This window comes from Micromys minutus, assembly GCF_963924665.1.
Source record: "Micromys minutus genome assembly, chromosome: 8".
Classification (NCBI taxonomy): Eukaryota; Metazoa; Chordata; class Mammalia; order Rodentia; family Muridae; genus Micromys; species Micromys minutus.
This window is the reverse complement of record NC_137977.1, coordinates 42571118-42643206: the sequence shown is the minus strand read 5'-3', so window position 1 is coordinate 42643206 and position 72089 is coordinate 42571118. Positions and strand designations below refer to the sequence as shown.

The window sequence follows — 72089 nt, the reverse complement described above, 5'->3', positions numbered from 1 at the left end:
ATTTCCCAATGGAGCAAGAGTGAACAAGAACCAGCTATAACATCAAATAACCTGAATTCAGATCGTGATCCTAAAGTGCCACAGCTGACCATTATGGGGAAAGGATCTTCTGCTCTTCAGTTTCTGTCAGCTTGACAGGACTAGAGTCACTTGGTTAGAGGGAGCCTCAAATGAGGAATTGCCTTCATCAGACTGATGTATAGGCACATCTGTGGTGTGTTCTCTTAATTAATGGTTGATGAGGGAGGTCCCAGACCACTATAGGGGATACTACCTTATTTTGGGTTTTATTGCTGTGAAGAGACACCATGACCAAGGCAACTCTCATAAAGGCAAACATTTCATTGGGGCTGGCTTACAGGTTCAGAGGTTTCGTCCATTATCACCACAATGGGAAGCATGGCAGCATCAGGCAGACGTGGAGCTACATCTTGATCCAGCCAGCAAGGGTGTCTGATTCCACACTGGGTGTAGCTTGAGCTTATATATGAGACTTCAAAAACCTGCGTCCACAGTGATGCACTTCCTTCAACAAGGCCACACCTCCTAATAGTGTCACCCACTATGGGCCAAGTACTCAAACACATGAATCTATGGGGGCCAAATTTATTCAAACCACTATACCATCCCTGGGCACAAGATCCTAGTTTTATTTAAAAACAAAACCAAAAATCTGAGCAAGCCATAGAGAACAAACCAGTAAGCAGAAAGAAACTCCATGGTCTCTGCCTGGAGTTTCTGCTCTAACTTCCCACAGGGAAGTTGCCTCTAAGCCATAGAATGAAATCAACCCTTTTCTCCTCAAGTTGTTTGTGGTCAGTGTTTTATCACAGACACAGAAAGCAAATCAGAACAGACCTCCTACCTAAGTCCCAGCCTTCCTTTCTATAACATGGAAACAATTGTGCAGCTCTTGTGAGCTCTGAGGTTCAGCTTTCAGGAACATAAGAGATGCTTCATCTTTCCCATCGTCTCCTATACTCAAAGCGCTAGCTACCAGAGCCAGTTTTCCCAACTGGATTTTTTTTTAAAATAGGAAGTGACAGGTCTCACTCTGTAACCTTAGCTGACATGGAACTCAATATGTAGACCAGGCCAGCTTTGAACTTCCTAGCACTGAGATTAAAGATGTATGTTACCACACTGCACCACGCCTGGATGTTGATGAACAATTTTGATAATCTATTCAAAAGACAATGGATAAATTTTATTTGCTATGTTTTCTTTTAACTAGGAGGGACCCATTTAAAACAATCCACACACGTGTGTTGAGTGTAGTGTGTGAGAGGGCCTCCTGGGTGCAGAAATCACTGATTTTGTGTGTAGATTCTGTTCACCATTGCAGTTCTTCATCATAGACCCTAGAACTACTTGAGAATTCATTAGAGAAAACAAACTAGATATTTCTATGTCATAGTCTGTCCATGTCTGCGTTCCCAGAAGTGAAGGACTGAGTGTCTGGAATCATTACAAGAGCTGCCCTGAAGGTTGGCCAAACTCTGTACCAAAACTATCTATTCTGTGTGTGGATGTATGTATGTGGGCACACACATGCCACATATGTGTGGCCGTCAATTCTCTTCTTCTGCCATGTGGGTCCCTGGGATCAAACTCAAGTAGCAGGCTTGGTAGCAAGAGCCTTTATCCATCTTGCCAGCCAAGACATCCTTTTTGTGGAACACACTTTCTCCATCACAGAAATGCAGAGGCATTTTTTTTTTCCTAGCAAAGGTCTTATCTTGTTTTTTTGGATATCAAGCACAAAGAATTAATCATCCATTTAGGTCCATGTCAATTTTGAAAAGTGTTTTGCATGTATAGCTTGAGTTACATTAAAAGCATAACTATTCCCTTCATTTGCAATGTGTATGTTCCTGCATGTACACCTAGCTCCTAGTAACTGGCTTGGATTTGCCAGTTTTGCTCTGGGGTCTATGTGTATAAGGGCAGTTCCTGCAGAGGCCAGAAAAGGGCATCAGATCCTCTGGAACTGGAATTGCAACCACTTGTGAGCCACCATGTAGGTACCAGGAATTGAACTAGGGTCCTCTGGAAGAGTAACCAGTTCTCTGAACTATTGATCCATCTCTCCAACAGCAATGCTATTACTCATGTCTTCTAAACCTGTCTTCTTGTTTGGGGTCAAATTTACATTTCTCCATTGCTTTCTGCACTCTCTCCTCTACAGCGCCCCCCACACACTCGGTCAGTTAGCTGTGCTGTCTCCCTCTTAACATTGACATGTGGAACAGAAATCCTTAATTAATCTTCATAGTCAAATCTGGTTGTGTCACCTTATTTAAAAGTGTCCCCTCATCCCAAATGCTTCCTTCTCCAGATTTATGGATTTGTCCTCCGCCCTTCAGTCTTTAAAAGCCCCAGGGTCTACCTGTCTGTGGTTTAAGGGTTCCATGTGATTTCCTTATGGGAAGTTAATGTTTCTATCACCTTCCACTAAATGGTTTCTCCCTTGCTCATTCCCTAACCTGTCAACCCTGTCATTCCATCTAGTTGCATGTGAATTCCATGTGCTGTGGAGGACCATTTCCTGCTGCAGTCTGATCTCAGGTAACTTCCCAGAGTCCCAATATCCACAGGTAACAGCCACTCCCTGCCACCTTTCAACTCCACCCCGACCCCAAAATCAGCCTATTTATTATCAAGTCAGTCCCTTTAGTGTAGACACTTTAAATCCTAGTGGCAGTCTTGCTGGCATTAAAGATTTTGGGATTAAAGTGAATTTATACATAAATTTCTGGAAAACCAAAAACTTGACAATCTGTAGAGATCCCACGTTCCATTTGTCCCATTTTTTGTGTTCTGTAGTAGAATTTGCATAAAACTCCAGCCATAACTTGTTAGCCTACCCCCTAGTTGTGGTGACTCCTCTTGGTGTGTCTCTGCTGGAACCTGTGTTTGTTCTGCTTGGGGGATTCTGAGCACTACGACCACTTTGCCTGTGCCTGTCCATCTTTACACTGATGGGTCCAGCTCACCTTTCTGTGGCAGCAAAATGTCTGCTGGTCTCTCAGGCACAGTGTGTGTCCAGTGTCTCCACTATTCTTGCTATAAATAGCCCTCATGAAATCTCACTGAATTTTTCTTCCTAATAGTCTAAAAGCTATTAAAATAATTAAATTTAATAACATTGAGAGATATGTATAATTTTCTATTTAACCCATTCTAATAAGATACAGTAGTGTGCACCATTCCCCACCCCCCCCCCTTTGGTAATTTTTTTTTATTAGATACTCTGTATTTACATTTGAGATGTTAGCCCTTTACCCTGCCCCCTCCCATCCCCCCTCCCCTTACATTTGTCTTCACAAAGGTGCACTCCCTCCTGACCACCCTCTCCACCCCATTGCCTTGGCACTCCCCTACATTGGGAAAACATGCCCTCCCTGGAACAAAAGCCTTTTCTCACTGATGCCAGACACATGTGCACCATTCCTAACAAAATGTTCTTTTATATCTAGTTCTGTTAAAACCCCAAAAGTTCACACTAACACTGCCACACTAATACAGCATCAGAAAACTGAACCTGTCCATCTGTCTCCATTTCCTTATTTATAGCTCCATGAATTATGAGGAAACTGGGACTATCAACCTTGCCATTCGCTTATTAAGTCACTCCCTCTGTGTGGTGTTAGCAGGCCACTTTGTCCTGAAACTTGCTCTGTAGACCAGGCTAGCCTTGAACACAAAGATCCAACTCCCTCTGGGATCAAATGTGTGTGCCACCACCACCCCATGAAAATTCTCTGGATTAACACATGGTTTGTTGTTTCAAACACGCCTACATCTATATTGCATGTGCATTTCTGCACACACACACACACAGCTGTAACATGTATGTATAAACTATGACTTGTTGTGTAGGCTCTATCTTATTTGAGCATGACCTGTTTCTGAAAAGGGAATACATTTCTAGTTACAGTTGTCTATTTCTACTTTGTCTTGTTGGTAGCGGTTTTGTGTAGTTAAGATTATATTGATGTTCATCATCACGTCTTTGTTCCTTGGGCTGGAGGGACGGCTCAGTGGTTAAGTAGCACTGCCTGTTCTCAGAGGTCCTGAGTTCCATCCCCAGGAAAAATACATTGTTCCTCCTACTAAAACACATTAATATTCTGCTTGTCCATTTTGATGATTTCCTTAGCCTCCTGTAGACAACATACTGGCTGACACTTTTTTTTTTAATTTTTTTTTTATGGCTGACACTTTTTAAAAATATAATCTAAGAGCCAGTGCATGCCTTTAATCCCAGCACTCAGGAGGCAGACAGAGGCAGATGGATCTCTATGAATTCAAGGCTAGCCTGGTGTACACAGAGAGTTCCAGGACAGTAGGAACTAGAGTGAGACCCTGTCTCGATAAAACAGAACATATAATCTATGTATAATCTAAGACTCTCAAGAGGCTCTGTGCAACCTTCATTCCACCATCTTTATGTCTCATGTTTTCCCCTGTGGTCTTCAATTCTCCTGGTGATGTGACTACCAGGCTAGCAAGGTGATTGGTGGTGAGTGGATTTGTATCTCTTGGGGAAAACGGGGAGTAGGGGACAGTTTTCAATGGCCGTGTAAGATGTGACCATGGGCTGTCCATTAAAAAGATGGGTCCCACCCCCATCGACTGTAAGCAGCTAGGCCTTATAGAGCGAAGGGCTGGGGAGGAGGAATCCCATGTGCCTCACCTATGTGCCTGCACACAGATAGAGCTACTCAGCAAGCAGGCACTGCAGCCCACAACACTGCCTGGTAGCACTGGCCTGTCACCGACTTCTGTGATGCTGTGTTTTGTCAAACACTGCACTGGAAAGGGATCTCAAGCCAGACTACCTCTAGCTCACCCCGCCCCCAACCCCTACCTATCCACCTACCCCCTCCCCCAAGTATCCCCTAGTGCTTGTTTTATTTTCCCTCGGATCCAGGGTCACACTCTCAGTGACTGCCAGGGATGGAGCTAGCATACCATCAGCAACAGCAGTGTTCATCTTAGAACCAGGGAGCTCAACTGGGGAACTTGACATGGGAAAGAGAACAGTAACCCTGGAATTAGCATCCTGGCCCAATTCAACCATTCTGGCTTCAGAGTGGACATCTGGGCTCGATTCCACAGCCAAGGGGGCCTACCCAGCTGCTGCATATCAATGTTGGAATGTTAAGTCTTTAACATTCTGGAAAGAGTCCACAGGCTCCTTGGCTCTCGGGAGTAATTCTATTCAGTACAAAGGGTAATTAAGTGTACTTGGTAGGACAGCCCAACAGTGTGCCTGTCCTATACAAAAATAACCACACAGCTCTCTCGCAGCACAGCTCAAGGAAGGAGACAGCTGTGACCAGCCCCAGCAGCATACCACTACCACTCAGTGTTTACTCTGTTGGAACGCAGAGGCTGTTGCTGTTAGGATTGTGTCTGGTGGTCTTCAGCTTATAATTTGAGGCTTCTGTGAGGGTGACTCTGAAGGACCAAGTTGCCAGTGCCACAGAGGCCACCAAGGGTAGGTCGGTTGCATGTTTTTACAGTGTAACATTTTCCCATTCCTTTTAAGCAGAAGGCAGGAACAAGCTTTACGGCACTTTGCAATTTAACTCTGCTAATACATAAAATGTCACTGGGCTCTTTCTATCACTGATCTTCCTTCTCACTGCCCCTCCCTAGCAACTGCAAGGAGCTGGGTAGCCCAGCCTGGACCACAAGATACCACAAGGTTACACACAGTTTATTCAGGGTCCAACAATAGCTAGAGGCCTGAAAAGCCCAGACAGATGTGGTCAGAGATGGACAGTCTGTGGAGGGCAGCTTGAGATTCTTGTCATCAGACACATCTGCAGTGTGAGGGCCCAGTACTCAGTTCCGAGGCAACAGCTTAACAATAAAACTAGCAAGCCAGGCGGTGGTGGCACCTTTAATCCTGGTACTCAGGAGGCAGAGGCAGGCAGATCTGTGAGTTAAAGGCCAGCCTGCTACAGAGTGAACTCTAGGACAGCCAGAAAAAAAAAAAAAAGCAAACAATGAAACTAGCAGCCAGAGCCTCTATCCTGACACCAGCAGCAGTGTTGGCCTCTCAGTGGCGTGCATGAGGGGAAGGGACTCAGGGGCAATAGGCTACTTCCAATGGGGAACTGAAGAACCAAAGATGGAGTGAACCATGGTTCAAAGCTGGTCCTTTGGACAGAGGCATTGTGTACATATGTAGATCAAAGTCAAACATTTTGGTGTCAGTGCAGTGGAAGTTCAGCATGCACAGTCAGTCGCTGTTGAGATGCATGAACGTCAGAGAAGAGGCCTGAGTTTGCTTCCAAGCATGATCTTTTTTGTTTTGTTTTGTTTTGTTTGGAGGGGGCAGGGAAGGGAGGAGTCATGGGCAGAAGGCCAATGGTTCACAGCGAGCTAAAAAGGCAAACCTGTGTCTTCTTCAATTTAGAGTAATCTGATGAGGTTGCCACTGCTAGGCAGAGGTACAGTGAAGCGGGGCATCCCTTCCTCTCCAAAAACAGACTACGCAAGGCACCAGAAGCCCTGGCACTGCCTTCTTCAAGCCGGGCACATGCCAGCACAGGCTGGAGGTTGGTGGCCTGGGGCTACATGAAAACCCCTGTCTAGCATACAGCATGGAAGTAGGGGACGGGCAGGGATCCCCAGCTACGGATCATACACAGCCTTCAGACTATTCAGCACCCCACCTTACCCTGTCCACCAGCAGACAGACCACAAATAGGGTCCTCTAGAATCCATCTCATTGTGGGCCACTGGACATTGCAGAAACCTCTACAAACCAGACGAGGGAAACATTTTGTTACTCAGAGCCCTCAGTGGCCCAAGTGAATAGATCCAGATAGCAGTGCGTGCTTTTAACCCCAGCACTCAGGAGACAGCTGCAGGAAGGTCTCAGTGAGTCTAGGCCTACTCACTATTCTAGATAGTGAGTTCCAGGAGAGCCACAGCTACATAGTGAGACCCCAACTCAAAGAAATTAATTAATCAGAAAATGAAAACCTGGGAGACTCAAGCCACACTCGTGTGTGCATATACTCTCACACACGAGTGCATAGGTACAAACTTCCAGGACAGAAGAATTCCAGGACAGGCCAATCCCAAAGAGAACCCTGCAGAAGCCCCTTATTTTCTCTGCCACACCCATCTCAGCCCCAAAGACTGCTCCTGTGAGCCACATTAGCACCAGTCCAAGAGAAAAAGTACCTGAAACACACCTGCTACAGGACAGATAACGGACCTCACAGCAAGAAGTCAGAGGCGAAGTAGCCCGTGCCCCCTCCACACCGGGGACCAGAGCTGAGGGCCACCTGCCTTGTGGCCCCTGGGTAGCAAGTGAAAACAGGGACGATATGATGAAAGTAACCAAACAGATAGCACAATGCGTTCATCCCTGCCTGCCCCATCTCCTAACAGCAATCTCCTGCAAGGTCATGGCTTCCCTAGCTTCCCCAGACAGCTCTGGCATTAGCTTGGTCCCCACTATAATCATCCAGTCCCTCAGCCAGGCCAGCCCTTTCCTGTGGGCTCTGCGGAAACACACACAAAGAAACAAACCAGTGCCAAGTGGGAGGCCGGCAGTACTGGCTTCAGAGGCGGATCCCATTCCTGCATCTTGCGATCTGGGTGCCAAGCATGACAAAAGGCTCTCCTTCCTTTATTTCATAATTCAGTGTTTCCCAACCTCCCAACACTTTTTTTTTTTTTTTTTTTTTTTGGGAAACAGTTGTCAAAGATACCTCATCACTTCTCAGCAGCCTGGGTTAGAAGAGTAGAGCCCTCCATGGGGCAGCTGTGGCTCCAGCATGCCTGAAGCTGTGTGTTAGTACATCAATCCTCTCTCCTCGCTGAAGGCCAACATTATTTGTTTAAGTGACAGTGTGATCTGAACCACAGCTTTAATCAAAGACAGCAGCACTGGTCCGCTCACTTCTGTAGATCAAGCCGAGTGATGCCCAGCTTTGTTCAAGGTGGAAACACAGAGCATCCAGCAAAAGGACGGCTCCGGCTTAGCAGTGCACAGCCGCACACCCATGAAGTGCTCAGAGGCTGGCCAACTGGCAGGTGCAAAAAGACTCAGTGCTTAGGGGTCTCAGCGGGACATTCAGAAATGACAGCCAAACACTGTCCAGAGTTCTCCGTTTCCTGCTTGAGGCTTGAGCACACAGGGTAACTCCAGGGTCACTGTCATCTTCAGTTTTTAACAATGGCAAGGGTACCAATGTCACAAAGACTGGCAGTGTTCACAAAGCACCCTTCCTACCAGAAAAGCAGAGGATTACAACAAGGCCCCTGAAGTTCCCCTGGGGAGCTTGAAACAAAGGAATAGTTTTTCTGCACCAAGGATGTTCTGAATAATTAAGACAGAGAGAAGTATACTCCATAAGGAACTGACATTTGCACTTTCCAAAGCTTCTGAAGGGGACAGTCACTGGCCCTTCTGGAATAGTCAACCATTCGAGGAAGAGGAAGGTGCTGCTTGGCTGTTACTGTAGTAGGTTCCCTCCTGGGTGTTTGGTCCAATGGGTGTCCATCAGGGTCTCTCTTTGACCTCCATGACCTGCTATGACCTTTTCATACCATCTAACTGAATTTTCCCACCAACACCAGACTGGACTTTTACTCTAAACTTATACCTAACAAAACAGAGATAATAAGAATGTACGGTTTCTCAGAACCATGCCATACTACAAACTACCAGTAACTAACCATTAACTACTCTTCTTATAAGGGGTTTTCCATTCAGGGAGCTAGGTCTAAGGTCATCAGTGTTATTGCTTGAATCCTGTCTATGGAAGCCAGTCTGGGAAAGTACAAATTTGGAACATAACCATGACTACACTAGGCATGTCCTAAACAAAGGCCAATTTGGTTGTTAAAATTCTTTTTACCTCTATTCTAATCACAGCTGAATCACCAGTTCCAATAATCCCTATTTTCCTGCTGCCCCCACCCCCACCCCACTTGGGTACCAGGAAGTACTGGCACACTCTGGGTCACGGCCAACAATTCACAAGTACTGTAGACACATTGCTTCACTTAGGCCAAGTACTTTCAACTGCTTTCTGAGTCCAACAACTCTGTGTAGCTTCTGAACACTGACCACCTCCCACAGGACACTTTAACATTTTACTACCTCTCTGAACATAGCCAGCACGGCAGAAGGCAGTCCTCCAAGGCCGTGGTCCAGACCTAGAGACCAGTGGAAGACAAGGCAGAGGGTCTCAAGAGATTGTCCAGAGGTTAAGAGCACCTAGGTTCTGTTCCTGGCACCCACATGAAGGCTCGCCTTTTATAACTCCAGTTCCAGGAGCTCTTTTAACTTCTATGGTCACACATGTTACACATTCATCCATACAGGCTAAACACTCTTACACATTGGGCAAGTGCTCAGGCTGGGAAAAGAACCCCTCTCCGGCTCCTCAGCCCACTGGCTAGGGCTCCCTTTAAATCGCCCCAATATTCACTGTATTTGCCGCTGAGCTGAGGAAGTTTGGATAAAACGGACCGAGAGGGTATCTGACAATTGGAAGCATTCCAAGTCCCACTTGCCAAGGGGTGCACGTTTCATTAGTAAGCTAATCCTAACTGGGTAAAACTGTCTGCCAGCAGCTGGGGACAGCAGGAGGGGCAGGGCTGTCAAGGACAGAACCGGCTAGTCAGAAAGACCTGGCTTTCTCCTCTGGTAGTCCCCAAGCCAAATCCTTAGTAAGTGCTGAGGGAACAGTGACATCTTTTGGGCCCATTCAGTATCCTACCTGCAAAACAGGAGTGCCACTAGCTAATGAGGTATGAATGGACAGCATGTTCACGGGTGGGTGTAATAAGACAATGACTGTTGACATTCAAATGTGCCCCTGTCCAGTCTATCCTCTTAAAAGCATCCTGGGTTGCTGTTCTGTCCCACAACCCCTTATGAGAACCATGCTTCAGGACCGTGTACTGCAAATGTGCCTCCAGCTGCAAGACAAACCCAAGCCCTGCCTCAGGGTTCTTAGGGACCTCTGGGGTGACGGTCAGTCTGATGCCCTTGGCCACCCCTCTCCACAGAAAAGCCCCTTCCAGGGCTGCCACTGGGACCTTTCCTATCGGCTCCATGGTAGCTTCTCAGGGTGGAGCCCACACCACTGTTCCTTTGTTGAAAGATGAGTGTTCTGGAGTACGGGTTTCTGACATCACTCCACCCCAGCCCCAGGGTCAAATCTCCTAATCCCCCATCCTCCCTCCTGCCCACCAGGACAAAAGTTTAGGAAGAAATGATCTGATTTGTCTTCTGGAAAAATGGCTCACAGGATATTTCTGGTCCCAGCTTCTAGAACATGGGAATAGGAAACTGGGGGAGAGTTGGGGGGGGCAGTGCGAGCCAGGAGGCTCCCTGGCTCAGATGGAGGAAAATCAGAAAAATCAGATGGGGAACGGGATAATAAACAGTTATCTGGAGACCACTGTCAGCCACTAAGCTAGAAAGCCAACACAGTAAGGTCATGTATACACCACACATGACCAGACACGAGTCACAGGACTGTATGGGAGCTGAGTGGACATCACACCACTTAAGTGGGGCGGGGGAGACAGAGTGCATGGCGTGACACAAGAGGAAAGGGAGGCAGGAAATATGGCCTGGGTTACACAGTGAAACCTGAACTCCCAAACCATGAAAACAACCAACCAAGCCAGATGTTTTGGGAACACTTGTGGAAGCTGAGTCAGACTGAGGAAACACCGCTGTTACTGCACAGACCACAGCACAATGAGGTCTCCAGGATGGCAGACTCACGCAGGACGGTAGGGACCAGGGAAACCAGAGCTGAAAAGTGAAGCCATCCAATGTAGTGAGTGCTTGGTATAATCTTTTTTTACTTTAGTTCATGCCCTCACACATCAGGGCAAGCATGTCCAGGTCACAGGACAGCTTTGGGGAGTGAGTTTTCTTTTCTGCCACGTGGTGGGAATCTCAGCAATCAAGCTCCTTAGGTAAGCACCTTTAGCCACAGAGCTACCTCCCTTAGAAAGCAAAGAAACCAACACCAACGTTTAAAATAGCATAAAATGAGAAGCCTCTTTGATGGGAGCTGAAGCTGACGTGAGGACTCACCAGAACACTCCAGGGTGGCTGGCAGGGAAACCGACAGCCAGGCTGGTGGAGGAAGCCCTCGCATACCAATCTGGGTGAATCTGTGCTTTATTGTTACCAAGTCATTAAGCTACTGGGCAGGCTGCCTCCTGAAACGGAGAGGTGCACTTTGTCTCTGGAGGAATGTCAGCCAAGGACGGGATTTACTGAGCAAGGAAAGCGAAAGAAAAAGAAAGCAGCATTGTGGAAGGAGAGCAGGGGGTAGGAAGTGACGTTTCACACCCTGGGCAGGAGCAGGTCTCCAGGGCAAACTGGCAATGCTGATTGCGTACTGTCCTCTGCCCTTACCTGACCTCCAAACCAGCCCAGCTTATACCCCGAGCCATTCCCCAGCAACCTGCAGTCCCTTCCACACTTTAAAGTGGAATTCCAGTCCTACAACGTGAAATACGGCTTTTCTAAATTTTTCTATTTTCCCTAAGAAGTTTCCCATCCCATTCAATTTGGCTGATCATCCTTTCAAGAAGGCAGCCAGACAAAAGAAACAATTCTAAATCACACCTCCGTTGATACCATTGCTTCAGGCAGCAGGACAGTGCCGGTGTGAGAATTCTAGGTTTTGCTGTGAAAATATCAAACCCTTGTTCCTGACACTGGACGGTTGACTTCACTCCATACAAAGGCCTTCTGAAGCACAAGCTACCACATTTGCAAGGTGCAGAGTAAAGATCCTGTCACATTTTAAAATGCACACTGAAACGTTCAAATAAACTTCAACATGAGAATGGTACATAAGTCAATGGGCACAACACTTAGGAAAATCACACCTAAGATACACACTGTGTATCTATATGCAGGGGTATATCTGACAATTAAATTAAACTATTATAGACAAGCCCTCCCTCCCACTCTAAGACTGATCAAACACACGCAGCTAAGGAATGTTCAGTAGTATGGTACAGGTCTAATGCCATTAAAACTCTAGGATTTCTAACAAAATGGCCATTACTGCCAAAGAGGTGTTACAATCCTAAACCCCCAAGAGGCAAACCACCTACTATTAGGAAGTCAACAAATGTACCTATAACTTAAAAATAAGTTCCCCAAAACTCAGTAACAGAATTACTAAGACTATAAAATCAATGGCTGAAAGAATAAAATGTATAATGAACAAAATACTCTTTAAAAGGAGGGTGAAGACCACAGGGGCTGATGGTTAAGCCATCATTTTAATATTTACCACAACAAGGAGACTAGAGACCCGGCTTGCACAAGGGCCTGAATTCAATCCCCAGGCTAGGTCAGATACCAAGGAGAGCTCCCACTTCAAAACAAGGTTGGCAGCTTAAGGGGAAGGATGTCCAAGGTTGTCCTCTAGCTTACACAGTCCCCCCGCCCGCCCAAAAGAATCAAAGGCAACTTCAGAAATGAAGCCAATGAAATCAGAACCTCAATGGCTTGGATAAGTGCCAAGGTGCAGAACAGAATCAGTGAGGTGAGCATGATAGCACAGGGAAATCTAAATACAAGAACGGAGAAGTTCAGTGCCATCCTGAAATCCTAGATTGGGGGAACTGTGAACAAAGGTAAGTTTCCAACAAGATCATTCAGAATTGTCTTAAACAAGATGAGATGGTTAAGTCAGAGGAACAGAAGTAAACATGGAGGTCAAACAGACAGTACAAGACGAAGCAGGGGAGAAAATGAATTCACTTGTTATAAGAAGGGTAATTTTAAAGCGTGTCCTTCCTTATGTGTCTGTGCCTGGCTTCCACCGATGGAGATGCAGAGAGGGCCTGAAGTCCTCAGGACAGGCTCAATCCTTGATCCCTGAAAATAGCCAGAAGCTCCAAACTACTTCGGTTAATTGAATCCTGCTTTTACTACAAATTTCTACATAAGTGTTGGGTTTTATAGCATAATTAATCTAGTGGTAAAGAACCTTAGGTTTACTTTGACAAGAACCCCCTCTTGTGGCAAATGTTTCACAGGCACATACAGCTGTCCTCCCTATTGCCATTTGGAAGATAAATCTGTGTTGAGAAGTTATCATTTTATCTGCTTCAGCAGACAGGATCTCTGACCGGCATTTATCTCGCGTCTGCTGTGAATCTGTGCGGCACAGTAATCTGGGGCTCTGGAGTTATTTTCAGTGAACTCTGCTGTCTTTGCACAGCTTACTGCAGGAATATTTTAGGAGAGCAAACACTGGCTTTGGGTTAGCTGCTGAAATGTCTTCTGTGTACTCTGGGGAGGCTCCCAATGCTCTGCTCCTACAAGACCTGACTCCACTAAAGCAATCGCAGGAAAGAACTCCTCAAATCCACAACCAGTGAAGCCCTAGTGATCAGATGCCCACGGTAACAGACGCTTGCCACAGCTCTTTTCTGATCTCGGCCATTCAGTTCCTCATCTAACAGGGACTCCTAATGAGTTTCTTTTCCCTTTCTATTTTAAACAAGAGTAAAGTCTATTGCAAACAGACTAAAATCTCGTCGTGGTCTCCTCCAACATAAAGGCAACCCACTCTGTGTCCTCATCTGCTGTTTCTCTGCTGTGTTCCTGAAGAATGCTTAAAAGCCACTGTTGATAAGCTGAACGCATAAGTTCTGTTACCACTGCCGACAGAGCAGCCGAGTCTGAACATTCATCTATTTACCTTCCTCAATTGTAAAACATCACTGAGAAGTCCAGTTCACACGAGCCAATCAAAACTAAAGCATTTTTCCCGTCACCGTCTGCCTAAAGCAGTGGCCCTCAGCCTTCCCAACACTGCCACCCTTTAATACAGCTCCTTATGCTGTGCTCGCTCCAACCATAAATTCATCTTTATTGCTAGTTCAAAATTATAATTCTGCCAGTTTTATGAATTATACTATAAATATCTGTATTTTCTGGTGGTCTTAGGTGACCCATGTGAAAAGACCACTCACCCCCCCACCACCACCACAAAGAGTCACAAACCACAAACTGAGACCTGCTGGTCTAAAGGACTAAAAAGGACAGCAGACTAATAGTAAAACAGCATTTTATTTGTTAATGTTGGATACGAAATTTAAGCATGTTACACTATCTTAAAAAACTCAACTAGCGCATTTGAAGAGAAAGCCCCCCCCAACCCCGCCTGCCCCATTCCCCTCATGAATCAAGAATCTAAGAGAAGTGGTTCAGCACACAGGAGCTCTGCGGAACCTCCATCCAGAGCGGACATGATGACTGGAGTAAGATCACCTTCTTACAAAAGTTTTCTTCTCTTTTCTATTTAAAAAAAAAAAAAAATGTAACCTTGATCACTTACAAAAAAATTCCATACAAAAGTTCATAGATTGAAAAACTGCTTCCCCTCCCGCACAGCACCATTATATAGAGCAGAGAAGGATCAAGAGCCCGCCCATCCAGGGAGAGCAATCTTCAATTACGCCCAGACACGCAGTGCTTTTCTTACCCTCCCTGTCCCCTCTTAGCAGAACTTAAAAAAAAAAAAAAACAAAAAACAAAAAAAGAAAGAAAAAAAGAAAAACATACACACATACAAAAAGGGGGGAAAAATGCCAAAACCTTGAGGGCCCCTTTCCGAACAGTACAGTTAGCTCAGTGTCAATAATTCACATCTTGCAACGTGTATGGATAGGATTTCTTTTACAAAACTTTCAGTGTCAAAAAGGAAATTAAGGCCATCAGATTCGCAGCTTAAAAATTCACATAAAGGAAATACAAAAATATCATGTGCTTCTGAGAAGGCTCTGCACTGTATACAGGATTCCATGCTTCTAGCCCGAGGAAGACATAGCTTGACCGGTTCACATAATGGCACAGCTTTTATTGGATGCTCTTGGGGTTCCCTGAGGGGAAACAGAAGGAAACGTCAGTACCAATATAACTGCAATGTTCTAAACACAAACCATTTCCTACAGAGACACTAAAATGCTCTATTCCTACTAATATGGGCCTGCTCATGCCTTACTCTTTCTAGCATTCTCTAAGGGCTTACATCAGCAAATCTACAACTGAGCTATGCCAGGTTTTTTTTCCCAGAAAACAAACAAACAAAAGCTGACCTAGGCCTGTAAACAGTTAAGAATTTCTCACTTAGAAGCTCAGGCTAGCGGAAATACAAACATAGCAAGATCTGATCTTAATAAGAACAACTCTATTAAAAGTTGTTTTTTAAAGAGCTGCAAAAGGGGCTGGGTACATAAATTAGATGGCTCCATGGTTAGGAGCAGGAGGACCTGGGTTTTTGACTCCCTATAATGCAGTTCCAGGGACTCCTATGCCCTCTTCTGGCCCCCACAGGTACTGCATGGTTGGTGTACTTGTGCAAGCAAAACACTCATACACATAAAAGGAGTTAAACCTTTAAAGAGCTAGGACATTGCTCAGAACTCACTCCTTGTGTGACTTGTGACTCGCTGCTAACCAGACTAAAACTGAACACAGCAAATGTGCTTGGTGGCTTTCCATTGTGAAAATGGCAGGGGACTTTCTTAGCACGCAGGAGAGTCTGATCCATAGAACCACAAAACTAACAAACATCCTGCAACTCAGTCCCTCATTCCACCAAGGAGACTGCTTCTCCTTCAGTGCCTGAGGCCTGCTTTTAGAGAATGCAGTAGAAGGAGGTCTGGTCCTGTTTTCAGGAGGCCTGGTACCTGCCATTTTAACCATCTTTTCCAGATGCTGTTTTGTAAAGCTTGGGCTAACTAGTGAATCCTAAGACCCGCACTGGAAGAAGACGTCCAGCCCTAGCCAAACCATGGAATCATCCAATTCAAACACTTTCAGTTGTTCTTTCTATAATGTCCAAATAGCCTATCTTCTACCACACTGTCCACAGCTGTTCACAATGACACCAGAGGCCTAGAAAGCCTTCCCCAGTGTCTGAGCAGCAGGACCCATGCAGATCACTTGTCTCAAGTGTTCTTACTTCTTTGTCATTGCCATGAGGGTAAAACTATAACAAACTTGTTAAACTATGCCAGCAAAATAACAAGGCAGCCAGAAGAAATAAATCCCACCTCAAGTGATTACTCAAATGGGGTTACACACATGAAGTCTGCCTGGCAAGATGTGGCTTGAATAAGAATATTCCCCATACACTCATGTATTTAAAGGTTAGAAGGACTGAGGTGTGTCCTTGTTAGAGGAAGTGTCAATGGGAGCAGGCCCAGTCTCTCTGCCTATGGTCAGGATGTGGCTCTTGGCTACTGCTCTAGCATCATGTCTGCTTTCATCAGAGCTGCCCTGGTCATGGTGTCTCTTCACAGCAACAGAACAGTGACTAAGATACAAGCCCATCCTAAATTACAAATATGGAGATGCGGAGACAAGAAGAGGCAAATTAATGATCACACTCAACAGCGTATATACTGCTATGACAGAATACAAACCCAGAGCTTATTAGTTTTACTAATATTTCTTTCAAAATTAATTAGTTAAAACAGAATTTGGGGTTTAAGTGGAGTTTAACTGGGGTTCTGCAAAGCCCAGGTATCAGCTGAACTCTTGCAATCACTTAGTGAATGCACCTTAATATAATTAATCTGGCTCTATGTTGAAGCTTAGCATCGCTCTGCTCTTTGAGTTCACATGTGAACACTGCTCATACATTTTTCAGTCCAATAAAGCTTTGGCATTCAGTCTAATCTCTGCATTTGTAAGTAAAATTTATGTTCAACACAACACACTGTCCACACCAGAAAACAAAAGACAAAGCAAAAACTGAAAGTTGACAGAAAAAAAAGTAAAGGGGCTACCATTCTCCGGTGCATCCAGATCCGCAGCCCTGTGCACAGCCAGAGAGTGGCTCCTCAAGGGGATGGCCACTGCCTGGGTTTGAATACAGGAAGGAAACCCACTTTCAGGCAGCTCTACTACTAAAAATTAAAACCATACCTGCTGGTGGAAAATTTCCTCCTCAACAGCCACTCCAATGGGCTCTTCCTCCTCCTCTTCCTCTTCAGGTATGGTAGTTTTGAAGACTGTGCTTCGCTGAGCAACCTCCTAAAAGCAATATAGTAGACTTCAAACCAGAAGGCCAAGGGAGGCTTTTTTTAAAGCCATTTCATCGGCACCATTAGCTAGTGAATTCTGCATAATTAGCAGCAGTTAGTAGACCTTCAATTTTTCTGGCAGGGGAGCTACTGGTATCCAATTTGAAATACCTGCTGAGCAGTTAGTTTCTAATGCTTTTTATCCTATTCTCTCACAAAAATTCTGTGCAAGTGATTTGGCATACTAAGTTCTTTATAAAACACAACATGAGTTCTGTTTAAACATCTTGGCTCCTGGCAAAGAAAAGGTGCTAAATAAATGCTGAATAAAACGAAGGCAGAGGCCAGCTGCTTTAACCTTAGGGGCAGCAGGACCACCCGGGTAGTTTGGAAGCCAAGACAGCACCTTTCATTCCATCAGGAAATGGAACCTGGACAGATTAGCACTAATTCCTAGTAACAGAACATTAAATGCATTGTATAAAAGCAGAGATCTGGTCATTCTTTAAAGTGGAACATAAAATAACTGTTTCCATTTTCTACTAAAACACCCAAGTACTGACAAGTTTCCTGGAGAGAATGCTGAGGGGCAAAAGCTGCCAAATTTAAGCATGAGCTAACCTGCAGCTAGTATAGAAGTACTGTCAGGTTCAAAGGTCACTCTACACAGAACTCCACAGTGGAATTGCTTCAGTAGGAGTGATCTGAAATTTAACAGAGCTCCTGGTTTAAAACAAAGATCAAGAAACCCCAAAGATAATGTCACATGGCTTGAGTCCACATCTGTCAACATGGAATGCAGTCAAGCATACATTCTATAAACAAAACTAGGACTAAGATGGCTGTGTGTGACCTGAGTTAGTACAACAGGCTGAGCAGGGAGCTGCAGCTCTCAAAGTCAGTCTTCAGACACTCAGTACACAAGCATCACTGTTCTAACCAAAACAGCAGCATTATGATCAACTGTTTTGTTTATCAAGAGAGGTTTCTTTGGGTAGAGCTGTCCTGGAGCTCACTCTGTAGGCCAGGCTGGCCTCAAACTCAGAGATCCTCCTGCCTCCTGACTGTTGGGATTAAAGTCTGCACTGCTACAGCCCAGCAACAGAATATAATTCTGCATTGAAATACAGAAGCTGACTCCTTGCACCAAACATCAAATGCAGCTACTGTTCTTTGACAAGAATCTTATGAATAACATGGTAAATAAACATGCCAAAAAGACCCATGCCACACCCTTTGTCTCCTGAGCACTGAGAACTAGGAAGGTTGACAGCACAAACATTTACTAGGTTAACAGCATAAGGATTTACCAGGTAAACATACTGCACCAGATGCTGTTTGATAAAATATGAACATTCAGAGGTGAAAATTTTCAGGGTCTCAAAGCTAATGTGCTGTGGAGACAGAACCTGACCAGGAAAATTGGACCCTGTGTGAATAAATCAATACCCTATGAGACACTATTTTTCAAATGTGTGGTGTTTCCATTTACCCAGTGTCTATTACTTGGCAGCCTTAATGTGACTAACATCTCAGTTACTTCACATTTCAATGTGATTTCTGTTAAGAAATCATACAGTGAGCCTTCCAGTGAAATGTGGTCATACCTCTCCCTGAGAATTCTTCAATATAACCTTCACATCTTCACCAGTGCCCCAAGAGTTCTGGTTCTTCCAGATGAGGTCAGTTGGAGGACTGGCTGTGACTCCAGCATTTGCAGCCCATATCTGAAATAGAAAAGGACATCAGTCTACCCAGAACCTAGTGCTTGCATATTTCAAGTTCAGCGACATAAGACTTAATTCTCAAATCTAGTGGTCCAAGAACTCTGCCCAGCTGCTTTGCTGTCAGCTAGCTGTTTGTGATCACTACTGCTCAGACTATTTAAGGATTCAACTTCTTCACGTGACAGGTATTTGGACACATGAGCCCCTGAAATAAAGCCACACTTTGGCCTAGCCATTTCACAAAGCAGCTGACCTAGAACGAATTTCCTTATTTTCTTCATCCACAAAAATAAGGCAACAATGGCACCTACAACAGGTGAAGAGCAACAACCAATGCCAAGGAGCCGGCTCGCTTTCTACAAAACAGCAGCACCAACAACCAACTGTTCATGGGCTTCATGGGCCACCCTTCCAGTGAATGAGCACCCCCCCACAGAACTCTAATTTCAACAGCAGAGGCTAACCTTCTAACAACAGACTATTTGGAAAGAGGCATCCCCAATCAGAGACAGTGTCACAGTGCCCCAGCCCGTTTAGATTATGCTCCACGAAGAATGCAGAAAATGTTCTAGGTAAAAATATGATTGCTATTGAAATAAGCCAAAAGAAAAAATGCATTCCCCTCATCAGCATGAAATTCTGCCATATTTTTATGTATTTTTTGGCAGAGGGAAACAGAGAAGAAAAATACTGGCAATCAGAAAACGCAAGTACAGAAGTCTGGAGAGAAAAAGCTCAGTGGTTAAGTGTTCAATGCCCTTGTAGAGAACTCAAGTTCAATGCTCAAAAACCTGGATCAGGTTGCTAACCGACCAAACGTGACTTCAGTTTCAGGGGATCTAGAGTTGGCCCCTCTAGGAATGTGCACGCATGTAATACACACAACTTTATAGAGGACACAAACATACATCATTCATTCTTAAAGTTATAAATCCTAGACAAATCACTATGCTTTCCTGGTCTCACTGACCTGAGAGGCAGATACAACCAACCCAATTCCTACAAACAAAGAAACAAGCGAGTGAATAAAGAAAGATGTAGGTATAAGCACAGAAACCACGTAACTGGCTGTAGAATAAACGATGTAACTGGTTGTAGAATTTTTGGTTGATCACCAAAACTGTCAAAGACAAGCCCAAGCTAATGGGAAAAGTCTATGAATCTCTGTGAACAACAAACCCTCCTGTCTTAGAAAAAAAAAAAAAAAAAAAAACAGGCTCTGAGGTTTCACTCTTGCAGCAGATGGGCTTGTTCTTAGAATAACTAAAGCCCACAAGGGGGTGACTGGACCTGTGTAACTCGGAGAAACTGAGTTACTTCTCTAGTTCTGGACAGAAAAGTCCACAGAAGCGTCCAGATCGTCCATGAGCATTACAGACAGAAAGGGGCATTTCCCAGTATAAGACTGGAAATGGAACAGGACCTGAGCAGCTTTCAGACAGAACAGCACGCTTTGGGTCCTAAGTCCCGGCAATACTTCTCACTATTTACATGGAATCACATCGCTGGGTCAGAGCGAGGCTGAGTGCCTGACAGGTGATTCAACAATTAAAGAGATGTGCTGTGCACCCCGGATTTCAAAGGCTTAGAAAAAAGTTAACATACTCAGCTAATGATTTTTGCATTAAAATATCATTCTAGATTTTTGTTTGGTTGAGACAGGGTTTCTCTGTAACTATGGCTGCCCTAGAACTCTGTAGACGAGGCTGGCCTCAAACTCAGAGACCTATGCCACTGCGCTCTGCTCTGATGTGATATTTTGAACAAAACAGACTAAATGCAATCCCAGAGTTAATTTTACACCTTGTAAGTCTCTAAACTGTAAGAATTAACTTTTAAAGGCATACATAGGGCTTTTGTCTCTGTTCTGAATCCCTTGTAATTCACCTTGTACAATGTCATAGGGAAATCTCCCTCAACACTATGTTCCAAAATCTGATCACACTTAATACAAGTTACTAAAGAAAAACTGTCGTACGTTATCTTCTAGATCGTTCTTCTGTAAAACACCAGCAGGAGCAATCGCTTTAGTCTCTGGGGTAGCACATCGGGAGGGAAAGCCGAATGGGGGTAATGCCTCCACATCAGGAGACAGACAATACTCAAATCTAAACCTTCTGAATTAAAATACTAAACTTTTAAATACATTATGCAGTTTCCCTGAGACTACAATAGAACTAAGCGATCTTCTCTCACTATAATTACTAAAGGATAAGGAGTTAGGACATTTGTTCTCATTTTCACTCATTATTACAAAATTAACACCTGCCATTTTCAGAGAGATGTCAAAGCTCTCTGTACTTCAGAGAAATTCTAACCTGCATTTTGAGCCTTTGATCTTTAGCATTAAGGTTTGTACTGATCAAAATTATAAATATGTGGATGACTAAGACAGGGTTGTGATTACTTCAAAGTCAGCCTGGGCTGTAGAGGGAGACCTGAGGAGGGGTGAAGGAAGCTCAGTGACAGCCTTTAATCCCAGCATTCAGAAGGCAGAGGCAAACATCTATGAGCTCCAGTCCAGTCTGGTCTACATATAGGGCAAATAAGTTCTACACAGCCAAGATTACAGAGACTGCATCTAAAAAACAAAACAAACCACAAGGGGGCGATATATAGGTATCTTTTGTTTTCTGGATACAGGGTCCCATGTTGTCCAGGCTGGCCTCAGACTCAATGTGTTTGTTGTGAATGACCTTAAGACTCCAGACCTCTACTTCCCAAGTGCTAGGATACAGGTATCTGTTCCCATACCCAGCAGCACTTGATTTTTATTTAAAAAACCAAATAACAGTGAGCAGGATGAAGATACCTTCTTTAAAATCCAAAGTTAACACATTAGCATGCTAAGTAAAAACAAAGGAAGCCTCTGTTTGCTCTATGATGCATACTTCTCTAAACTCAAACATAACTATTTAAAATGTGGTCTTTTAGAGCATGTCAATACATGCTTTTAGAGCTAGGTCAGAATAAGAGTTACAAATGCCATTTAGCCATCTCTCAACGTCATACACTCGACTTAAGCCAAAAGCATGTTACTCTGAACAATACAGAGTCCTATCCCAAAAGAGGACTTCTTTGTACATCTTTGTAGGTGTCTAAGTCCAGAAAAGGGTGTCAGGTCCCCTGGAGTTGAATCATAGGTGATTTTGAGCCACCCAATATTTTCCAAAAGTAGGGTTTTCTGTGTACAATCCTGGCCATCTGGAAACTTGCTCTGTAGACAAGGTTGGCCATAAACTCAGAAATCGACCTGCCTCTGCCTCCCAAGACCTAGGGTTAAAGGCATGTGCTTTCCTATTAAAATCTGGCCGTTTTGTTTTCTTCCAATTATTTGTATTAATTCTTTGAGATTTGCATATAATGTACTCTGAGAACATTCACACCCTACCCTAGCTCCTCCCCTTTCCACCTTTATCATCCTCCCAGCCCTTCCCATCTAACTTTGAGATTACTTTTTTGCTTCTTTCCCCCAAGTCTGGTTTGTGTTGCCCAGAGTATTTTGGACTGAAACCCACCCCTGCAGTGGGGTCAGACTATCAGGAGCCACATCATTAAAGGAAACCAGAGTCTCCTTTTCCCATAGATATCAAATGCCAATGGCTCCTTAGCTAGTGCCTTCCCCTTGTTGGGATTTCACCTGGCTGGAGCTGCAGCAAGTGCATCTGGTCCATCTCCTCAGCCCAAGATGACAAGTCTTGCTAATGCAACCTAGGGTAGCTAAAAACTTCCAATGTTCTGCCTCAGCTTCCCAAGTGAAGTTGCAAGGCTACAACCACCTACATCTTACTACTACTGATGGGCCTTTGTTAGAAATCCAAGCCTACAACTCCAACCCCGAAAACAGCTAACAATAAAATGGAGCAGCAAGACAGCAAAATATTAAAGCTTATCCAAGGTAATTTAGTCAGCTCTTGTTTTAGGTGGATTCGTCCTACAGACCTTTATGCCATACAGAATCCTGGGTTAAAATAGGCTGCAAGTAAGTACAAGTCAAAAGGAAACTCTTTTATACCAATGAAACAGACAAAAATAATCCAAATATCAAATCTTCTCACTGCTCTAAGGTAAGTTTTCTAAGTATTTAACAGCACATATAATACCCTACTAATATAAAGGCATATTAAAACCCATTTCTAAAATGCTTCTTTTTCAGCTGAACTGTTGTTTTGGTTTTTGTTACTACAACTACTTTATCTGTGATTAAGATAAATAAAATTAAATGATGACTGAGTTCACTTACTGTAACAGTCTGGCCGGCCTTTAGCACATATCTTGAGGTATATTTGTAACTGACTGATGTGTCTCCAATTTTTCTGATCATCTCCCAGCCTCCCATTGGTTGATCCTAGTCACAAAACAGAATATAACAAGGTTACTTCACACATACAGAAAACTATGAAATAATCAAATCCACGAACCCATACAGACTCTCTGAAGCTAGCTAAGGCCTTCCCAGAAAACACAATACACTGTCTCTCAGCAAAAAGCAATGTCATAAATACTGTGCCCACCAAGAAGGGCCTGAATTTTAAAGGGGACAGAACTGAGGAGAGATGAAAATTACAACAAAGGGTATTCACTGCTCAATTAGATGGCTCCTTAAGATTTACAACACAAGCCAGCCATTGAAGCAATACACCACACCCAGCTGACCACTATCAGCCCCAGCCTTGCCTGTTCAGTGAGGAGCCATGTAGATAGCAAAGCAGGAAGGCTTCTCGCTAGGCAGACACCAGCTGCACGCTCCTGGTGGCTGTGCCTCTAGAATCTGGAAACATCAGGATAGAGCAATAACTTCTGTTTCCAAGCTGTGGCCAACCTGCCCCAGAGCACAGACCCTCCTGGAACTGCCTGTGCTATCTGACTTATCTAACACATACACACACACACAGTAGTTCTAATCACCTGGTGAGAAAGGAGTTGTGGATTTGGCCTAATGCTGCTTATATTATGTTAATCTGGTCCCCCAAATAGCACTGAAGGCCCCGTCCCGGCCGGTTTGTGTTGGTAAATGAAGTTGCTAGCAGTCAATGGCTGGGCAGGCAGACAAAGGTGGGACTATCAGGAGCCACATCATTAAAGGAAACCAGACTCTCCTTTTCCCATAGATATCAAATGTCAATGGCTCCTTAGCTAGTTAGTGCCTTCCCCTTGTTGGGATTTCACCTGGCTAAAGTGTTCTTCAAGCGAATAAACTTCCCTAGAGAGGAGGCAGGAGTTAGCCAACTTGTGGGGGGAGGGGACAGACTGGGTCTAGGGCAACAAAGATGGAACATAGATTTTTAGTAAGCAATAACACAGGAATACCGGTGGAGAGTGTGTCAGCCACATGGAGGTTTTGGGGTGGCCCAGCAGTTAAGCTCTTAAGGCATTTCATTTGGGAACCCAGAACACTGGGGCGGGCGGGGATGAACAAGCCGCACCAGGGTCAGTTTGAGTGGAGGTTAACTGGCAACCACAACAGGGAGTGATCTCAATTCTTATCAGACCCCAAACAGAAGTGACAATTCTCTCTACTGCACCCCATTCTGCTTTCTCCAGCACCATCCTACAGCTTCAGAGTTCTATCAGAACCACACATAAACCTCTGATATCCCTGGAGATCGTGTTGTCAGCATTTCTATATTTAGAACATGAACTTCGAGAGTTCAACATACCTGAGCCTGAACCCATATCTTTCCAGAAAGCTTTTATTAAGCTGCAACTTCACTTTCGCCAGCTAAGGAAAACTTATAATTCATCTTTGAGAAGGCCATCATGGGAGCTGGAGAGATGGCTTCTAAGAGTCCTGACTGCTCTTCCAAAGGACCTGAGTTCAATTCCCACCAACCACATGGTGACTCAACTCGCAAGGGGATCTGATACCATCTTCTGGTGTATACATAAAATAAATAAATCTTTTTTTAAAAGGAGAGAGAAAGAGAGAAGGCCATCATGAAACAGCCTGGCTAAGTCTGGGGTGAAGGAGTTCACAGCTTTATAAAGCAAGATTAACAAAGGAAATTTCAGACTGGTAGGATGGTCCATTGGGTAATGGTGCTTCCACCAATGCTGATAACCTCAGCTCAGTCCTGGCAACCACACCCAGCCGTAGCACACGGACACCATCCCTATCGCCACTATAAACATAGGAAAGAACAACACAGAAAGTCTCCAGGCCACTAAAAGCTTTAGACTGACTGAAGCACGCAGAAGATGGACAGCTACTACTACACACAGCAGCCAGGCAGTCTGCAAAGCCAGGCCTGAGGAGATGGGTCGAATCACTTACCTGTTCAGAAGTGTTCTTCAAGCGAATAAACTTCCCATCAACATCTATCTCTTCAATGCACACATTCCCCGTAGCTGAGGCAGAGTGGGAAATGCTAACACTACTGCTCGCCTCGGATTCTTCCACATCAACTCTCTTCCGCTTTCCTCTGGTGGTGCGCACACTGCGACTGGACGATGCTCTGGACACGGTTACCCGGGAAGAAGGACTTGGAGAGAGCTTTAACCTACATGGGAAAGAAGGCTGTGTGAGTTCAGGTACCTGTCCACACAGGCAGTTGTGAAGCAAGGAGTCCCTTACCATGTCACACAATTCCAAAGAGTCATGCTGGGATGCTCACATTGCATTACTATAAAACACATGAATGGGCCAATCTGATATTTAAAGTAATAACAAATTATGATCTATTTCTACTTATCACCTGATGTTAACCTAATGACAGGAAAATTTCGAAGTTGCTTTCCTCCTTTTTAAAAGGAATGTTTCGTTTTCCTTAAAAGTGAGCCTTACTATCTATGTGATTTCCTTCCATTTAATACATTTGGAAATGTGCGCTGAAGGATTAGTTCTCATGTTGGAGAATGCACTGGGTTTCCCAGAGACACTTGCAAATGCTTGAGCTCCTTGTACAGGATAGATATATCCTAGATGAGCTGTTTCTTACCGTGAACCACTTAAAAATGTCTTACTCTGATGCAAATACCTCTGAGACATAAGGAAAGGCTTCTGCCCAGCATGGGACACCTGAGACTCTTACCGCTCTTCTTCGCCCTCCAGGAGTTTCCTGTAGGCGCTGATCTCCATGTCCAGGGCCAGCTTCACATCAAGCAGCTGTTCGTAATCATTCAGCTGCTGCTGCATCTGGTCCCTTATTTCAGCCATCTCTCTCTCTTTGTCAGTCAGCATGCGGCGCGAGTTGTCTCTCTCTTTAGCAAGCATGTCCTCCAATTCTTGAATCCTTTCCAAACATGCTCTAGACTTCAGAGACAAAAGAATACATTGACTTTCTCAGACTATTTCACCACCATGGCACAAAGCAGCTATTTTAAACCACCTCCTGAACTAGAAAGCAAATACAGCCCTACAGGAGCTCTAACTCTTAACCCAAAAGATCATGACTGTGAGCAATTAAATTCCAAAATCCTCAAAATATTAAACACATCTCTTAAAGTTTCGGGTTGGCCAGGTGCAATGGCTCATGCCTTTAATCCCAGCATTCGGGAGGCAGAAGCAGATGGATCTCTGTAAGTTAAAAGTCAGCCTGGTCTACAAAGTAAGTTCCAGGACAGCCAGAGCTGGTACACACAGAAGCCACCCCCAAGCCCCAATAAACTAGTGGCAATAACTACAGAATACCAGCATATCCCTTCCCAAGAGGGGCATAAAAGTGTGAGAATACTCTCTGGAAACTACTAGGGTGCTTTCTAAAAGCAGAAGAAAAGGCTTTCTGGCTGCCATGCTGAATGCACCAGTCTCATTAGGACTGGACACATCATCTCCTGTTTGGTTAGCACACAAAGCACACGTGCTGCAGGAGGATGTGTAAAATACTACCAGAAATACAGAAGCTATGTTTGGAATACATAGTGGGGGAAAAAAAAATCACACATCCTACATCATCTTCAAATTGAAGTGAATTCCTCCATAAAGAGAAAGCCTCTTTATAGAGCATTTATACTCAATGAGTAGATACTATAAACACGTATATGACTAGATGGAAAACCAATTAGATTGTAGCTCTGCTAAGTTTGCACATTCATGTATGTGTGCACCCTGGTCTATGGTCTATGAGAAGAATGTGTGCACACAACCTACTCTACAAGAAGGCCCAGAAGCTGAGACAGCAGTGCAGTGTTCAGACCTTAACATTCACATTCTATTCTCCAGTAAGAAGAACCAGGACTTCTTAGAGAAATGTATAATTCTACTGAGGCAGAGAAAATACATGGTAAACCTAAAAGCACAGTGCAAAACCAAGTAGTAAGAGGATGCTGGGGTGGACCCATGGTAGAGTGCTTGCACAGAATGACCAAGGCCCTGGCTTCAATCTCCAGCAACACAAGAAAGCAAAGCCTCAAAAAAAAAAAAAAAAAAAAAAAAAAAAAAAAAAAAAAAGGTGGGGGGTGCTAGGCTGCAGAGGTGGCTCTTTGGCAGTTAAGAGCTTTTGCTCTTAGTGTACTCAGCACGTACACTGAGTGCCTCACAACCCCTCAGAACTCCACTCTGAGAGAATCGAATGCCCTCTTTTGGCTCCCGAAGGCATCTGTACTCACATGAATACACCACATGCAGATGCAGATACACACACACACAAAATAAAATTTAAAAGTAGTAAGTATTGAAAAGTAAAGTACACAGCATTGGAACATGTAATGCTCCCTACAGTAGAACCATGTGAACCAATCCAATAATGTAGCACCGGATTTAAAAAATGCACACAATTCACTGAAGTAATAGAGGTTGGGGAGAAACCCCTTTATAATGGAGTTTCATCTCTAGAACATGGAGCTTATTTATTCTAGTCTGGGTGGGCCAGACAGCAGGAAATGAAAAACCACGACCCTATTAACAGTTAATAAACCTGGCCAATGCCACTACAACCAAACATCCCCAGCTATTCACGCAGGTCCCTGACATGATGTGACAACCTGTACCCACAACCTGTCTAATGTGAAATGCAGACAGACAGTCTGAAGAGTATCTAATAGGACGCCAGGCTCACCCTGGTGTATCCCAGACTGCAGTCTAGTTAACAACAGTATGCTACTGACAGTTTGAGTGTGACCAATGTCCCATAGTAATACACGATGCAACCAACAAGCAAACCAGGTAAGGCAAAACTGTCTTGTTCCTATTTTACTGCAAATCTAAATTAGACCAGTACAGGGGCAGTGAAACAGCTCACTCAGTGATGGCCACTTGCCACCAAGCCTGACAACCAGAGTTTCATCCCTGGAACCCACAAGGTCAAAGGAGTGAGCTTTGCACAGCCAGTTGGTACAGACACAATAAAACAGGAAAAATTATACTGCATCCTGAGATGACCTGAGCTGCACGCACAGCACCGTGCTATGGGGTGTCCACTCCCCAGACTCCTTTCTAAAACACCTTGTCTTCACTTACTTTCCACGGGGGCGGTGGAAGGCAGAACGAGCCACAACAAGCAGTAACGTTGGAGCTGGGCTGTCTCAGAGGGTAGACGGTGCTTGCCCCAAACATGACAACCAAAGCACAGTCTGCAGCATCCAGTCACCCGACACCACTTGTAACTCTACGCCCACATATATTCACACACAGGTGTGAAGGAAAATCAACAAACCATACAGTACTCAAGACTTAGAGGTAAGCACTGAGACAATAGATGGGAATTTCTCTGTTGTATACAGTTTTTGATAATACAGAATTAAGAATGAAGATCAACCTAGGTATAAAAACCCTTATAAGCCATTATAAGTTGTTCCACCTATGTAGAAATGTAAAGACTAAGAGATCAGACCCACGTGCTTTCCAGACTGGCCATTCACTCCTAGACTATAGCTAGCCTAAGCCAGTACCACTACACAAAGGAACTCTATGCCTAACATCATATGATCTCCTTTTTTTTTAAAGATTTATTTATTACATATAAGTACACTGTAGCTGTCTTCAGACACACCAGAAGAGGGCATCAGATCCCATTACAGATGGTTGTGAGCCACCAAGTGGTTGCTGGGACTTGAACTCAGGACCTCTGGAAGCACAATCAGTGCTCTTAATCACTGAGCCATCTCTCCAGCCCGATCTTTATTTTTTAAGTCTTTTATTTATTTTTATGGATCTGAGAGTTATGCTTGCACATGTGTGTACCAAGTGACCTGAGCACCTGAGGCCCACAAAAGTTAAAAAGAGCGTCAGATTGCCCTGGAACTGGGATTGTAAATGGTTTGTGAATCACAGAGAACTAAGTGTTCTTAACCCCCACGGAACCACCACACAAGCTCCAGGTTTTATTTTTAATTCATAACACAGGGATACTGATGCGGTAACAGTTCCCAGAGTCTGGATACTAGAAACGGCCTCTCTGAGCTGCTGCAGACTTGAACCAAACAATCCCAAGTTACTACAAGAAATTCCTCATGCCCAAACAATACTTCTATCATCTCTGTACTTCTCTTCCTAAATATTTCTTGAAAGGTTCCTTAAGTCTTTCTGTAGGACTATCAGGAGCATATGTCACACTAGCAGAAAGAAGCTCGTGTGGCCCAACACCACCATGGTGAAGCTACTGTGACTCAACAACCCTCAGACACACAGCAAGGAAAAATTAACACATCTTTCTTTTTTCTTCTCTAAGATGGAAAACTCACCAAAGCCTTGTCAGGCTGGACACAGTGGCACACACCTATAATCCCAGGACTGAAGAATGTGAGGCAGGAGGGTTGGGAAAGTCTTAAGCCTGCTCAGATTACCCAGCAAGTTTGAGGACGACACTAAAAGTACATATGTGTGTTCATTATTCTTCAACATAAAACCTATCAGTAATAAGTAGAGGAAGATTCCCTCTGCCCTAATAAATTACAGACCACTCTAGCCAAAGCAGTTGCTTGTCTCTCATTTACTAAGGCAGTGGACACCTAGAAATCCCAAGGACAATGATTTAAAATCCACTTCCTGAAAACATTTGTAGGGAACGATAAAAGAACAGCAGAAAAACAAAAGACCGAATCTGAGGTCAAGAGTCTGACCTGACTTCTAAGTCCCAGAACCCACTGCTACTTAAGTCTCAGCCTCCTCTGCAATAAAAGATCAGTCTCAACCACACAATCAAGACAGGAAAGTGAGCTCTATCTTACTGGGAGAGTGCTTGGCATCAACTCATTGCAGGAGCAGAAAGGCCAGTTTGTAGGAGCGCACCAATTAATATTCCCCCAGTTTCACATGTTGAAAATCCCACTCCAGTATGGCAATGCCAGGAGAAGATCTTCCAGCTGAACCCCGAACTACAATTAGTACTTTCATAAAATAGGCCCTGGGTAATTGACTATTTGCTCTCCTACCACAGGAAGACAGAGAGCACACTATCTAAGGGTGTAGAATGCTAGCTCACCATTCAATCTCTCCTGGACTTAGCCATCCCAAACTCCAAACTGTGGCCTGCAGAGCTTGCTAGCTAAGTCGGTGAAGTGTCTGCTGAGCAATAATGGGGATCTGAGTTGGGGAATGAGAGGTGCAAGAGGAAGAAGATGGGAGAGATCATCTTAAACTTGGAGGAAGTAGTTTGTAACATTTTGTTTAGGACTAAGACAGATGGTGCAACAGAACAAATTTCTCAAAGATAATTTTCAATGTGAGTTAGATATAAAGAGAATATTGGGAAGAAAGAAAGAAACCCTTTGTTACCCTGAAGCCTGGGCAAGAAATTAAACTCACCTTGGTCTGTGGTTTAATTAAGTGGATAGTCCATTGTTACATGAAACTTCAAAATACTAGCAGAACAAACTAATTATAAAATAACTTAAAAGTTTTATAACACAAAGAACAAACGCCCAAGGCAACAGTGTAAAATCCCTATTAACTGAATTTTCACACCATTTTATGGCTCGTTTTCTGCTTTAATTTCTAAACCCCAAAGTAAGTGATTTTGTACCTAAAAAGATTTTGCTAAAAATAAAATAACAAAAAAGAAACAGGAAGAAAAACCTGCTTAATAAAATGGCATAGTAAAGCTTGAACAGGATTTTCTCCCCTTGGGAAAATAAAGGTTTAAGTTACTTCCCACACAGCTAAAGCAGAGGCAATGCTGAATCCATGCCTGGATCCACACATGTCACTTTATCCAAAATAAAACAGAATTGAAGCCACAACTAGGCCTAGATCACTTCACCTGGAGCATGCCACCACAGCAGGCAGCCAGTCCACACAGGAAAGATGCAGTCACTAGTCACTGAGGTGTACCAGGAAATTCATAACCATTAAGTATTTCAACTATAAGGAGAATTTAGGAAGAAGGCGTTTCACCACTCAGTCTGAGTGTGATGTTGGTTTCCAAGTGTGACCAGCAAACGTGTGGGAGCTGTACTGCAGAGATGAGACACACAGACACAGAGCACTGCAGAGACAGGCATCCCGCGACAGAGTCAGCACTAGGCCTCCACGTAACCAGTCAGGGCTGATAGGATCTTCCTCAACCCTAACTTACTTTACTTACTGTTATGAAGCAGAAGCATGGTTGGTTTGCTGACATACAAAGGGTGTTTTGAGGAGGGGAGATTCTGAAGCAGCATCTCACTATGTAGCCCTGGCCAACCTTGAATTTGCAGCAACCTTTTTATCTCTGCTTCTCAGATGCTGGGATTACTGGTGTGCACCACCACAAAGCCACACAATATTTATGTGATGCACTATATAAATGCACTATATAAAAGAAACCAGAAGAGGAAATGTGTTTTATGTGGGACAAAGGAGAAGTAGCACCAGGTAGACAGCAATGGCACAGGTGGCCAGCCTTCCAGTTACACCCCAATTCTGCTCAAAGAAAAATGCCTACTTACCTCTTTCTGCAGGTTGGAAAGCTGTGAGGAAAGGCTCTCGATCCTCATCCGGCTCTCCATCAACTCTTCCCGGGCACTGTTGACAGTGGAAGTGTTCATCTCTGAGGACAGCCTGGCATTCTCAAGCTGGAAGGACAGGAAGCCACAGTCAGCCTTACCTCGTAAGTTGGGACTAAGAAATGAGGAAGCATGACTCACCTTCTGGTAACCAGCTGATGAAACAGGAAAGCACGGCTGCTTTGCTGACATGCATCATCATATACTCTTTCCAAACTCACTTCTAAAACTATGAATTTAAACAGTTTCTATATAGCTAAGTCATTAACTCAGCTTACTTTTTCAGTATTTCATGCACTAAGCATTTACTGTCTAGGGTAGCACCAATGAAGATACTGTACAGTAGAAACTTGACTGCAGTGGTGTCTGCAAAGGAAGCATTCTATATTCCAAACCAACTCTGGAATCAGACTCTTATTTTCAGAAGCAAAAGCAGGTCTCATAACAATACCCACATCTCCAAATGGTGTGTGTGTGTGTGTGTGTGTGTGTGTGTGTGTGTGTGTGTGTAACTGAAAGTGAAAGACAGAGAGAGAGAGAGAGACAGAGACAGAGAGAGACAGAGAGAGAGAGAGACAGAGTTTGAGAGAGTTTTCTTTTACAGTTCTTCCGGGACATAGTTTAATGGCAGCACTCAGCAAGTGCTGCAGGAACTCTTTGTAAGGCCTCTTATATGCAATGCCCATAACCACCTCATTAAATGACTAACACCCCACAAGAACAGTGTAAGTACAAGCAATAGAAACTATTTTAAATAACTTCATCAATTTCCTAACACTGCCTCCAACTAATAACTTGTTCAGTCATATAACATTTAACATGTAAGAAAAAGTCATCTGCAAACAAAACCAAGACATGTCGTGTGATCTGTTCATGTAGTGGGATGATTCCACACCTCTGAAGAGAACACTCTTAGATTTTCCATGGCCCCTCTACAAAACATAACCACCCACAGGGAGTGACATTCTACAAACACAGAAATACCAAGTCAGAAATAGCAGCAATATGTGGAAAGGTGTCAGACGTGCCTGGGGATGTCAAATGACATGTGAATAACCTCGTTTTCATCTACATCCTAGGAACATTTAGTTTATATGAAGTCACATCAAAAACATTCATTTTTTTCACTCTCTAAAGTTTTTTTTTGTTCACTATTTTATGTGCATAGATACTTGCACATATATTTGTGTACTACACTGAATGCAGGGGGAGATCACTAGATCCCACATGACTACAATTATGGATGGTCGTGAGGTGCCGCAATCTGGGTGCTGGGAATTCAATTTATAAACCCTAGAAGAGCAACCAGTGCCCTTTAACTGCTACGCCGTCATCTCTCTAGCTCCTTGTTCTGGTTTTTAAAAATGACTGCTGGAGGAGAGATAACTCAGCATTGAAAGTACTGACTACTCTTCCAGAGGGGTCAGGTTCAATTTCCAGCATCCACAGCCCCTCACAACCATCTATAACTGTAGTTTCATGGAATTCAAAGCCCTCTTCTGGTATGCAAATGCACACGCAGACGAAACACCTCTATACATAAATACATGAATCTTTGGAAAGTCGGAACACGCTCACCTTGGCGTGGTAGGTCTGCTCCAGCTCTTCCTTGTACAGCCGCACCTGCGCATCGTGCTGCTCTCTCATCTCGTGCAGGGCTTGGGCCAGCTTGTACTCGTACTCAATCTGACGCCCAGAGTCCACCTCCACCAGGCGTGTCTCGTGCTTCCTTCTTGTCTCATTGATCTCCTGCAGGGAGAAAAAGAATGTAAGACCAAAATGCTTACACTGGCTGCACTAGCAGTACCCTGAGTAACTTCAGAACCATCACACGCTTCATCCATTAACCTCTGAGCCTATCCTGACTCAGAACAGGTTCACAATTACACTGCTGCCATTTAGTTTCCAGCAGAAGATGTGCAGTGTGACTAATGACGTATGGCATTACCTAAGTCCCAGGAACTCCCCAGCTCTTCTCAGGGGTACAGCTATTTCTCTGACAGCAAGAAATGGCCTAATGATGTCTAAAGTGCCATGCAACTGTAGCTACTTAGACAATACACTACACCAAACACCATGTGTTTCTAAACTGCTTTACTAGCAATTCCTATGAACACCTCTGAAAAAGACATTTTCTTACAGACAGTAATAGTTTACATGACTCCTCTTAGAATCTGATGTCATGCTACCAGTAACAATTTATGCAGGGTCTTATCCATAGTGATGACTCTGACTAGTGGACAAGTAACAGTTGTAATCCTTCTTAAGAATGTCCTGCCAGGCAGTGGTAATACACACCCTTAATTCCAACATTTGGGAACAGAGGCAGGTTTGAGTTCAAGGGGCTGCCTATTACACAGAGAAAAACCTGTCTCAAAACACCAAACAAATGCACACAAACACACATGGGGGCGCACACACACCAAATAACCTGGGGCAGACAATTTGTGGCTAAGTACATAAACCCACTAATAAAAACTGTCCATTTTAGCTCTCACTATAAACATATTTTCTTGAGAGTGAATAATTAAGGAAGCCACAAGGGGGCACTGTAGCTCAAAGTGTTTGTGTATCTTTGTACAGTGCTGGGGATTGAGCCCAAGACCTCACAGGTCAGGTGCATATTGTATCACCTAATGCCTAGCAATAACTATGTATTTTTCCTGCATTATTTCTCCATTGTTCTCTTAACCATTAAAGGGGAAAACATCTCCTATCCCCAAATCCTATTATCTCTGTATTTAGCTACCTTTCCTGATGGCAAAAAATAATAATAATGCTTCTGTTTTGTTTGTTTTTGTCTTTTGTGGGGGAAGCTTTGTCACACACAAATGAACAAATGACCTGCACCACAGAGGTCAGAGGACATTCTGCAGGGATAGATTTTCTTTCCACAATGTGGGCTTAGGAATCAAACTCAGATTGTTGGGCTCAACAGTAAATGAATGCCTTTACCCAAAAGACATTTCAGCAGCCCTTGTTTTGTTTTGTTTTGTTTTGTTTTTGAGATAATGTCTAAAGGAGCCCAGGCTATTCTCAAACTAACCACATGCAAGGATGACCCTGAAATCCTTTCCCTATGCTAGGATTCTAGATATAAGCCACCAGGCCCATGTTTCCTTTGCACACACCCTTAATCTGAGCTCATGGGAATCGGGACAAGCAAATCTCAGTTTGAGGCCAGCCTAGTCACCAGAGGGAGTTCCAGGATGGCCAGGACTACACCAAGGAATCCTGTTTTGTTTTGTTTGGGGTGGGGAGAACAAAGCGGACAAAATACTTATGCAGCTACCTCTTCATACATGTTTTTACGAAACTCCAGGTCCTCAGTAAGACTCTGACAACGGTTCTCCAAATCCACTTTAAGCAAAGTTTCATCTGCTAACTGCTTTTTGGCGGCAGATAAGGATGCTTCCAGCTGTAAAGAAAAAGCATGATAAAGATTCTATGTCAGGTTTTTAGTAACACTTTAAGACATAAGCGTTCCTCTGTATTTACTAACAGGATCACCTCTTTTAACTTCCTGGTCACTAGTGGTTCTATCCCATCACACCATCTCACCTACCAACGTAGTGAATGAAGAAGTCAATCCTTCACACCTCAACATCCAAACTAAGAATTTTTTGCTAACCACTTGCATGTTTTCAGTGTGCAATGATCTCTCTTCCCACTTTGTGTCTGGTGCAAGAATAAAACAGATTTTGAAAGCAGAGGGAGGGTGAGTGGGCCCAGGAAAAGTGGTGAGATCTACAAAGATCAGACCAATGGTGAGAAGTATTAATTAGCTGGTTTAAATATATATATATATATATATCAGGGCTGGAGAGATGGCTCAGTGGTTAAGAGGTACTTAACTAGAGTACATCTGCTCTTCCAGAGGTACTAAGTTCAAATCCCAGCAACTACATGGTGGTCCACAACCATCTGAAATGAGATGCCCTCTTCTGTGTCTGAAGATGGCTACAGTGTACTTATATATAATATATAAATAAATCTCTAAAAAAAAAATCAATCCACAGTTCATGATTTACAACTGCCAACTAACCCGCCAAACAGAGATCAGGGTAGAATCTTACCTGGGCAATCTGATCTTTCAGATCTTCCAAGTCTCCCTCTAAACTCTTTTTGTCCCCAAGGGCAGTAGCTAGTGCTGCATCCTTAGAATTCAGTGCCGCCTCATACTCTCGAAGCTTGATATGGGCTCCATTGAGATCAGACTCCTTCTTAGCGTAACTGTAATATCAGAAGAACACAATCACAACCTTGCCTTGAGGACTTCCTGCCTGCTTAAGGGAAAAACCACACAGCAGCTTCAACATTGGCAGCCTAAGGATAGCCCAAGAGCATCAGTTCAAAAGAGTCTGGGTAGATGAAATTTCCCCACATCCCGTGTTAATTAATGACTGTGAAACAAACAACAACCAAAAAAAAAACCAGTAAGACCCAGTCTCTTGGGGACTAGAAAGATGACTCAGGGTTAAAAGCACTAGCTGTTCTTACTGAAGACCCATGTTCAGGTCCTAACACCTATATAACTTCAGTTCTATGAGATCTTCCAGCCTTCTTCCACACCTCCTGCTTTCAGCCCCCATAAGCCCTAGATACAAATGCAGAGTGCAGATATTAATGTTAGCAAAAACACTCATTCATGTAAGATATTAGTAACAGCTAACTGGTGCCAAGAAGCTTGCAAGTACCTATTTCTAACATAAGAGGAGATCCGAAATTTCCCCAGTTATATGGGACTTCTTGTTGGAAAAGTATTATTATTATATAAAGTTGATCCATTTAAAGGGGTGGAGGAGTTGCACTATGTAGCCCTAACTAACCTGGAACTCTATGTCAATCTCTCGGTGGTGTCAAACTCATAGAGTTCCTAGGATGCCTCTGAGTACTAGGAGAATAAAAGGTATGTGCCACCAAACTCAGGGAATAATTACATGAACAATTACATTTTAAAAGATATTTGTAATTTAAATAAATCTTTATCATTAACTACACAGAAGAGCATTCACAATATCAAGATTCTGAATACATGCTCTTAATTAAAACTGGCGTATTGCTAATGTTAGGGAACTTGACTCAATGGTAATTTAAAAATTTAAGAAGACCCCATACTTCTGTGGTATGTGAGACATTGTGCTGAACCCTATATTTTTAGGGCCACAAGATGGCAGGCTTTAGCTGAAAACTAGTCTAAAAGGGACAAAGCCACTGTTTAAATTTTGACTTAAAAATTTATGTTTAGGTGATGGAGAGATGGCTCAGAGGTTAAGAGCACACTGACTGCTCTTCCAGAGGTCCTGAGTTCAATTCCCAACAACCACATGGTGGCTCCCAACCATCTGTATGTAATAAGATCGGATGTGTGTCTGGTGTGTCTGAAGACAGCTACAGTGTACTTAAGTTTGGGCAGGAGAGATGGTTCATTTTCTGCTTGATCATGAGGTCTAGAATCAGAATCCCAGACACAGGTGGCTCCAGCTCCAAGAGACCTGATGCCCTGTTCTGGACCGTGTGGGCACCTACATTCACATATGCACACACTCATAAATGTTCTCAGATACACACAAACTCACACGAGCACATGTACATACATTCTCAGATACTCAGGAACACAAGACAGACAGGTAAGCTGGCAGGAATGCACTCATCACTAGAACAAACATGGACATACCCCTTCCCTTAAAAAGAAGAGAAAAAAAAAAAGAATCCGATCCTGGTCAATCGCAACCAAACTCCTTCAAGTCCTGAGAAACCCCCATGCAGAAGCTTATGAAAGCCACAATATAATGACCAAAGCTGAATACATCACATACACCTAGAATCAAAGGAAAATGACTCTTTTTGAGAAGAATTTCATGTAGCCCATCAACCTGGAATTAGCTTCATAGCCAAGGACAACCTTCAAGTCAGATCTGCCTGCCTACATTTCCAATTAGGATTACACACACATAAGGACAGCCAGTTTTACTGTGTTCTGGGAACTGAACCTAAGGTTTCATACATGAAGACAAGCACTCTACCAACTAAGATATGTTCCCAGTCCTTACGTTTAAAAATTGTAATTAATAATAATGGCTCAGGAGTGTTAACATCTGTTGCTCTTGCAGAGGACCCAGACTTTATTCCCCACATCCATATGCCACAGAGTAACTCCCTAACTCTCTTAACTCCATTCCAGTAGATCCCTCTTCTGACTTCTGGGTACCAGACTTACACACAGTAAACTGACATACATGTAAGCAAATCACTCACTCAGAAAAATAAATGTTTACATTTTATAGTTTATATAATATTCACAAAAGCTACTGGCACAAATTAAGTACTACAGCATTGGCTAGTGTATAAATTACAGAGCACAACGTGGTGATTCTGTGGGGGCCATGAGCAGGCTTATTTCTACATGGTGTCACTATGTACGTGCCTATTGTTGGTGCAGTGGAGTGATGCATGCAGAGCTGAGAGCTCCTTGTCACACCAAGTATAAGGTGCAACACTGGAATACAGACAGCAGGAAAAGCCAAACACTACTGTGCTGCAGTTTATATCACTAGCCATTTCCTCCACCAAAACCAAAACCAGTAAGACATGGAATAGAAGAAGGAGATGCTGGTGGTGTCTGTCTCTTAAGGCCACGTTCTTAGAGTACTAATGTCCTATCAAGTATACACTGCCCAGATGTGCTCTAACAAGGGCCAAAAGGATGGATTCACAGGACCTGCAAACTAGGCAGGCAATCAGAAACTAGAAACATGGTTTCCTTTTATGGCAGACAGGGAATGGGGGTTCAAGATAGAGTTTCTCAGAGCCCTGGCTGGCTTCAAACTAAAGATCCACCTACCTCTGCCTCCTGAGTCTGGGATTAAAGGTGTGCCCCACACCACCCACCTAGAAATATGCTTACATTTGCACAAAAAAAGTTAACTTGGTTATGTCTGCACCCAAGGAGGGGAAGAATCAGCCTTATTTTTAAACACTTGGCCCTTTTTCTCTCTTTCCAGAGAAACTCAATTGACAGATCTTTGTATTTTGTACATTAGAAAATTATAAAATGATAAAAAAAATGAAGTTAAACTCTCCAAAGAAATTAATAGTAGTCATTTCATAGGCTCCATTCTGGTGGGGGGATTGCACACATCAATACCTTGATATGACTATGCAGACAGTATTTTTTCTTTTTTTATTGGATATTTTATGTATTTACATTTCAAATGTTACCCCCTTTCTCAGTTGCCCCCTCCCCCTGCTTCTATGAGGATGCCCCCACTCCCACCTCACCATCCTGGCATTCCACTACACTGGGGAGATGGAGCCTTCACAGGACCAAGGGCTTCTCTTCCTACTGATGCCAGACAAGACCATCCTGTCACCTATGCAGCTAGAGCCAGGGGTCCCTCCATGTGTACTCTGTGGCTGGTGGTTTAGTCCCTGGGAGCTCGAGGGTCTCGTTGGTTGATCTTGTTCTTCCTGTGGGCATATCCTGCAGTTCCTACACCCATCCATCTCTAACCTGGTCATAGGGACCCTCTAGTCTCCTCCTCCCTCCTGCATCATAGCCAGCGTTCTACCCTATCTCGCTTTGCTCAGCCATTGGCCACTGGCATCTATATTAATCAATCAAAAACCAATTGGGGACAAGGACTTTTAGTGTTTGGACACACAGAGTCCTGATTGAATCAAAGCATTAGAACCAATCTCCCAACATAGCTGAGTATTCCCAAGGGTCTAAAGCAGCAAGCTAGGCAAGGATACTGTGGCGTGGGCTTTGCTTATGAATGCAGCTGTCTGGTGCTTTAGGAAAATAATGAAATGGATTTGTGAGTGTGCTTTCAGGAAGCTAGTAGCACACACTCCCTGCAGCTGTCCTTATAGCCCAAGTACTTTCCAACTCCAAGCAAATGTTCTGTATTCATGCATCTTTCTTCTCTCCTCCTTCAGAGTAGAAATGTGGATGCCTCCAGCAAGCCTCTTGATAAAAGAGCCCGTGGTCACTTCCATACATGAAGGGCACTGATGTTACACTGAAGACACAGATCCTGCCACATTGGATGCTTGGCTCCCTCAAAACTATGAAGACCCAAAGAAGGGCAAGGCCTCTTATTATTCCTGAAATTCCTATACAGCAAGCCTGAAGCTAGCAATGGAGTATTCAGTAAGAGTGCATGCCTGTCATACAGAGCCCAGAGTGCAATTAGAAAGCCAAGATAACACCCTCCCCAAAGGCTCTCCCTGGCCAGCCTTTCATCCTGCAGAATTGTCTTTTAAGGAAAAGGCTGTAACACTATCACTTCTGAAATTCACTTTCTCAAATCTCCCTCCCATCCTGCCAATGTCAATGAATCATGAAAACATTCTTAAGATTACACATCTCCAGATAAGAGTTTTATGTCAGACTAGTGGCTAATGCCAATGGCACAGGAGGCCATTCAGTTAGTAAGTTAACAATCCGAACATAATCTCGTCACAGGTTTCTAATTGTTTTCTTATTTTTCATTCATGAAACATGGCAAGGACAATCCAAGTGTTATCAGCATGTAGTCAAAGTACAGAAGGTGCAGGCTGGAATTCTGAAACACATTGTATCACTCAAGCAATGTGACATCAGAGACTGTCAAAGAGACCAACTTAGACAGGAATCAAACGTTATTAAAAACAGCAATCAAAGTACATTTCCCTTTGACTCTTCCTTGGCTGGAGATTTGTACTGTGCCTAACTCAACTACTTCTAACTCCAGACAGATCAAAAAGTTTTCAATTAAATTCAGAACATGAATCTAATGCTACAAATATGCACACTACTGAAAACAAGTCATAAAATACTTCTTCAGACACTTCACACAAGAACCAAAACTCCAACTGCATCCAAAAGCTATGCAGTTTTATAAAATGTAGTTGGCACTCTATTCTGATAAAGAATTCCTACCCCCAAAAGTTAGCTTTTCTTTCAAGAAAGCTTGAATTTTACCGGGAACATTAAGCAATTAAATACATCTAACCTGATTATTAAAGAATCAGCTGGCAATTGTCCATTCTTATTCTACAGCAGACTCAACAGTGACAGGGTGTAGCTGTCCTTTCCTAACTGAACCAGCACTGCCTAGGACACACCCACTCCCCAGGGACTGAAAGGCTAAACAACTAAGTACACATACTTACTTACTCAGTACTTCCAAAATTCCATGTGCTTCCCTGTTCTGTGTTCACACATGGCTCCTCTCTCTCCTTCACGGTCCATTACACTGAAATCATGAATGCCACCATAGGCCACTATAAAGGGAGGAGCCAACTGCTACCTCTACAGCAATGCACACTGACCTCTGTATTCAACTTTGACTTGGTTTACCAGCAGATGTGCTGGGCTCTGACACAGGGTGCATCACCACTGACTGTCCCCATGTCCCCCATTCCCCTCGGTATAGTCTACTCTAGGCCAGTCTTACTCCAGTCAAAACCAAGTTACAGCACTGCTAAAATAAATGCTCAGTGGACCCGGCATGGCAGCACACATCTTTAATCCTAGCATCAGGAGACAGAAGCCACTCAAGTCTAATTAACAAATGAGTTCCAGGCTGGGAGAACTAAAGTGGGCCCATCTGCAAGAAAGAAAAAAGAAAATCTCAATGAAGCTCTTCAGAAAATCATTCAAGACCTAGTAGCTGACAATCATAGCTTCAGAAAATGAACTAAACTGTATGTATGTATGTACGTATGTATGTATGTATGTATGTATGTATGTATGTACATATGTATGTGTGTACGTATGTACGTATGTATGTATGTATGTATGTATGTATGTATGTATGTGCGTATGTATGTATGTATGTACGTATGTATGTACGTATGTATGTATGTATGTATGTATGTATGTGCGTATGGCTTTTAACTCATCCTCCTACCTCCATCTCCTAAATGCTGGGATCACAGCATGCTTAGCCATACCCAACCATAACAACAAACACATGAAAAACTTAGACCAATTAAAAGAAGAACTAAGATTTTGTATGATACAAAAATCAATAGGCCAAACTCTAAGAACAAATACTTAAATCATAATAAGCACAGGGAATGAGTGGGGTGTGTGAACGTGTGTGCGCGCGTGCGTGTGCGTGCCTGTGAAATTCCTTCCCGCCCCACTTAAATGAACCTTCTTAGAAGCTCATTACAGAAATAGTTTTAGTTGGGTGTTAAAGAAATGACTGCCTTTCTATTAACACTTTCTTGTGCTGTCAGAACACTGACAGAAATGAGCATCCAAGTAAAATTTCTAGTTTGACCAGTAGTACCTACAAAGAAGGAACGATTTCTAAATCACTCAGTGTAGCTGTAGGCAAAGACTCTATCTTTAGCTGAAGATCTAGAAAAATGCTTCTTTTAAACAAGTGTCTTAACTTTTATTTTCCTAAGTATTTTTGTGTTAATTTTATTTTTTACATATGAAACGATAATGTGTAAAAATCACGTTAAAGAGCTAGTAAGTACTGGAAAGATGGCTCAGAGGCTCTTCCGAGGTCCTGAGTTCAATTCCCAGCAACCACATGGTGGCTCACAACCATCTATAATGAGACCTGGTGCCCTCTTCTGGCATGCAGGATGCTATATCCATAATAAATAAATAAACAAAAAACAAAAAAAAACAAAAAAAACCTGTGGCAAATAGTTTAAAAGAGAAGAGAGAGAGAGAGAGAGAGAGAGAGAGAGAGAGAGAGAGAGAGAGAGAGAGAGAGAGAGAGAGAGAGCGCTAGTAAGTTACTTCTAACTTGTACTGGGGACAAGATCCTTGGGCTCACTAGTCAGCTAGCCTCAGAACCCAGTGAGAGCCTGTCTCAATCAGGAACAACTTCTGAATTAGGATGCTGGAAACCTCTGGCTTCCACATGCATGCAAACACATATACACATATAACATTAATAATACTGAAGAGGCAGGAGGGTGGCAAGTTCGAGACCAGCTTAAACTTGTATGACTTTATCTTAAGTGGGGGATGCCCCTCAGGCAGACTCAGCAGACTGCCACAGGTTAAAAAGGTCCACCATTTATTGTACAAAGCAAGTCCAGGTACTGCCAGAGCTACATAGTGAAACCTCATCTCAAAAACAACTACAAAAGAGTAAGTCATGAAAGAACTCAATTACAGATGTGCGGGTTGGCAGAACAGCCACATCTGAGAAAAAGTATAATGTTAATTATTTTAAGATTTACTAATTTATTTAATGTATGAGTGTTCTATCTGCATGTACATCTGCACGCCAGGTTATCAGACCCCACTGTAGATGGCTGAAAGCCACTGTGGTTGCTGGGAATTGAACTCGGAACCTTTGGAAGTGCAGGCAGTGTGCTTTTAACTGCTGAGCCACCTCTCTGCAGCCTCATGTTAAACATTTTCTAAAAACTAAATGTACAAGAAATCTGCCTAAGATTTTTTTAAAATACTGTATATGCGTGAATGTGGACAAGGCAAAAAAATGTGTTCAATAAAATGGCTAAGTTTGCTAAGTGAGAAATAAGATCATCATAGGACCATTCTTACTCAGAACAATTGAGGGATAAAAGGTAACATTTAACTTTTCACCTGGTAGCCATAATACAAATCATTCTATCTAAAACCATTACTCCTAATCATCACAATGCAAGTACTTTTCTCTGTGTAGCCCTGGTTGGCCTTGAACTCAGAAGTCGCCTCTGCCCCCTAAATGCTGAAATTAAAGGTGTGTATGACCAGGCCCAGCAGCACAGGGAAACAGGGCCATTCTACCTAGAGAACTAAGCCAACTGGTCCTAGCAGCCTCGGTTCCTGCTCTAATCCACCGTAAGGAGGTTCTGAACAGCTGCATGGAGACAGCTGCCCTCCACAACACTGGTGTACTCACCACATAGCAAAGGGTGTTGTTCAGCGGACTAACTCATGATCAGAGCTCAGAATCTACTTGCCTTGATTATCTACACATGGTCCAGACTCACAGAAAAAAATAAAACATTTTAAAGTGCCTAAAAAATAACCTTTCTGTAATCTGGAGACTAAACCAGTAGGATTGCTCCAAGTTCAAGGCTAACTAAAGACACAAAGACTAGGCTCCCAGAATAAACACATCTGCTTTCCTAAAACCAAATAATCTGATTTCATAATAGGCTCAAGTTTCATGATAACATGTGTTTACACTGGCGTTACTGGGCATTTTCAAAACTGTGTGAATGGAAAAGGGACCTGAGCCACGGTGTTTCTCAAGAGGAAAACTAATGAACTTTGCTGCAATTAAGAGACATATAATATACCAAATACCTGGAAGAATCTTAATCTTCTAAACACAATTCCCACGAGAAGGGTCTCCACTGACACACACAGAATATAATGTGCTAGGCACGTTCAGAGCTGCCAGATCATTGCAGGGAGAGTAAACTGTCCACTGACAGATGCAGAGTCCAGTAAGAAACAAGCCGATCCCAACGAATCAAATTAAAATTTGGAAAATCCTAAGACTGAAACTGAACCACAGAACATTTCTCTCCTCAGTATTAATAAAGGATTGGTTCTGGGACCCCTCTTACACAGGTAACCAAAAGCAGTAACTTCCTTCTACAAAATACTAGGTTATAGATACATAGTATATGTTTATACACTGTATAAGTGATATATCAACATGTTACATATAACCTATACATATCCTCTTCTCCACTTTAATCACCTCTAGATTAGCTGTAACATGTAAGACAATGCAAATCCCATGCAAAGGTTGTCCTGCTATATCTGGTGGATTAGGGTAGGTGTCCTTACATGTTTAGATTGATTGCAATTTTGTATATTTTCAGTTGAATCTTATGGCAACTATGTTTATTACGTATTACTAATATGTAATAAAATCATTTCCCTATTCACTAGTCACATGGGTTAAGATGTCACAGAAACATCTGCACAAGAAATATTTTAAATACCCAAACCTGATGATCGAAGTGGACCTACCAAAATCTAAAAACTATAGAAGGGATGCTGGAAAAAGCAGAATGGAAGAGCTCGACTCCACTGCACAGCAGCCAGTCAACAGTGCAATTCACTCTAGGGTATGAAGACCAGAAGGAAATCAGGCGGCCGTCTCATCACAAGCCTTGAAATGCACTCAAGCACACCTGGACCGTCACAGGTGGCCTGTTTTCAAGCCACACATCACAAAAGTCTGAGTCAGCAGTCAGGGAAGGTGCCCCTAAGTTAATCAACATTGAACTGAGCTGAGCGGAAACTACCAAAGAAAGGAAATCCAAAGGAAACCCAAAATGAGCAAAATAAAGGGTTGAGAAAGGCTTTCACCTTAGAAGAGATCAAGAGATCTGTAGAGAGAAGAGCCTTTCTTAGTAACATGTCCCAATTTGCTCAGGACCATTCTTTTTAAGTGTACGTGCTGCCTCTTTCAGGACTCAGGTTCAGTGCCAGCAACCACACACACACATGCACACATGCAGCAGTTCACAACCATCTACAACGCCCTCTTATAGCCCCCGAAAGCACCAGGCAGTCTCCTGAGAGCTAAAGACGTAGCCCACAGCTGAGGATAGAAGTGCTTGGTGAACAGAGTTCACGTAGCAGCAAACCCCTGCTGCACACAGCTATAACCACAGTGCTGTGTAGGTGGGGCAGACCCTGGCTGGGTAGCCACCGCTTAGTCAGTGTCTCAAAAGGAATAATAAGGAACAGAGTGATGGAACAGGACACCTCAAGTCTTTTTCTTTGGTTTCTACTCATACAGACATGAGTACACACATAGTTGTGTACACACATACACACACTCCTACACAACACTTGCCCAGCTGCCCCCACTGTATACAAAGCTCTGCCCTCGAGTACCAGCACAGCAAACAAGGACTTCTTCCCTTTGCTGCTAACATTCTTGTGGCTTAAACCATGACCCCTCTCCCTCACTGGCCTAAAGTGCAGCTGGTGCCTTTACTCCAATGCATCTCACACCAGCCTCTCCCTACAATAAAACCATCTCAAGCATTAAAGACAACAGATACTCTTTAGCCTATTTTAATCTAACTCCTTTTCTCTGATTATTAGAGTCTTTTCCACCTTCTGCCTCGTTTCCAGTATCTTAGAGGTCTACATTGCAAACTGACATCTCCACTTCAAAGTCCAGACAGCACTAACTCATGACTACCCAGAGCAGGAACCTTCAAAAGAGCCTTCCCTGGCCACCTGCCAGCCCTGGCTGGCATGCCCTATGCATGAGAGTGGCCACCGTAGGCTCCTTCCTAGCCCATGCCCACTCAGGGTCTCACACCCATCTCCTCTCCTGAAAACCTCAGGCCAAGGGCACTTTCATTCCTTGCAATGTCCTGCTGTTCCTGTGCGTTATGTCTGTGATACAGCTAGATCTGTCACTCCTGTAAGACTCCCAAGGTCCCTCAGGACTAAGATGCAGTCCTCAACCTTCCCATACTAACACACCTAGTTACATGAATTTCTGGTGCCCAGGGAAAATGCATACTAATTTTTTTCCATTGAGAAGTGAAACTCTACTTTACCAGCCAATACCTTCCACACCAGTGCCTCCCCAGTTCCTGAGGGGTCCTTCCAATTTATTCCTGATGAGCCTTGGGTGGACTCCTTGAGAGCACCAAGCAGGGCTATCCTAGCACTACATGCTTGACCTCACAGTACTTTAGCACTGGCTTTCTGGCTCCCATTCCAGACTGTGAGCAACATAATGGGGACAGTGTCCTACTCTGTCCCCACCACCTGCTGCAAAGACCTAACACAGTCTGTTCCAGTGTGTGCTGAATACAAAATGGAAGCTCTTTTCAGTCATGGGTATTAAAGATTTAGAGGGGTATTAATTTCTTCTAAATTATTAATTCATTGAGTAGGAAGGTAGTTTTGTATGAAAGAAAAAAAGAAACCTCTTAATTTGTAAAGAAAAAATATATTTATTTTATTTGGGCTCTTCTAAAGGACCCTGGTTCAATTGTCAGCACCCACAAGGCAGCTCCAATAGTCTATACCTCTAGGTCCTGTAGCTCCGACATCCTCTTCTGGTACATGGTACACAGACATACCCATGCAGGCAAAACACCCATGCACATAAAATTTTTAATGTTTAATATATTTAAAAGATTTATTTTGTTCTTAAGCATGGGGGACAGTGAGGGTGCCTATGAAGGCTAGGTGTCAGCTTCCCTGGAGCATGAGTTCCCAATGGTTATAAGCCACCCAGAATGGGTAACTAGGAGAAGAGCTGAGTCTTCTAGAGGAGCAAAACCTCCCTCTCTACCACTGAGCCATCTCTCCAGCCCCAACCCAACCTACTTATTAGCAAGTGACAATCTCAGTATTTCAAAAGTCCTCTAAATTGTGACACCCACCTGACAAAATCCAAAATTCCCTCCTTGAATACTATCAGCACCAAGAAAACCATAGTTGGTACCAATGCCAAAAGCAGCGCCCTTCCACCCCAAGTCATCGCTCCTGTGCTCTGTGAGACTGCTTCCTGTCTGTCAGGAAACCCAAAGAGCCATACAGACCGGCACGAGAGGTATGTCGAGAGCCAGAGCAGACTGTCAGAGCTATCGCCTCGGAATCTCCACAATCCATTCATCTGAGTGACCCCAGGGCCTCACTCACTCATCCAGCAGCAGGGTCATCACAGCTTACATGATGGTATCTATCAGTAATGCTTCTGACAACCAGAACAGAAAAGGGGGGAAGGTACCTGTCAGTACTTTGTCCAGCATTACATTAGACTCAAGCCTCCAGACAGCCCTTTATTCACAGAAGGAGCAGCTGGGGCAGATGCTCCATCTAACTGCAAAAGCTCCCTGGTTCTATCTCTATCCATAGATCCAAATGAAGCTAGAGCAACATGAACAGAACACTTTTAAAGACCGAGCAAGCAGGTTAGTTGAGGAAGCCTTGACAGGGGCTCAAGCGCAAATGACATGATTGGACTTTGATTCCAGTGTAGACAGGAAGCTTTCGCTCTCTGTTAGCACCATCAACAACAGCATAAGAATGCCAAGAACTACAATCAGCTTCCAAAAATTTAGATACTGCTGCTGGGACCAAATATTAGTAAAACTGCCATGCCTTTACCCAGTAGCTAATTATCAGATTATGCAGCATTTACTAGTAACCTGATACTGCTTGCCGGAAGGCTGCTGGATGTTCATGGCACTCTCTGGACAATAAGAAAGTATATAACAAAAACCTACCTGCCTATATCATAAACTCCTTTTTTATTAATGACAACCATAATCTTCAGAACTTTAACATTTCCTCCATCTTAACGTGATTTATGGGGCAGAGAGAAGAGGGAGGTAGAGTCAGAGGCCAGCTGGAGTGTGGCCTCTCCTGCCATGGGGCCTGGGGACCAGACTCAGCAACTTCACCTGCAGAGCTATCTCACTGGCTGGGTTTGTCTTCCTGGGACAAGTTCTCTGCAACCCAGGCCAGGCCGGCCATCCCTCAACTCAAGTGATCCCCCTGCCTCTCGGCTGAAGTACAAAGACTACTAACTAGTGTGAGTCAACCTACCAAGTTCTCAGACCTCTTAATTCTAAGGGACAGATGGTAATTTTTATTTTCTACTTAGTGTCTATTTCTCATTTCCGCTTTTGTGTAATTTCTACTTTTTCATAGTGTGTGCTCACAGATACTCATGTGCCAGTCTGTGTGGAGGCGGAGGACAGGTCTCAGGAGTTGGTCCTCTCCTACCGTAGGTTCCAGAGTTGAACTAGGGTGACCAGACTTGAGCAGCAAGTCCTTTTACTTGTTGAGGCTCTAAAAATGTTGAAGTCCCCAAATATCTGTCATGAAAGTACACTAAAAGAAAACTGGTTGGTAGCCATCTTTGGATCCTAAAAACAAAGAGGTTATCTACTCTATTCTGTCGCTGGCTAACAGCTGAGGCTCAGATCATGTGTGCCCGATACAAACCTTAAACGTAGGCTTATCAGAGGTAACAGCTAAACAAATCAAAGACCACCAAACCCACCCACTGCAGAGGAAATACGTTTACTGTGCTGCATCTACACAAACAACTCCAACCGGTGTCTTATTCCCTTATCTTCCTTTGTGAGCACTGAAAGGAAGGGTCTTGACAGTCTAGTTACTTGGGGCCTGTTTCCTGGACTTTTCACATCAGTTTGAATGGTTTAGCCAAAGGTCCATGTATTAAAGACTTGTCCGAGTTGTACTGAATTCAAAAGAAGCCAGGTATCACAGCATCTAAGTAGTTAGTAGATTCCGGCAGAACCAAGAAATTTCCATGAATTGTTCTGGAATTTGGTTTGGTGAGAAAGCATTATTTGTTTGCATGTTTGTTGGTTTGAAAGATTTTTTTCGAGATAAGGTCTCTGTGGAGGTTTGAATAAAAAGCCCCCATAGGCTCATAGGAGCAGCACTATTGGGAGGGGAAGATCTTTTAGAGTAGGGCTTTGTTGGAGGAAGTCACTGGGGTTGGGTCTGGGGGGTTTCAGAAGCCCAACCAGGCCCAGTGTCACTCTCTTCCTGGGAGATGTTGACTCTCAGCTCTTTCAGCACCAAGGCTGCCTGTGCAGTGATGACAGTGGACTAAACCTTTGAACTGTAAGCCAGCCCAACTACATGCTTTCCTTCTTAAGAGTTGCTGTGTCATGGTTTCTGTACAGCATAGAAACCCTAACAGTCTCCAACTCAGGATGAGTTCAACCCTGAGCACTTCCAGTCTCAGCTTCCCCAGTGCAGGCATTACAGGTGCCCACAATACCAGAACCAACAAATTATTGTCTAAGATATATTAGGAGCCAAAAGATGGTTTTACAAGACAGAGTTTCTCTGTAGCTCTCTAGCTGTCCTGTAACTCTGTAGATCAGGCTAGCCTCAAATTCAGAGATTCACCTACCCTTACCTGTGGAATGCTAGAATTAAAAGCATGAACCACCACTGCCTGGCTCTAAAAGGTGATTATTTTTAAAACTCTACTACAACTGTTACCTTAATAAGTCTGCCTAAATAATAATTACTTCATAAACACTGGCTCAAAGTAAAAATGTACAGTTTTAAAAGTTTAAGAGCCACATAGGCTCAAACCAACAATCCTTCCTTTTCATTTTCCAAATTAAAATCTTTCATTGTTCAAAAGTAACTTATTATTTCATTGTTCAAAAGTAACTCACTAGCCCTCTCACCAGACACTAATAAAGATGGCATACATCAGGCGTGTGGCACAAGCTTTAACCCCATTGTTTTGGGAGGCCCAGGGCAGAGGCTCTGAGTCTGAGACCAGCCAATATGACATAGTGGTAACCTATTTCAATAAGGAAAGTGATCGCTGCGCTGTTGAGATGGCTCTGCTGAGGAAGAGGCTTGTAAGCAAGCCTGGCTACTCCAAGTAGATCTTGAAAACCATAGATCTGTCATCTGACCTTCACATACTAGCCAGAGAATGCACATCCACAACTCCTACCCACAAATTCAGTGTGATGGTGCAAACCATTGAGCATAGCATTTAAGAGGCAGAGGCAGGCAGATCTCTATAAAATTCAAGGTCAGCTAGCCTGCTCTGCAGTAAATTCCAGACCAGCCAAAGTATTTAATGAGGTCCTATCTCAAAAAATACAATTAAGGTCATTATTGAGCTGGAAAGGATTTGAGGTAATCTTCAAGTAAAAATTAAAAAGGCCTGTCTGTAACTTTAGTACTGGTGTGTGCAGCCAATCCCCAAAAGGATTGGGGAAAGAATAGCCCAGCAAAAATACAACAGAAAAATGGAGTGGAGGAAAGGCAATGGTGACATGGTTCCCAAAGCAACTAAATCATTAGAAAACTAAGCCTAGAACAGAAAGGACTTGAGACTGGAGGGCAAGGGCTCAGGAAACTGTATCTAACACCATCAGTCAGCAATTTCAGAAAGCTGCAACAAAATTTCCAAAAGTTTTCTAGGAATGGATCCCAGGAAACTGTGCTGGCTGGCTTTTGTCAACTTGACACAAACTTAAGACACACTGGGAAGAGGGGTTCTTGGGCAGTGTTCCTCCATGGTGGAACTCCTGCTTGAGGTCCTGCCTAGCTTCTCCCCATGATTAAAAGCATGGTGGTTCATGCTTTTAATTCCAGCATTCCACAGGTAAGGGCAGGTGAATCTCTGAATTTGAGACTAGCCTGATCTACAGAGGTTTAACCTGGAGGTGAAATAAACCCTCTCCTCCCCAAGTTGTTTCTGGTCAGTGTTTTACCACAGCAATAGAAAGCAAAGAAGAACAAAGAGCTGTCAAAGAAACAGTACATCCAAAAAAAAAAAAAAAAAAAAAAACCAAAAACAAAAACAACAAAAAACCAACAACAGCAATAAATGCTAGAAGACAGAGGAACAAAACAGCACTCTCTGTGGGCTGAGACAAAATGTTAAAATAACCTTGCCCAACTATTAATCAAATATAAAACAATTATTCTCAGCTACCCAGACAATGATTTGCTGTTCTTTCCACTTAAGTTACTTAAAAGATGTTATCCAACAGAGTTCTCAACAAAACCAAAGGAGAATTATATGACCCAGACAAAAACTGAAATACAATTCCAATATATCAGCATACAAGACACCTTAAAAACAGATGTGGTAACATACATTTCTAATTCCAGCACTGGGGAGGTAGGGACAGGCTCTGTGAATAACAGGCCAGGCAGAGACACTTGTCATTGGAAGGAAGGAAGGAAGGAAGGAAGGAAGGAAGGAAGGAAGGAAGGAAGGAAGGAAGGGAAACAGAGTTCAAAGTAAGAAAGATTTCTATAACAAATGTGATGATTATCTTCAAAAGGTATGAATGTAATTTGTTTCTTTAATCAGCAAGAAAATGAACAATTTAGGAACAAACTGTACAAGACATGGCAGGATCCAAATAAAAAGGAATTAACACTGGCACGTTTTGAGAAAATTGTGGTGGTGCGCGCCTTTAATCCCAGAATTTGGGAGGCAGAGGCAGGTGGATCTCTGTGCCTGATCTACAAATGAAGTTCCAAAACAGCCAGGACTGTTACACAGTCCTGTCTCTAAAAACACAATGGGAATACACCTGATCCTGACACTTCAAGTATATATTGTAACACAAACCTAGAAAAATATAAACCCAAGATGATATTGGTATCTTAAGACCTTGAACTGTCATGTTCCTGACACTTGTTGGCTGTGCTCTTCCTTTGCTGCTGACCTTTATTTCCCTTTCATTGTCTTACCACCTGAATTATACCCTATGTTCTACATCAATAATCCCATATGGTCTCTTTCAGTTTTTAGTCTACTTAAACCAAGAGGTGATTGATCCATAGCGTTTACAACTACTGTCAGCCAGGTGGCAGCATTGCTGCTGTGTGGAAAACCAATGGTTTATTTTCTGGAAAGATTATCAGAGCCCCAGCATCAAAATGCTTCAGACCACAAACTACAGTTTTTGCTTGCTATATGGTCTCCCCTACTGCACCCTAAAACTAGGACATTGGCTTATCTACTTATAATCTGTGAAGTCAAAATGAAACAGTAACTGGTACATGCCAGATGTTTGTGTAACATTTTAACATCTCTGAAATTGCCAGGGGGGGGGGGGGCGCTGGCGCTGGTTTTGTTTTTCTTTTTACTAATATAATACACATAATAATGGCTAAGTTTTACAAGCTACAACACCTAAGATTTAAAGAACTGCAAGGGCAGGGGTGAGGCACACCTTTAACAGGGTTTCTCTGAGTAGCCCAGGCTGTACTGGAACTCACTCTATAGGCCAGGCAGGCTACCCGAGAACTCAGAGATCTGCCTACCTTTGCCTCCCAAATGTAGAGTAAAGGCCAGCACCTCTGCAGCTGCCACCACCTGAATCCCAGCACTAAAAAGATAAAAGGCAAGGAGATATCTGGGAGTCCCGGGCCATCTAGGACTACATAGTTGAGGTCTTGTCTTTAAAAAGAGGTAGATAAAAGAGATATCACTTCAAATCTCAAGTGTTGCTGAATCCAAGACCAGAAATAGAAGGTTATACAAGGACAGACACTGGGCCTTAGTTCCCAACACTGGGGTTAAGCTTTAGCAACTGATTATCCATCTCAAAGAGGGAGAGGGGAAAAGGTAGGGAAGAAGGAGGGAGGGACAAAGAAACTTTGGACACGGTAGCACATGACTTAATTCCAGTTAGGCAGCAGAGGCAGTTGGATCTCTGATTTGGGGTCTGTGTAGACCAGCAATGTCTACAGAGAGCTCCAAGCTAGTGAAACTTTCTCAAAAACCGAACTGGGCTGGAGAGATACCTCAGCATTGAATGCACTCCCAGTGCACCCAGGTCCTATTCCCAGCACCCACGTGGTGGCTCACATCTAACTCTAGTTCCAAAGGGCCCTACACGCCCTCTTCCGGCCGCTGTGGGCACCAGGAATACACGTGGTGCAGACACATGAGGGTAAAACACCCATACACTTAAAAGATGGGTGGCCAAGCCTGTGAGCCCTGGTTGGCGAAGTTAGGTCAAGAGGTGCCGACAGCTTAAGGAGAGTGAGATTTCTTGTCTCAAAAACAAAGGACAAATAAATGTTCATTCTAAACCAACCTGCATACTGTTTTACTGTTACCACATACACTCGTACGGATCTTTAAATTTCCTGGCCAGGTAGTATACACAACCTTAGAGAAAAAGAAGGTAAAGAAATAAGGTTCGCATGTACAGAAAGATATCCCGCGAAAAGTCTGAAACAGATACCTTCCCCAAACTCTGCTAGGAGTGGCGAAAAGACCATGAATTTCAAATTCAGCAACTCTCTAAAGCTTGACACCAATACTTGTTGCACACAACTTAGTTACACATTTCACCCATCATAAAATCAAGAAGAACAGAAAAGGTGTACCCTGGTCTACAAACTCAGCTCCCGTTAGGATTACAAGCTCTCCCTAAGCCAACCTATCTCATACACAGAACTCTTTGACCTTCCAAGGCCGGCTGACTGCACGCCAGACCGAGAGGCGCGGGGTCCCCAGACGGTTTCTAGTTAAAGGACTACTTTATAGGAGGCAGAGAGTGCTACTGCCTGCAGAATAAGCGATCGTACGACAGTCGTGGCCTATGAAAGCCAGTTTAAGGAATCTGGTGCGCAAAGCACCCAAGGACCAGGATGCCACCAGAGGACATCCTAGTGCAAAGGAAACTCCAGAGAGGAAACCCAACTAGCCCCGAGCCAAAGAAACGCAGCTGAGTCCCCGCCCTTCCCGCGCGGGGAAGACTGGCGCAGATCGCAGGCAAAATGTCACAGGGCCAAGACTGTGCGCGCCAAAGCAAGGCCCACCCCCGGGAGCAGCGGACGCTCCGGGCCGGTCCCTCCCCTTCTTCCGCCCGCCTAGAACTCATTCATTCTTCTGGTGGTTGACGAGTCCATCCAGCCCAGCCGCCCCGGCCCAACAAACCCACCAGACGCTTTGTCTCCCACTAGCCGGAAACACGAGCGCGCACTCGAGCGCGCGCAGTGGCTGCAGCTCCCCGTACCCGGGGCCTACAGATGGGGGATCTGGGGTCCGAGGTCAAGTCCCAGACCCAGCCACCTAGAAATGATCGCCACGACCCCACCGTTTCTACAACTCAATCACCCTTCAAGGCACCCCTGTTCAGTTCTAAATCACTAGATTCTCTACTCTGCCTTCAAGACATAAGGGCCCTGTCCGACTCGGAAGGCCGAGGCACCTGGCCTGTGTGGTCCCTCCCCGGAGCACGGCGCCTGATGGCGTCCTGGAGCCTCTCGGCGTGACAATCGAGCCCGTACTCACTTGAGCAGCAGCTGGTCGTGCTCGGCCTTGAACTTGCCCAGCTCGATCTGGAGCTTGGCGCGCTCGCGGGCCGTGTCGTCCAGAGCGCGGCGTGCGTCAGCCAGCTCGGTCTCGTAGAGAGCCTTGAGCCCGGTGAGCTCGCGGCCGCGCACCTCCTCGCGCTCGGTCACCTGCAGCTGCAGCGCGCTGTTCTCCGTCTCCAAGCTGCGCACCTTGTCAATATACACCGCCAGGCGGTCGTTGAGCTCACGCAGCTCCTCTTTCTCCTGCAGCCGCGACAGGCGCGTGGGGCTGAGCGGCGTGGCGGGGGCGCTGGCGCGGCTGCCCGCCCGCTGTTGTACGGGGGTCGCGGTCGCCATGACGGGCGGCGGGACCGAAGGTACAAACCACAGGCCGGTGAGGACGGAGTGTACCTGGGATGGCGGCGGCGGGGCTACCGCACAAAGAAGGAAGCCGGAGGGCCGCGATCGCCTGCCAGACGCCCTTTGTGAGTGTACACGCTCGCTCGCAAACGCGCGCGGGAAGAGGACAGGGCAGCCCGGAGACCGAAACGGGTGCGCGTCGCGGACGCGAAGTCTCCCGCTCGCAGCACTTTGTTTCCTCTCCGGCTGCTCAGAGCGGCAGGCGGGCTAGGGAGGAGGGCGGCGAGAGGCGGGCAGGAGGCGAGGCACGGGGGGCGGAGGTGGCACGGGCCGCGCTCCGCAACATGGCGGAGCCCCACGTGACCGCCGCCAACCAATAGCGAGCGGCCGGCGCGCCCCTGCGGCTTGGGGGCCCGGCCTAGAAATTCAAAATCTGACCCTGGGGCAACCGTCCGCCTCCTCGCGCTCCGAGCTGGGCGTGGCGGGGAGGGGCGCCTCGAGCTGCTCGTTCCTTAGCCCGGAGCCCAGCGCCGGCCGGGTCTCGTGGAGCCCCGTGAGGACCCCTGGAAGGGCCGGGCCTGCGAATGGCGGGAAAGAGCCGGAGGCTTCCGGGGCGGGTCCGCGCCGCCTCCCGCTGCCCGCGGTTCAGGGAAATTCAAAAGTAAACGGGACGGGCCACGGGCGTCCGCGGGCCAGGGTGGAACCTCACCCCGAGGCCTGACCTAAGATGGGTGCCTGCGGTGCCAGCCCTGCCGGCTGGTCCCAAGTGTGTGCCCCGTATTTTTCTCTGGGATGTAAAACGGTTCGCGGGAGTACCCAGTTGAATGGGAGCCAACGGATTGTTTATCAGAAAAGAACTGCATTGATTTTTAAGTCATCGGCCACCAATGCTGATGGGCGGTCCCTGGTCCGTTTCTTGATGTGCAGTTTTGTAAAATCAGAAACAGCCCACCAATGGTCTTATTAATATGACTTGAATAGTGGGGTAAACTCTCGTCGTGGTTTGTTAAAATAAGATTATTAAGTCTTGAGACTTTTGAAAATCGAAATAGCCTTTTGGCCCCTAGATTTTGATATTTTGATCCTGAGACAAAGTTTTTGCTATGTCGCCCCCGGCTAATCGTTAATTTGGGGGCAATCTGGCAGCAGCCTCCCCAGTGCTGGGATTACATGTATAAGAAAGATTTCACCTTCAGGTTTGCTTTGGTTTTGTTTTGTTTTGTTTTGTTTTTAAGTTCTCAGACCTCATGTGAAGTGATTTCAGCCATGTACTGCCTCCTCTCAACAGCGAGTGTTTTCTATGGATGGAGTTTCTCAAACTCAGATTTTGTCATTGCAGGCGATAAATTGTATTTTGTGTTCGAGCTCTCGGGTCAAAAGAGGCCTGAGGACTACTTGGAGCACATTTCCACAGTGGAGTCCTGGCATCGAATGCTGATTCTTCCGGCCCACCCCAGAAAACTGTCATTTTGAGGACATTATACCACGATTTCCTCTTGGGGAAAATGGAATGATTCCTAGTTTCCAGGGAAGATGTACAATGTGTATGAAATGTATTAAGTCACTGTATCATGGATAGACAGTAACTCTTGCTAATCCCGGGATGAACTAGCTTTCATCCACTCTCCCCACACCTAACTACTCCATGAGCTGCCTCTGTTTTCCCTCCTTCCCTTTCCTAATAAAAATAATTTCTGAAATCCCCTCACCTGCATAGTTTTCCATAACTAGAAATTGTTTTTAAGTGTGGAGAGAATACTTCTCTATTGACTCGTACAACCACGGTTTCAAATTTACTTTCCTGTTTGTCCTATAAACTTCAATATGTCAGAGCACATATCTAATTATTGGTTAGTTTATATGGACCCCACCAGACTCCAACATGCATGTTTTCCTCTTCTGTAGTCTCGCCGTAGTGACAGCCACCGTACTACATGTCGGGAACTTACATGGCACTTGCCCTACCTACTTCTATTTATCACTTGGATTTGAGATGGAAAGTGTAGGATACCCAAGAGATCTAGGAAGAAGGGGCCCAGCGTGGGGGGAGGATGTCCAGGTAGGGGGAATGGGGAGAGGGGAATACTAACTAGCAGGAAGCCACTTTCACCCCAGGAGAGGGGAGTGACAGCTGGCAGGTAGCTGGCACGAAGTGTGTGCTAGCAGGAGAGCTGGGACGGCACAGCAGAAAGTGCTAAAAGGTATAAGAATAAATCCAGTCTAGGCGATGGAGCGACTCTCCAGGATCTCTTACAGTCCTGATGTTGATTGCTGTGCGTTGAAACAGCCCAGAGAATACACAGCGTGGTACACTGACCATCTTCGGCTAGGATTGTCCTTGCAGCACAGCCTCAGCAAGTTCATATACCTCTCAGAATTGCTATCCAAATCCACTTGTTAAAATCTACAGGCGTGGTAATAGGATTGGTGGGGTTGTTTTCCTTTAACACTGTAGTTTCGTCCTTTTGTTGTTTTGGTTTGGTTTTCTTCATGACTGAGTTGGTTTCCCTGTGTAACTGGCCTCTGCCTCCCAAGTGCTGGGATTAAAGGCCTGTACCACTGCTGCCTGATTTACAGTTTCATTTTACTACTGGCATACTGATTAGGTTTGTTTTTTTTTTTTAAGTGATTTGCACTCATCCATAGGAGTCACATGACAAAATGTGATCGTAATACAACAGTTTAAACCACTGTAGACATATTTTAAAGCATTTTTAAATCAATGTTTATGTATCAAAGTTTTGTTTAACCTTAAAAGGGTTGTCTTTTCACCGTGCATCTCTACCCTTGAGCATGATTTGGAAGTGGCTGTCATTTTTTATTGCGTCAACGTGTAAGGTTTGAGATAATTTGGCTACTTCTAATCTGATTGGAACTGGCCCAGCTCAAAGAGTCAGGAGCTTTCCGTCCTGATGATCAACCCTAGGTAGGTCACTTTTTTTTTATCTTGAGCTATGAACTATGGCTGACTAGTAGCCAAATTTATTAGCTTAATTCCTCTACTACAGAAATGAGACTCTTCTCCCTGAAGCACTCTAGGTGGTTAGTGGTTACTGGAGAAAACTGAGTCATTTTCGTAGATGATGTAGGCACTGATAAGTTGCCCCTGCTCTCGTAAGTAACGCCCTATAACCACACACACTCATACAAGTAACTCTGATTAAACTCAGAGGGTCACACAAACAAAAAGAGGAAAAAAGATATGAAAATAAGAAGGAGGTTGTGTGTGTAAAGCTCAGAGGCAGAAGCAGGCAGATCTCTGTGAGGCCAGCCTGATCTACAGAGTGAGTTCCAGGACAGCCACGGCTACATGGAGAGACCATACCCATCTCAAAAATAAAAAAGGTGACGCCTTAAGAAAAAGAGAAAAGAGTGTGAGGTGATTAGACTTCAGGGTGATGTGGATTAAAATAGCCAAAATATATGCACGTACAACATTGTCAAGGATGGGCCAGTAGAATAACTAAGTAGGAAAAGCATTTATTACCTAAATTCAATCCCTGACACTCAGGTGGTAGAAGAGAATGTGGAAGAGAATGGACTCCCACAAGTTGTCCTCTGACCTTCACACAAGCACCTACACACACACACACACACACACACAAATCAACCATCAATGAAATTGTCAAGAAATTATAAAGACTTCCTAATACACCTTTCCTCTTGGCCTCCTCATGTTTCCTGAAGACTTCCCATTGAGACCAATATGAAAAAAGATAGGTGTCCCTGCAACTGAGTTCAGGAAAGCAAAGAAGGGGCAGGGGAAGTACAACATCTGGATTGTCGGCATGGTAATATAAAACAATGAAATTTCAGCCAGATAACAATGAGTCTTCCGGTCCCGTCTTCAGGTTGTCATTCTTCCTGAGATTGTCACACTAGGCTAAGGTTTCAAGAAAGAGTCTGATTGAACCAAGTTCCCTCCTCCAATATAATCTTTCCAAACTTGATAAAATTCCCAACTGTGTAAAGGACAGTTGGAAGCCATGTACCCTGTAGACTCTTTAGTCACACTTGTGGGATGAGATGAAGGGGTTCAGGCCTAAACAGTACAGATGACTTGTGGCTCACAGAAAAGCCCCCCCCCCCCACCCACTGCATTCCCTCCACCTTGGATCAGAAGAGCAGGATCCAAGAGCAACCTTATCTAGAACTGTGGCAGTCGGCAGCATCAAAAAGACAGCAAATAGCAGAGCACTTGCCTAGGGCTTAATCCCCAGCACCGAAACCAAAAGGCAGTCGTAAAGGGTAAGTAAGATAAAAGGAACATCTGACCTAACCTAGGATGCCAGATGCCCAGATAGCCAAACTTCATTCTAGATGTTTATGGAAGGTTTCTGGATAACAGTTAATTTCAGTCAACAGTCTTTGAGTGAATGGGAGGCTGGGATAGAAGAGGCCTCTCCTCCAAGAAAGGAAAAGGGGGATGTGTTAGCTGACCTCCAGTTTGCTCATCAGCTTTTCCCAGCTTTCCAGCTTACAACCTACACTGTAGATGTTAGGCTCACCAGTCTTGAGCCAATTCCTTAAAACATATCTGCCACGTGTCAATATGCACACTATCTGAAAGGCTTTTTTGGAAAGCGATACTAATATATCTTCCTTCAGCCCATCCGAAGGGTCTGAACGAGCTACTGAAAGCCTGCAGGCTGGAGTGAGCCATTGAGACAGGAAGGGTTCCGGCATCTGTTGGACATATGGATGTTGTGGTCTGATGCTCTAATAACACTATGGTATACTGCATACCAAACAAAACACTGGGCCAGGTGATTCCCACTGAAGGTCTCAAATAAATAACCTAGGCCCCAAGTACCAAGTGCTGAAAGGCTATGAGCAAAGTAACAACTTAGGAGCAACCGAGGGCTAGGTATGTGGGAGGAAGGAACAAAAACCAATCTATGAGCTGGCATCTAAGAATGTCAGCCTCCAGGGATTGGCAAATGGATCCGATACCTTGTAGAGACCTGAAAATGCCAACCCACAGCCTCCAGGGGAAATTGGTGGAACTCTCAGGTGGCATCCCTAATCTCTTTATGTTGTACTTTTTGTTTTAAGCTGTGGGGAGTACTTGAGGGAGTGATTGGGATGTAGATTTCAGTCACAGGACTGGCCTTCACTAGTTGAGAACGGAAAATTGAAGACATTACTTTAGTAACAGGTAAATTGGTTAAGATGGGCCAAAATAATAGTAATCTCTTGCCTAAAACAAAAATGGAAAACTAAGCAGGAAATGTTCTTGCATACCTACTGTGTGTAAGGCACTGCTCTGCATACTTGAGAAGAGATTTACGAGGACTGGGGAGATGACTCAGCAGTTGAGAGCACTTGATGCTCTTGCGGACGACCCATCTCTCCAGCCCCTTAAATAGATCTTGAGAGAGAGAGAGAGAGAGAGAGAGAGAGAGAGAGAGAGAGAGAGAGAGAGAGAGAGAGAGAGAGAGAGCTCCCGAGCGTGGTCATGGTGATGCACGCCTTTAATCCCAGCACTTCGAAGGCAGAGGGAGTCCAGTCTCTAAGTTTAAGGTCAACCTGGTCTTCAGAGCAAACTCCAGGACAGCCAGGACTACACAGAAAAAACCCTGTTTGGAAGTTTCGGGGAAAGGAGAGAGAGGAAGGTGTATGATTACAGGCCTAACGTATGTGGTAGGTTCCCGTGGGGTTCCCGGGGCTCTTTGAGCAGCCAGCCTTGCCAATTGGTGAACATCAATTTCTGGGAGAAACCTTTATCAAAAGATAAGGTGAAGAGCAGTTGTGCAAGATACCTTAACATCAACTTGTGCCTTCAGCACACACACGACCACACACGAAGATACAAACTATAGGATAATCTGACTAAATTTTTGTTAGAGAAGTTTTACAAAATTTATAAATTGGGATCTAGAGAGATGGCTCAGCGGTTAAGAACACCGACTGCTCTTCCAGAGGTCCTGAGTTCAATTCCCAGCAACTACATGGTGGCTCACAACCATCTGTAATGGGATTCAATGCCCTCTTCTGGTGTGTCTGAAGACAGCTACAGAGTACTCATATACAGAACAATAATAATGATGATGATGATGATGATGATGATAATAATAATAATAAATAGTTATTGTTATTATCCTAAAAAATTGTATTGCAATAAATTATGAGTGTTGCCATGGGCACATGAGGAAGAATGGGCAGTTCACAGCCCCAAAGGTACTTCTCAGATTTAAGGGACACACGGGATGTCTCCTGTTGGTCAAGGAATCCTGAGGTGATACAGTTATGGAGAACACAGAGATGTGGAACCAAATGCTGAGCCTCCTCTCACTGGAACTCTTGAGCTGCATCCAGAGCTGTCAAGGTAAGTATCAGATCAGGAACAACATGTAACTGGATCAGAGAAGGTGCCATGACAGCTGGGCCTACGGAAATGACCTGGCACCTCCAAATTCTCTAGGGAAAGTGCCCTCCCTCCCTATGTGAGCCCCTTCACAAAGTTTCCAGAAGTCTGTGGTCACCAGTAAGAAATGGGCTTCATTTCTCCCACTTCCTCAAGCTTTCATTTACTTGACTTCCTTTAATGGATTCCACTTGGTTGATCTTAAGATGAAGGATGGAGAAATGAAATCTCAGTTGTCACGGGCAAAGGGGAAGTCACCAAATTACAGAAATCCAAAGTTTTTCTTTCTTTTTTTATAATGTTTTTGTTCTTTGAAATTATAATTATACCATTTACCCGCTCCCTTTTCTCCCTCCAACCTCTCCCATACTCCCCACTGCTCTTCCTCAAATTCATGGCCTCATTTTACTTCACTATTAAATATGTACTCCCTCCCTCTCTCTCTCTCTCTCTCTCTCTCTCTCTCTCTCTCTCTCTCTCTCTCTCACACACACACACACACACAAAACACATGTACAGGGTCTCATCTGCAATGGGATCTGACACCCTCTTCTGGTGTGTCTGAAGACAATGACAGTGTCCTTATATAAATAAAAATTAATAAAATAAATTAAAAATACATGTAAAGCCTGCCCAGACCCTGTAATGTCACCTTTACCTATATGATCTCTCCAGCCCCGGTTCAGTTCTTGTTTAGGGGATTAGAAAAGCTTCCCTGCAAGTAATAACTGACATTTCTAGGAGCAACAATCTTCCAGTAAATGATCCCTGAACCCTAGGAGCTGTATTGGAGTTGTATCAATCAGGCATCATTTTTATTTCTAGAAGTAAATGAAGGGCCAAAAAAGTAGGACTCCTCAGCAGGTAAAGGTGATTACTGTCAAGACTGGTGAGGTGAGCTGGATCCGTGGGAACCACACACGGTGGGAGGAGAGAACTGCCTCCTATAAGCTAGTGTCCTCTGAGTTCTTCATGGGTGCCGTGGTGGGCCTGCATACATAAACATAAATAAGGGCAAATGTTTTCATTAAAAAGTAGACGTACAGGACTGGAGAGATGGCTCACTGGTTAAGAGCAGAGGACCCAGGTTTGATTCCTGGCACCCACATGGTGATTCATGGGCATCCATCCCTGACTCCAGTTCCATGTGGATCTGAGGCCTTCCTCTGGCATAGCGCACAGACATGCCTTCAGGCAAAACACTCACACAACATGAAATAAATACATCTTTAAAAACTTAAAAATAAGCAATAAATGTAACGTGAATGAAAGCATCTGTTTTATTTCATCATGAACAGTTTATCTTAGCTGAGCATTGGTATTTAGAAAATACTGCCTGGTGCATACAGTAATCGAATTGTTATTGCTGGATTCAACCTTCTATTGCTGTTTGTTTTCCTTTGGGCTTTTGTTATTTAAGACTGGGTTGCTCTGTGTAGCCCTGGCTATCCTAGAATTCACTCTGCTGACAGAGACCCAACTGCCTCTGCCTTCTGAGTACTGTGATGAAACTCACTAAATTTACCAAACTTTCAGTGAATATAGCTGCAAGCAACTCCAGACAAACAATAAAGGTGGTCTCCCTTCTGAAGGAAGGTTCGGGGGAAAAGGCCACGGTCAGTTTCTTGACTTGTGCCCACCCATGTTGTCTCATAATGACCCAGAAGCCAAGGTCTCTCACAATGACCCAGAAGCCAACCTCTCTCCCAACACAAGCTGCTTGGACTGCTGAGTCACTTTCCATTGGTGTCAAGGCCTGAACAGACACCAAGCTATTGCAAAAGGCCAAAGGAGATAGGATCTGTTTTTCTAAGATACTGTATTTAAATTGTCCCTTTGTACGTCCACCACTTCCACATTTTGAAAAAAAAAAAAAAAAAATTGGGCTGGAGAGATGGCTCAGAGCGCTGGCTGCTTTTCCAGAGGTCATGAGTTCAGATCTCAGCAACCACATGGTGGCTCACAACCATCTGTAATGGGATCCGGTGCCCTCTTCTGGTGTGTCTGGAGACAGCGACAGAGTACTCACATTTATAAGATAAATAATAATAATAACAATAATAATAAAGATTAAAAAAAGTAAATGTGTGCTTTTTGCATGACCACCAGACCAAGCCTGCTGGACAGAGAAAGAATAGCATTAAAGGTGTCACCATCTGCGTGCCCTGGCCCCTGGGGAGGCTAGCTAGACAAGCTAATTGGCACCCTTACCCATCTCCCTACCCACCCTTACCGTCACGCCTCCACCATCTGGCTAGACGGTCCTGCCTGCCAACACCAGCTCCTTCTGGCTTTCTTTGACTGAAGCAAATCATAGATGTGCACCCTCTTCGAAAGGCAAAACAGTCTTCAGTGGAACTTTCAGCCTTAGAGTTGTAAAAATTTCAAAAGAAATTACACAGATTATCGTCTCTGTCCTCACAACCAATACCCTATCCCTCACTAGCCCCTGTCATCTTCTCTTCTCCATGTAGGCAAAGTGGTAGGTGTGGGGCCCAGTGTGGTTTGTAATTGACAGTTGTCTAATGATAGCCAAGAGACTAATTCCTGCACCGATTCTCTCCTGACGGTTTTACTCAGATAGGGGCATAAATGGGATCCCAGTGCAGTAAATATAAGGTCTCTTGCTATGAAGCCACAAGGTGACAGGTACATTTCTGGGACAGCAAGAGCTCAGATGGCATCCATCCTTACAGACTCAGAGAAAGAGAACACCAGTAACACAGACTAAGGTTTGAAGGGTTTTTTGAGCCTTCCAACATGTAATTCCAAGTAGCTAATAGCAGAGAAGAAATTGGACCTCATGTGTCTGAGGATTGATGTGATCTGGATAAGCTGATGCTCGGACCACCGGGTTTGTTTTGACTTAACAAAATCCTGTTAGTCTGTGTTACATGCACACATCTTCCCCCATGAGTTCTTTCTTGTTTCCAGACAGCATCTCACTTTGTAGCTCTGGCTGTCCTAGAACACACTATGTAAACTAGGCTGGCCTCAAACTCACAGAGCTCCATCTGCCTGTGCCACGATGCCTTTTTAATTTTTTTTTTCTATTTTGAACTGCAATCATTATAGACTTTACATATATATTACATATAACATAGTGTTAAATGTATAGTGTTAAATATATGATGAGGCCTATTTGGAACAAAAAGCAATCAAACACACACTTTGAAAATCACAAAGCTATCGTTGACTCAGAGTGGGAATCCTGGTTCCGATTGTTGGAAATGGGCTACGGTGTTAGCCTGTGCTGAGAAGACCTGCTGTGTCTGTACAGCAGACATAGCAGGGTAAACTTGGAAAAGGGAAGAGCCACAGGGTCCTGATAGCCCAGCGTTTACCATGCTGAAGTAAGTTACCCGAGGAAATGCCCAAGTGTACTTTTCACTTTATAACAGAGGCCAAAAAACTTAGTGTAGAATGTTTTTCTAAATTAGATGAAAACAAGCTGTGACCCAGATCTGTACAAAATGCAAGGGATTTCTCCTGCAGGAGATTTGTACACAAGGCATCCCTCCTGCAGGAGATTTGTACACAAGGCATCTCTCCTGCAGGAGATTTGTACACAAGGCATCTCTCCTGCAGGAGATTTGTACACAAGGCATCCCTACTGCAGATTTGTTCCTGTCTATTTTAGCTGTTCACCACTCTACTGAGTCTAAGTGCAGAATTCCTCACCATCTGAATTTAGCAAACAGGGGTTACCTCCCCCCACTCTTCCTCCACCTCGTCTTCCTTCTCCTCTTCCTCTTCCTCTCCCCACTCCTCCTGTTTTTGAAGTAAATGACCATTTCATTAGAATTTGAAAATAGGAAGGCTATAAACCTTGGCAGCCCAGGGAGGGGGAAGGGAGAAGAGGAAGGAAGATGGCTGTACTTTTAGTCTAAGCAAAGAGCTTAAAAGGTGAAGGGTACGCTGGGTGTAGGTGGCACGTGCCTTTAGTCACAGCATAGGAAGGCAGAGGCAGAAGAATCTCTGCCTTTGAGGCTAGCCTGGTCTACAGAACAAGTTCGAGGACAGTCAGGGCTGCTACACAGAGAAACCCTGTCTGGGGGGCTGGGGAAGGTTATGGGGGAGAGAAAGATGTAAAGCGTCTCCAGAGAAACAGTGAGAGTCCCAGGGTGTTAAGGAAGGAATGCTTAGACCTTTGAACCCCATCCAAAGAAAATATGGAAAAGTAGAAAAAGAAAAATTACTGCCTTTTCATTTTCTTTCTCCAAGACAGTTTTCTCTGTGTATCCTGGCTGTCCTGGAACTTGCTTTGTAGACCAGGCTGGCCTTGAACTCACAGAGAGTGAGTGCTGAGATTAAAGGCATGTGCCACCACTACCAAGGTGGAAAAGTTATTCTCTTTTTGAGTTTGAACTCAGAAAAGAAGACAGACCTAGGCCTGTGCTGTTGGAAGCTCTGTGCTAGCAGCAGCTCCAGGGATGTCATCTCATTACGGAGGTAATTACTCCTTCCAAGAAGCACGCCTTCCTGTGAATCAGCTTTCCTGCAGGGTGGTCTCAGGTGATTGACATGCTTGGTTGAGTTAATTCGTAGGGAGGGAATATAGTAGGCAGTTCTAGTCTTTGATCAAAACCACCTCCCACCCTAGACACTAACCCTCCAGCTGCCTGTTTCTTTGGCAACTTAAGAGAATGGCGACTCAGGTGAACCAGCTCTGCATTTTGACCCAAATCCCAGCGGCCCAAAGCAAGGCAAGAGTGGAGAATCCACTGGCAGTGGAGACAGTGGCCTGTCCAGGCAGCCTTGTGTGACGGCAGACCATGCTTGTTGCATAGCAAGAACAATCTGACCAGAAAAGTTGTATGACTCAAGCATTAGTGTCCTTTGACCCTGAACTCTAACCTTCCCAGGAGTCTGTGAGCTACACAGTATGTTTTCAGGACTTCCCTCTTCTGCTTAGGCTGAGATCACGTTTACTATCTGTAATTAAGGAGCCTGGGAGAAAGAACCTTTAATAGTGACTTCCCCCCTTCCTCCTCCCTCCCTCCCCCTCCTCCTCCTCCTCCTCCTCCTCTCTCTCTCTCTCTCTCTCTCTGTCTCTCTCTGTCTCTCTCTGTCTCTCTCTCTCTCTCTCTCTCACACACACACACACACACACACACACACACACACACACACACACACACACAATTTCCTCAGAAATAAGGAGAGAAAGGAGAGAGGAAGAAAGAAAAAATAAACAAGTTATAAAAACTGTCGTGGGGTGTCCACCAGAGAAGACTACTAAGACACAGCAGACACAGGTTTAAGCCAACAGAGTCTCCTTTTTTTAAGATTTATTTATTTATTGTATGTACATGAATACACTGTCACTGTCTTCACACACCCCAGAAAAGGGCATCAGCTCCTATTACAGGATGTTTGTGAGCCACCATGTGGTTGCTGGAAATTGAACTCAGGACCTCTGGAAGAGCAGTGGGTGCTCTTAACCTCTGAGCCATCTCTCCAGCCCCAGAATATCTTTATTAGCTGACCTGCAACTACACTTGGTGCTCCAGTTCACAGTGTGGCCCAAACCTTTCTCAGGGTGAGTTTTTTTTTTTTTTTTTTTTTTTTTTTTTTTAAGCACAAAAACAATGTTCTGGGTTGACATACTTTAATTAACAAGCTAGCCAGGAAACTGAACTACAAAAGCCAAAAGGCAAGTTTAGTACATTTAGAGACATTACCAGAACTTTAATGGGTTCAGTCTTTGCTTTCAATTTGATGGGTGGAGTTACAGCCTTAATGGTTCTTTCATCATGGGGTCATCATTGTGCTATCTGGGGGCCTGTTACGGAACCAAAGTCTCTTAAAAGTGTCTTACTGTTCATAAAGACATGAGCTAAGGGCCAGGTGATTCAGGAAGACATATATTTTCCTTGCTATCAAGGGAAAGGGGACTTTTACTGATATTAGAAAGCAAGGAAGAGAAACCTCATCTTTTTCTAGGTCTGGGTTCCAAAACCTGTGCAAAATACAGGACTTATAACTGAAGGTCTCTTACCCACATACCTGGTACCATTTCCTCTGCCCTCAGGTCTCCTGAAGCAAAAGCTTGGAAATGAGCAGAGCAGATGGATCCTGACGGTAATGTCAGATCCTTCCAAGCCTGTAGCTCCCCTTTCAGACATTAACAGTTAGCAGAGGTTAAAACACCTGGTGGAGAGCCATGGCAGTGATTGGCAGTGTCAAACTCTTTGTCTCCCCCTCCCCTACTTTAAACATTTGTAGTGTAAGCTTGATCAGGTAGCCTATTAATCAGGGTTCTCTAACAGAACCAATACAGTGAGTATATATCTTTAAAAGGGAAGGTTTGTTTGTTTGTTTGTTTGTTTGTTTTATTAAGACAGAGTCTCTCTTCCCTCTCTACACAACCTTGATTGTCTTCACTCTGTAGATCAGGCTGGCCTTGAACTCACAGAGATCCTCAGGCTTCTGCCTCCCAAGTGGTGCTGGTTCTAAAGTCATGTGCCACCACAACTAGAAAAAAGAAAAGAGTTATCAGACTGGTTTACAGAATTTGATTCAAGTAGGGTCGTCCAAGAATGACTGTCTCGTGACAGAAAGACAGAAAAACCAGTAAAACAGAAAAACAAGAAAAACTTGTTCAGTCCACAAGGTTAAACCTTCTGCAGTCCCAATCTGGAGCTAGAGACCTGAGGACTTTTGGAGAGCTGCTGGTCTTCAGTCCAAGATGACTTCAGCACTGGCCAAAGCCACAGGAGCAACTTGCCATCCAGCATGAAGGCAAGCTAGCAAAACTCAGTTTTCTTCTCCCCTGTCCTTTGTATCTGGGCTGCCAGCAGAACTTGTGGTCCAGATATAGGGTGACTCTTCCTGCTTCGAACAATCATATTAAGAAAAACCCTTACAGGAGTGCCGAGCCTCTTGGGTTTTAGTTCATTCCAAATGCAGTCAATGACAGCAAAGTTCAGCCATCGGAGGCTATAGCAACACTTTGACATTTCCTTCGAGGTGGGACTCATCGGGTAAAGGTGCTTTTGCTCCCAAGCTCTAAAACCTATGTTTGGTTCCAGGATCCTCATGGTGAAACAGGAGAACTGACTCCTGTGAGGTTTTCTCCATCTTCACACGTGTTCTGTGACACACATAATCCATCTCACACATACTCACATACACACAAGTAAATAGACATAGAAAAAATTTAAATGCAGATAGAAAAATCTGCTTCACAAACATTTGATATGTATTTATTTAGTTTGTTGTTTTGTTCTGGTTTTTTACTCCGGGGTCTCTCTACATAGCCCTAGGCCTCCTGGAACTTTCTGTGTTGACCAGGCTGGCTTCGAACTCACAGAGATCCGCCTGCCTCTGCCTCCCAAGTGCTGGGATTAAAGTCATGCAATACTACATCCTACCTTTACACACGTTTTAAAAAGTACTAACATCAGTGGGCATAGTGTCTATGATGGTTTGAAAGGATGCCCCACACAGCCTGGGGCATTTAACAACATAGTCTCTCCAGTTGGCGATGCTATTGAGGTAGATTTAAAAGTTAAGGAAAGGGCGGGGATGGGGTAGGGGCAGCTCTGAATTAAACTCTAGACATCCCCCATATCACTTTCTCTGCTTTGTGCTTGCAAAAGCTCAAGATGTGAGCTCTCAACTTCTGTTCCATCAGCCATGCCTGCTGCTTGCAGCCTCTGATCCAACATCATGGACCCTAACCCTCTGGAACCATAATTCCAAATAAACTCTTCCTTCTATCACTTGCCTTCCTCATGGCATTATCACAGCAATAAAAATGCAACTAATGCAGTGTGTTATACTTACACCAGCTCTTAGGAGACTGAAGCAGAAGGATAGCAAATCCCAGACCAGCCTTGGCTACAATAGTAAATTCAAGGCAAACCTGTGCTATATAGAGAGACTCTGTCTCAAAAAAAAAAAAAAACAAAAAAAACAAAAAACAACAACAAAAAAAACTTAAAATCATGTTATACTTCAAAAGAAAATGAATTGGCCAGGTGTAGTGGTGCAAGCCTTTAGATCCCAGCACCGAGGAGGCAGATGAATCTCTGTGAGTTCAAGGCTAGCCAGGTACAGCAAGACTCTGTCTCAAACAAAACAAAACAAACAAAAAATCTCCAAAACTTCTAAACATCTGGTATTTGGTGCTAAGCAGTTCATCCTTGGCGGGGGCAACTGAGAAATTGTTCCTGTTGTCTAATAATCTAATAGACTTAGTCACTTTCCCTTCCCAGTGCATTACTGTGTATATCAAGTACAACAGAATCACCAGTGGCTCAAGGTTTGAAATGATACACAAAAGATTAATGAGAAGGAAAAGCGGGTCTGAGGATGTAGTTCAGTTAGTGGGGAGCTTGCTAAGGATGCATGAAGCCCTGGGTTCAAGCCCCTGTACTCCTTAAAACTAAGCATGGCAGGATGGTATCTACCTCAGAAGACAGGCACTAGAGTCAGAAGTTCAAGTTCATCACCAGCTACAAAGCAGGTTCAAGGACAACCTCAGCTGTACCAGACACTGTCTCAGCAAAACAAAAGCAAACCTGGAGAGACAAACATCTGTCAGGATTTTGACATAAACTATCCAGGTGTTTAATATTAGGTATCCATCTGGTAGCCTTATTGGAAGGTAATTGGATCATGAGGGCACTAATTTTATTGAGGAGCTGTGGTGGTTTGAATGAGAATGGTCCCCATAGGATCATAGATTTGAATGCTTGGTCACCAGGGCACGGCATTGTTTGAAAGGATTAAGAGATATGTATGGTCTTGCTGGAGGAAGTGTGTCACTGGGGGTGGGTTCTGAGGTTTCAAAAAGCCCATCTCAAGCCCAGAATCTGCTGGTTTCCATGATTGCCTGCAGATATGGATGTAGAACTTCTTAACTATTTCTCCTTACTGGGGCTGTTTGCATACCATTGATAACGGACCCAGGTGTCTAAAACTGTAAACAAGCACCAAATAAATGCTTTCCTTTGTAAACGTTGCCATGAGTGTGGTCTCTTCGGAACAGTGGAACACTGAGACTAAATGGGATATTGGGTGGTGGGGGTAGTTGGTGTGTGACCTGTGAAGAGCACATCGTGTCTCTAGTCCTTTGCCCTCACCTCTCCGCTCCCTACTCCTGTCTGCCACGAGGTGAAACACACTGTGCTCTCTTGTATGATAGTCTTCTGTCTCACCATACATAAGCCCAGAAGCAACAGAGCCAAGTGACCAAGGTTACAACCTTCACATCTGTGAGCCAAAACAAACCCTTCTTTCCTTAAGTAGTTTATCTCAGACAAAACACCAAATGGTACAACATCCTTATCTAGAATGTGGCAGCATGGCCAGAGAGAAGGGAAGAATCAGCCAGTGAAAAGGAAGGCAGCACTTGGCAAAAGATGGCTTAGGTGGTGCTTTGAATATGCTTAGCTCAACAAGTGGCACTATTTGGAGGTGTGGCCTTATTGGAGTAGGTGTGGCCTTGTTGGAGTAGGTGTGGCCTTGTTGGAGGAAGTGTGTCACTGTGGGCTTTCAGACCCTTATCTGAGCTGTCTTCTCCTTGCTGCCTTCAGATGTAGATGTAGAACTCTCAGACCCTCCTGCACCATGTCTGCCTGCTTTGCTCCTGCCTTGATGATAACGAACTGAACCTCTGAACCTGTAAGCCAGCCCCAATTAAATGTTGTTCTTATAAGAATTGCCTTAGTCATGGTGTCTCCTCACAGCAATGAAACACTATCTAAGACAACCTAATAATTTTTAAAAATCTATGAAATTCACATAAGAGATGATGGCTAAAGACCCATTCACACATGAGACAACATGCTTGAAAGCTCTCAACAGATTGAGCTTTCACTGACGGTCTGAGCTGAAATCCAGCCCATATCTACCAAATTCTACAGATACACCCTGCCTGGGTCTTTGATTCTGGACCAGCACCTAAATTTTCCCTGATCACACCCATTTTCATGTGATTTATCTAGCTCTTGCCTATTCCTGGAATGTCCTTTCTACTTATCAACATCTATCTGGATCCTGCAAGTTTCTCAGTGTTCAGCCAAAATACTTCCTTCCTCTTTCTTATGCCCTAGCTTGGGCGCCTCCTTCAGCACAAGTCAAACTTATTTCAAAACAATGATTGCAGACACAGTACTTAGATGTTTTGACCACAAAGGAAGAGATCAGAAGAGCCAATGTGGTGGCTGGGGTTGTAGCTCAGTTGGTAGAATGCTTATAGACAAGCATGCAGTAAACTCTGGGTCTGAACCTCAGCACCAGAAAAAAACAGGCATGGTAGCACAGATCTATCATCATAAATCTAGTGAGGATAGGAATGGAAATCTTCCTTCCTGCTAGCTAGCTTTCACAATCCCAGAAGGTGTTGTACAGGACACAGGGAGAGAAAAACATTAACCATCACCTTAACCAGCTGGGAATCCTACGAACTACAATCCCGACCTGCCAGACAGGATGTGTCCTTGGTGCCATAGTGGCTCAAGGACTATGGCAGTCACCAACTGTGCTCTGACTGGATCTTCCTGTTCTACAGGAAGGAACCTACGAGTGACACCTAAACCTTGTCCAACTCTCATGGTTGAGAAGTTTGTAGGCCCTGGGGAAGAGAAACTCCACTACTGTTATATAGCTAAATTAATATGAACCCGAAATTATATTGTGTCTAAATATTTGTATGTATATAGTTAATCACATCAGATGAAAATAAGATCACTACAACAACTTGGAGCAAATTTCATTTGAAGCAAGCTTTATTCAGTCCTGGCCAGGAACACTAACCAGGTCCATACGAGGATTTCCAGAGATGGCTGTGAGTGACATTAGTCCAGTGATTATAAAGGCAAAACTGGGCTGGAGAGATGGCTCAGCGGTTAAGAGCACTGACTGCTCTTCCAGAGGTCCCGAGTTCAATTTCCAACAACCACATGTTAGCTCACAGCCATCTGTAATGGGATCTGAT

General features: G+C 44.2%; 1 protein-coding gene across 1 annotated transcript; it reads right to left on the bottom strand.

The window, feature by feature from the left end:
- Positions 1-14624: 14624 nt before the first annotated feature.
- LMNB1 (lamin B1) lies at positions 14625-54862 on the bottom strand. Its single transcript, XM_080920483.1, has 11 exons — positions 54413-54862; positions 35735-35891; positions 34951-35076; positions 33237-33407; positions 31602-31727; positions 25829-26049; positions 25072-25297; positions 23041-23145; positions 18678-18797; positions 16973-17080; positions 14625-14919 (listed from the first exon to the last, which is right to left on the bottom strand). The coding sequence occupies exons 1-11, from the start codon at positions 54769-54771 to the stop codon at positions 14878-14880; spliced, it is 1761 nt and encodes a 586-aa protein (XP_080776609.1). The 5' UTR covers positions 54772-54862; the 3' UTR covers positions 14625-14877.
- Positions 54863-72089: the final 17227 nt, after the last annotated feature.

What these genes read in the sequence shown, in the direction of transcription:
- LMNB1 (XM_080920483.1), bottom strand. Translation starts at nt 54,771, where the DNA reads ATGGCGACCGCGACCCCCGTACAACAGCGGGCGGGCAGCCGCGCCAGC. An exon ending in TTTCCAACCTGCAGAAAGAG is followed by an intron (nt 26,050 to 31,601) that starts GTAAGTAGGCAT and finishes TTGTCTCTGAAG; the next exon opens with TCTAGAGCATGTTTGGAAAG. An exon ending in AGGAAATTTTCCACCAGCAG is followed by an intron (nt 14,920 to 16,972) that starts GTATGGTTTTAA and finishes GTTTCCCCTCAG; the next exon opens with GGAACCCCAAGAGCATCCAA.